The sequence below is a fragment of the Triticum aestivum genome, chromosome 6B (genome assembly GCF_018294505.1).
Source record: "Triticum aestivum cultivar Chinese Spring chromosome 6B, IWGSC CS RefSeq v2.1, whole genome shotgun sequence".
NCBI classification, from domain to species: domain Eukaryota; kingdom Viridiplantae; phylum Streptophyta; class Magnoliopsida; order Poales; family Poaceae; genus Triticum; species Triticum aestivum.
Window position 1 is genome coordinate 567,560,223 of NC_057810.1, and position 72,089 is coordinate 567,632,311.

A 72,089-nucleotide genomic window follows, 5' to 3' on the forward strand; every position below is an offset into this window, starting at 1 on the left:
CGTGAAGACCATCCATAGCACTCACACTTGTCTTGAGCATTTTAGAGTATCCACTTCAAGTTGTCTATGTACCATGTAAGCATCCAAGAAGTCCATAACCGCGGACCCGGCTATTCGAATAGATCATGTTAACCCTGCAGGGGTGTACTTCTTCACACACGCTCTCGCCACTTACCGCCATGTACACGTCATGTATCTCGGCAACCTTCAAGCGGAAGCCTGGCGAGGGTGTCGGCCACGACCTGACTAACCACACAAGACTCTAGCCCAGGTTTATCGCCTATTCGGGTTCCATCCGCAAGGAGATCCGGCTGGGGTGTCGCTCACGGCCCTAAACGATGTGTGCAGGGTTCCCGAGCCCACCATCCGGGTGCCACTCGGTACACCAGGCCACGTGTGCCTAGTCTGTCCCAAGCCCACCCTGTCGGGTGCCACTTGGTAGAAAAATAGCACTACGTACAAACACCAGAAACTAGTTGCGACTCCTGGACAGAGACCAAGTTGGTTAACAAGTCGAGAGGGGTCGAGTTACCGGAACCCAATGTGTGGTAGTATCGAGTCATTGGACAACATACATAGAACTCAGTGCTTAAGGACGGTTCCAGTGAGACAACCCACCATGTACTCCTACATGGCCTCTCACCGCTACCTTTACCAAATCATGTTCACACACTTCACTCTCAGCATCAGAACATAGAACTGCACTCCAATTCATTCCCAATGAATCAGACCTGACACAACTCTAAGCAATAGCAGGCATGGCATGGTAGGAACACAACATGGCTCAATCAACTCCTACACATGCTAGTGGGTTTCAACTATTTACTGTGGCAATGACAGGTCATGCAGAGGAATGGGTTCAACTACCGCAACACAAAGTAGCAGATGAATCGTTGTTGTCCTAATGCAATAACTGAGAGCAGGAGCGAGAGACTAGGATTTTATCGGAATGAACAAGGGGGTTTGCTTGCCTGGTAGATCAACAAGGAAGGCACTGCTCCTCAGACAGGTACTCTGGAACACTCTCCGGAGCAGGACCTATCGAGAAGGAACGGTGTCGACAATCAAAACACAAGCATATGCAACAATATGATGCATGATCATGGCATGTAGATGTGATGTTGTTTGAGCTAATGCAGCTAGCAATCATTTGGGTGAAATCCATTTGAACCAAAGATTCAAATGCATCTCCAAAATAAGCTCTTTATATAAGCCATTTTAGTGTTTCACTTATACAGTAGGTATAAGTTGGTTTGTCATGCATGAAACTAGAACAGATGGAAAGATTGCATTTTTCTGATAATTTTTCATATATAAATTATTTCAATCTGAGCTACGGTTGAATTTCGATGATTTTTTGAAGTTTGAATCATTTTCTGGAATTTCCTGATTTAATTTAAATCCAGAAAATGGATAACTGCGTCAGCATGACGTCATGCCTGCATCAGCAGGTCAACGGTGCTGACCAGGTCAAACCTGACGTGTGGAGTGACACAGTGTTAAACAAGGGGGTTTTACTAATCTAATTAAAAGATTAGGGCGCAGGGGCCCACTGTCAGCGTTAGGGTTAGATAGATGGTGATTAGCCTTAAGCTAATCACCTGACCCACGGGGCCCACCTGACGGTCGGCGAGGTCAAAGGGTCAAACCTCACCGGCGTTAAGCCGCCGGCAAGGCCCGAGACGGCGGGGCACCGCGGAAATCGCCCACAGGGCTCCGTTTAGTGCGCGAAGCACATCTACGGGATGCGGATGCTCGTCCGCATCCAACCGTGGTGGTGGCTCGGCCGGCGAGTGGCCGGAGTGGCGCCGGCGACGAGCTCGGCAGTGGCCGAAGCTCGGTCGGGGTTGCGTTCGGTGCTACGGTGCACGAGAGGGCGACTGGGTGTGTGCGTTAGGCTCCTGGGAGCTTGCTGAGCATGGTGAGGCGCTCCGTTGTGAGCGCGCGCGGCTGTGGCCACAACGGCGAGGAGCTGCGGCGACGATGGCTTCGGCCACGGTGGAAACGATGGCTACGATGCGGGAACGAGGGGGAGAAGAGAGGGGAAATGGGGAGATGCTCACGGCGGACTCGCCGGGCTTGTCGGCGAGCTCGAGGACGCGCTGAAGATGGCGGGGCGGCGAAGACGATCTTCGGCGACCGGAGATGAAGACGACGGCGATGGCGACTCTCCAGGGCCTCCCGAGGCGCGTGGCTTGACAGAGAGGTAGCCGGCGATGTGGCGGAGCTTCTGGGCGCAGCGGCAGGGCGAGGGGTGGCCGGTGGCCACGGCGGCGAGTAGCGGCGCTCTCCGGTGCGCTCGGTGAAGAGAGGGAAAGGGAGCCAGAGGAGGGAAGAGGCACGGGAAAAAAGGGGGTAAGGCCAGGGGGATCGGGGCGGCACCGGGAAGAGGCATCGCGGCGTCGCGCTGGCAGGGGAGGCAGGCAGGCGAGCTGGTGGTGTGGCGCTCTGCCCGTGCGCGCGCGTCGGCCACACGCCTGGCCGACTGGCACCAAGAGGACGACGGCGGTGGTGGGCTGGGCCGGCTTGCTGGGCCAGGCCAGGCCGCACAGTGCCAGGCTGCACAGGGAGGTAAGCACCAGGTAGGTTTTCTCCTGTTTTGTTTTTCTTTTCTATTTTTCTGACATTTGTTTTGATTTAATAATAATACTAAATCATTTTATTTCCTTATGCCAATTTTTGTAGGAACTAATGATATTATTCCAGAGCTCCTCAACAAGTGGCACAATTTTTGGACATATATTATATATATAACATATATATATCCAATGCAAATAATTATGCATTAATTCCAAATGCCCAAAATAAATACTTATGAGCTCCTAAAAATATTGGTTTGATTTTTATCTCTGTCTAATATTTTCAGAGAGCAACATGAGCATTTTCTTGGACCTTTTTGGAGAAATTTTTATCTGGGTCATTTCCAGAAATGATTCTGAGGGTTTCACAAATCCCCATTTCAAAATTAAATGGAATTTAAACATGATGCACAAATGACTAGCTAGTCTAGGTCATACCAGAACTAGGGATGTGACAACTCGCCCCCACTTGAAAGAATCTCGTCCCGAGATTCAGGGGTCGACGGAAAGAAAGCAGGGTACTCCAGTCGAAGACGATCTTCTCGCTCCCAAGTAGCTTCTCTCTCGGAATGATGAGACCACTGAACCTTGAGAAACTTGATGTTCTGACGTCGGGTAACACGCTCTGCTTGATCAAGAATGCGAACCGGGTACTCCCGGTATGTGAGGTTATCTTGGAGATCAAGCGTTTCGTGGTCCACTCCGCGGATGGGATCCGAGAAGCAACGCCTGAGTTGAGAGACGTGGAAGACATCATGCACTCTGGAAAGATGTGGGGGTAGTTCCAACTGGTAGGCAACCTCTCCTCGTTTAGCGAGAATGCGAAAAGGACCAATGTAACGAGGAGCCAACTTGCCCTCGATACCGAAACGATGGGTACCCTTCAAGGGAGTAACCCGAAGATAAGCTTTGTCGCCAATTTCATAAGTCATATCCTTATGATGGCGGTCATACTGACTCTTCTTATGAGACTGGACTGTTTTCAAATTCTCATGAATGATGCGAACTTGCTCTTCTGCCTCCTGGATCATGTCCGGTCCAAAGAATTGTCTTTCACCGGTTTCTGACCAGTTCAAAGGTGTTCGACATCTTCGTCCATAGAGAACCTCAAAAGGAGCTTTCTTGAGACTGGATTGATAGCTATTGTTATAAGCAAACTCGGCGAAAGGAAGACATTTCTCCCAATCCATACCGAATGAGATAACGCAAGCTCTAAGCATGTCTTCGAGAATTTGATTGACCCGTTCCACCTAACCACTTGATTGAGGGTGGAAAGCGGTACTGAAGGAAAGATGGGTTCCCATGGCAGTTTGAAAACTCCCCCAGAAATGAGAAGTCAAAAGACTACCACGGTCTGAATTGATCTCTAGTGGAACACCATGAAGTGACACTATTCGAGAAATGTATAAGTCAGCAAGCTGACTAGCAGTGATACTCTCTCGAACAGGTAGGAAGTGCGCCACTTTGGAGAGACGATCAATGACTACGAAGATAGCATTATTCTCTTTCTTGGTCCTGGGAAAGCCGGTGATGAAGTCCATACCAACTTTATCCCATTTCCATTCTGGAATAGCTAAAGGCTGAAGGGTGCCAGCAGGTCTCTGATGCTCTGCCTTAACGCGACGACAAACATCACAGTTAGCAGTAAACTGAGCAATTTCTCTCTTCATCCTAGTCCACCAGAACCTCTGGCGTAGGTCCTGATAAATCTTAGTACTACCGGGATGAATCGTGAGAGGAGATTCATGCGCCTCCTTAAGAATCAATTGTCGAAGATGTTGCTTCTTGGGGACCACCAGGCGGTTCCCAAAGAAAACAACACCTCGATTATATATAGAGAAACTACCAGCAACACCTTTGGCAATGTTTCTCTTGATCCGGGTAATCCCCATATCATGCTTCTGGGCTTCTATGATATGATCCACAAGAGTAGGTTTCGCCACCAAGGTAGAAAGGAATCCGTGAGGAGCAATGTGAAGATTGAGCTTACAAAATTCCTCATGGAGAAGTGGTTGACCTTGCTGCAACGTGAGATTGTTGCAATAGGATTTACGGCTTAGTGCATCAGCCATGACATTGGCTTTGCCTGGAGTGTAGGTAATCCCTAGATCATAATCTGTGATCAACTCCAACCAACGTCTTTGCCTAAGGTTCAAATCTTGTTGGGTGAAGATATACTTGAGACTCTGGTGATCGGTGTAGATCTCGCAACGTTTACCAAGAAGGTAATGTCGCCAGGTCTTGAGTGCATAGACTACGGCTGCAAGCTCTAGATCATGTATAGGATAATTCTCCTCATGTGGATGCAACTGTCGAGATGCATAGGCAATCACATGACGATCCTGCATAAGAATGCAACCTAGTCCCTGTCGTGAGGCATCGCAGTAGATAACAAAGTCTTTAGTGAAATCTGGTGGCACAAGTATGGGAGCAAAAGTCAGGCGTCTTTTCAGTTCCTGAAAACTATACTCACACTGTGGGGACCACTCAAACTTTTTATCTTTCTTGAGAAGTTCCGTCAGGGGTTTGGCTACTTTGGAGAAGTTTTCAACAAAGCGGCGACAATAGCTGGCTAGACCAAGGAAACTCCTAACTTGTTTAACGGTTTCAGGTGGAGTCCAATCGAGAACGGCCTTAACTCTCTCGGGATTGACAGCAATGCCCTTACCAGAGATTACGTGGCCTAGGTAGGTCACTTCTGGCAACCAAAATTCACACTTGGAGAACTTGGCATAAAGGCGGTGCTCTCTGAGTTTTTCTAACACAAGTCTAAGATGTTCGGCATGCTCTTCCTCGTTCTTCGAGTAAATAAGAATATCATCGAGGTAAACCACGACGAACTTATCTAAGTACTCCATGAAGATCGAGTTCATCAAGCGGGAGAAAGTGGCTGGGGCGTTGGTTAGACCGAAGGACATGATGGTGTACTCGTACTGGCCATAACGAGTGACAAAGGCTGTCTTGGGGATGTCCCCGTTTCTGATCTTGATTTGGTGGTAGCCTAACCTCAGATCCATCTTGGAGAAGATTGAGGATCCAGCGAGCTGATCATACAGGTCGTTGATCCTGGGGAGCGGATACTTGTTCTCTATCGTGACCAAATTAACGGGACGATAATCCACAACCATCCGGTCCGTACCATCCTTCTTCTTGACGAAGAGGACAGGGCAAGCCCAAGGAGAAGAACTAGGACGGATGAAACCCTTTTGCAAGGACTCATCAAGTTGTTTCTTAAGCTCGGCTAGTTCTAAGGGTGCCATCTTGTAAGGTCTCCTAGAGATTGGAGCTGTTCCTGGGATAAGATCTATGACAAACTCTACATCTCTATCAGGTGGAATGCCTGGCAGTTCCTCTGGAAAGACATCCGGAAAGTCACGGACTACCGGGATATCTTCAAGGTCTGGAAGAGGGCTGGCATTAAGAGAATAGAGCTGACGCTTTGCAACTCTGGTGGAGACAGTGACTATCTTGCCAGATGGGTGTGTAAGCTGAACAGACCTGGTGTAACAATCAATCTTGGCATGATGAGCTGTCATCCAGTCCATACCCAAGATGATGTTAATATCTGAGGACTTGAGGGTTACAAGTGATGCAAGAAATACAAGTCTATCAACAAGGATTTCATTACCATAGCTGATTCTGGTGGTTTGCCATCTAGACCCTGGGGTTTGGATTTCAAGTGGAGTTGGCATATCACAAAATGACATGTCGTGCAAACGAGCATAGCCTTCAGAAATGAAAGAATGAGATGCTCCAGTATCGAATAAAACCGATGCTGGGTGACAGTTGACGAGGAGTGTACCAAGAACGACATCCGGATCATCATGAGCGTCTTTAGCTGAGACGTGATGCACACGTCCACGTTCAGTGGGAGCTAACTTAAGTCTGATCATCTTGCGTGATGGCTTGACACAGCCAACAGACTTCTCGGGCTGGGGTGGAGCATAACTAGCCTGAGAGCAGTCACGTGCATAGTGTCATGGCTTCCCGCATGTGAAGCAAGTCCCTGAAGTTGGACATGGACCCGCATGACAAGCGGTCTACCAGTAGGCCTGGGTGGAACATACGACTGAGCTGGGTGAGGCACCACATGAGATGGCCTTGGTGTATATCCAGAAGGAAGAGCGGAGTTTGGAACCCAAATCCATCGCTTCTGAGAACTAGAACCGGAAGAAGATCCCAAATCACGGGCGTGCTTACGAGACTCCTCGTAAGTGAGCTGAGCTGTCTCTGCATTGATGGCCTTGTTCACAAGAGCTTGGAATGTATCACAATGATGTAGGTGGAGATCACGACGCAACTTGGGGTTGAGACCCTTCCGGAACCTAGCCTGCTTCTTGGCGTCCGTGGACACCTCTTCTGAAGCATAGAGGGCAAGGTTCTCAAACTCTCTACTGTAAGCATCAACAGCCATCTTACCCTGGGTGAAACTATAGAACTCTTCTCTCTTGCGATCGATGAGGGCTTTAGGAATGTGATGCTCGCGAAAAGCCTCAGTGAAATCTCTCCATGTAGGAATCTGACCAGCTGGAAGCATAGCCTCATAGTTCTGCCACCAAAGACTAGCAGGACCTTCCAGGTGGTATGTGGCATAGGTGACCTTGTCATCTTCAGCTACGTTTGCGGAACGCAGCTTATGAGTGATGCTACGGAGCCAGTCATCTGCATCGAGTGGCTCGATGGAATGATGAAAGGTAGGTGGGTGCAAGCGAATGAAGTCATGAATGGTTACAGACCCTTTGAACTGATGTGCGGTGTTCTCCTCGATACGTGCCAACAAGCGGTTAGACTCACTCTTGTTCCTCTCCATTTCTAACATGAACTCTGTCAACGAAGGCGGGTCAGGAGGATCCTCATCCCTACCATCTCCGTGGTTCTGGCTACGAGCAACAGAACTTCGCTTAGCTGATGACATCCTAAGAAACGAAACCAAGGACGGAATCAGCATCAACTATAGGCTATAGAATGTAGGACAAGGAAATTAGTAACTCTCGAACTCCTAGGGCAATTCCGGCAGCATAACGGCAGTAAAATGCTCAAAATGGGACATCCTGCTAAAATGGGGTAGTAACATACTCAACATCACCACTCAAGGTTCTGAGATCATACTAAACAGGCTACACCGGAAGTACTCGAAAACTGGGGTATGACTCTGATCAACCAATCCTATGGGACTACGGAGTAGTAGCACGTGATCCTGATAGACGGAAGAGAAAGCCTAGTTCCTTAACCCTGTAGGAAATGTAGGATGACTCAGGTCAGAAGGCCATGAGGTATAAGGAGTAAAAAGAGCCTTACGTTCCTTCCCACAATCAATTCCCTTACATAACTAAAGAATTTCTAGACTCAACTTCGACCAGTTTGGCTTGGTGATCCTACAGGCAGTCAGGCTCTGATACCAAAGCTGTCAGGACCCCGATTCCATGCCACACGGATCTAGCATGTAACACCTCATATCACTTTGCGGCCTCACGCACGGTATTCCCACGGGTGTCGCCTTACCATGCCCGGGACCGTTTGCGCCTTTTGGCACACGTATATGATAGTGTTGCTAGCATCCATATGACAAAGAACCCGGGCTGACATGGCTAGTCGTAAACCCAAAGTGGCACTAACTTACAGGGACAGGCATACATGACCCAGCATCGAACGTGTCGGTCATTAGCGAGTGAATCCGGGCTGTAGCACTGGGCTAACAGGACTCGGGTGAACCGACTGTAGCAGGCTAACAGGACTCCGGTAGACACCGCGTGACATTTCCCCGAAGGGACAGACACAGGAACGAAGAAGGACACATGCCGGCCAGCCTAAGTGTTCCGGAGCAGTAGCAAGCTACCAGGGCTCAGTGGAAGCACTAGGAGACATTTCCCGGTAAGAGAGGCTACTAAGGATAAACAACTAGATAGTCAGATCCACACATAGCAATACACATTACACGTACGCATAACATGCAAGTATGTGCTGTACAACATGGCATCACAACATAACTCAACAACTCATATAGATAAAGGCTCGGAAGAGCCATCATAGCATTTATTACAAACAGGGGTCACATGACCCAACATTCAGAGCAAACAAGCAACAAGCGGAAGCATTACATGTCTGAGTACAGACATCTACAAATGAAAAAGGCTAAAGAGCCTGACTATCTACAACATCCGATCGAGATCGTAGCTGAGGTACAAGCTACTCGTCGAAGCCCACGAGAACACTAGTAAGACCGAAGTCTCCGCTGCAAAAACATAAATAAAGCAACATGAGTACAACAGTACTCAGCAAGACTTACATCAGATCCTATCATACATGCACTTGTATCAAGAGGGTAATGTGGGGTTTAGTTGCAGCAAGCCAGCTTTGACTCTGTGGCTATCCTGTTCTACGACTACCAGAAATTCTTTGAGGTGATATGGCGCACACGAGTCCACTAATCACCACACAATACACTACTATGGATTCATCCCCTCTCCCTACGAGAAGGCCAGCCATAGCACTCACACTTGTCTTGAGCATTTTAGAGTATCCACTTCAAGTTGTCTATGTACCATGTAAGCATCCAAGAAGTCCATAACCGCGAACTCGGCTATTCGAATAGATCATGTTAACCCTGCAGGGGTGTACTTCTTCACACACGCTCTCGCCACTTACCGCCATGTACACGTCATGTATCTCAGCAACCTTCAAGCGGAAGCCTGGCGAGGGTGTCGGCCACGACCTGACTAACCACACAAGACTCTAGCCCAGGTTTATCGCCTATTCGGGTTCCATCCGCAAGGAGATCCGGCCGGGGTGTCGCTCACGGCCCCAAACGATGTGTGCAGGGTTCCCGAGACCACCATCCGGGTGCCACTCGGTACACCAGGCCACGTGTGCCTAGTCTGTCCCAAGCCCACCCTGCCGGGTGCCACTTGGTAGAAAAATAGCACTACCTACAAACACCAGAAACTAGTTGTGACTCCTGGACAGAGACCAAGTTGGTTAATAAGTCGAGAGGGGTCGAATTACCGGAACCCAATGTGTGGTAGTATCGAGTCATTGGACAACATACATAGACCTCAGTGCTTAAGGACGGTTCTAGTGAGACAACCCACCAGGAACTCCTACATGGCCTCTCACCGCTACCTTTACCAAATCGTGTTCACACACTTCACTCTCAGCATCAGAACATAGAAGTGCACTCCAATTCATTCCCAATGAATCAGACCTGACACAACTCTATGCAATAGTAGGCATGGCATGGTAGGAACACAACATGGCTCAATCAACTCCTACACATGCTAGTGGGTTTCAACTATTTACTGTGGCAATGACAGGTCATGCAGAGGAATGGGTTCAACTACCGCAACACAAAGTAGTAGATGAATCGTTGTTGTCCTAATGCAATAACTGAGAGCAGGAGCGAGAGAGTAGGATTTTATCGGAATGAACAAGGGGGTTTGCTTGCCTGGTAGATCAACAAGGAAGGCACTGCTCCTCAGAAAGGTACTCTGGAACACTCTCCGGAGCAGGACCTATCAAGAAGGAACGGTGTTGACAATCAAAACAGAAGCATATGCAACAATATGATGCATGATCATGGCATGTAGATGTGATGTTGTTTGAGCTAATGTAGCTAGCAATCATTTGGGTGAAATCCATTTGAACCAAAGATTCAAATGCATCTCCAAAATAAGCTCTTTATATAAGCCATTTTAGTGTTTCACTTATACAGTAGGTATAAGTTGGTTTGTCATGCATGAAACTAGAACATATGGAAAGATTGCATTTTTGATAATTTTTCATATATAAATTATTTCAATCTGAGCTACAGTTGAATTTCTATGATTTTTTGAAGTTTGAATCATTTTCTGGAATTTCCTGATTTAATTTAAATCCAGAAAATGGATAACTGCGTCAGCATGACGTCATGTCTGCGTCAGCAGGTCAACGGTGCTGACCAGGTCAAACCTGACGTGTGGAGTGACACAGTGTTAAACAAGGGGGTTTTACTAATCTAATTAAAAGATTAGCACGCAGGGGCCCACTGTCAGCGTTAGGGTTAGATAGATGGTGATTAGCCTTAAGCTAATCACCTGACCCACGGGGCCCACCTGACGGCCGGCGAGGTCAAAGGGTCAAACCTCACCGGCGTTAAGCCGCCGGCAAGGCCCAAGACGGCGGGGCACCGCGGAAATCACCCACAGGGCTCCGTTTAGCGTGCGAAGCACAACTATGGGATGCGGACGCTCGTACGCATCCAACCATGGTGGTGGCTCGGCCGGGGAGTGGCCGGAGTGGCGCTGGCGACGAGCTCGGCGGCGGCCGAAGCTCGGTCGGGGTTGGGTTCGGCGCTATGGTGCACGAGAGGGCGAGTGGGTGTGTGTGTTAGGCTCCTGGGAGCTTCCTGAGCACGGTGAGGCGCTCTGTTGTGAGCGCGCGCGGCTGTGGCCACGACGGCGAGGAGCTGCGGAGATGATGGCTTCGGCCACGGTGGAAACGACGGCTACGACGCGGGAACGAGGGGGAGAAGAGAGGGAAAATGGGGAGATGCTCACGGCGGACTCGAGGGGCTTGTCGGCGAGCTCAGGGACGCGCTGAAGACGGCGGGGCGGCAAAGACGATCTCCGGCGACCGGAGATGAAGACGACGGCGATGGCGACTCTCCAGGGCCTCCCGAGGCGCATGGCTTAACGGAGAGGTAGCCGGCGATGTGGCGGAGCTTCTGGGCGCAGCGGCATGGCGAGTGGTGGTCGGTGGGCCACGGCGGCGAGCAGCGGCGCTCTCCGGTGCGCTCGGTGAAGAGAGGGAGAGGGAGCCAGAGGAGGGGAGAGGCACGGGAAAAAAGGGGGTGAGGCCAGGGGGATCGGGGCGGCACCGGGAAGAGGCATCGCGGCGTTGCGCTGGCAGGGGAGGCAGGCAGGCGAGCTGGTGGCGTGGCGCTCTGCCCGTGCGCGCGTGTCGGCCACACGCCTGGCCGACTGGCGCCAGGAGGACGACGGCGGTGGTGGGCTGGGCCAGGCCAGGCCGCACAGTGCCAGGCTGCACAGGGAGGTAAGCACCAGGTAGGTTTTCTCCTGTTTTGTTTTTCTTTTCTATTTTTCTGACATTTGTTTTGATTTAATAATAATACTAAATCATTTTATTTCCTTATGCCAATTTTTGTAGGAACTAATGATATTATTCCAGAGCTCCTCAACAAGTGGCACAATTTTTGGACATATATTATATATATAACATATATATATATCCAATGCAAATAATTATGCATTAATTCCAAATGCCCAAAATAAATACTTATGAGCTCCTAAAAATATTGGTTTGATTTTTATCTTTGTCCAATATTTTCAGAGAGCAACATGAGCATTTTCTTGGACCTTTTTGGAGAAATTTTTATCTGGGTCATTTCCAGAAATGATTCTGAGGGTTTCACAAATCCCCATTTCAAAATTAAATGGAATTTAAACATGCTGCACAAATGACTAGCTAGTCTAGGTCATACCAGAACTAGGGATGTGACACTGGTGCGGTGTTGTCTTCAGGTTAGTCCTGTCCTTGCAACATTTCATCAGGTGACTCTTCAGTATGCTCTTCAGTGGCCATGAGGTTAAGTGTCTTATATTGTGCGCATTTGTGGCCAAAGAACCACTTGCCTCCACAATATCTGCAAGTGCCAGGCTCTCTGAATTTCTGTTCAGGTTTAGTTGTCTTGTCCTCTCCTTCCCTCCTCTGTGGTGTCTCATTTTGCTTATATTTATTGGGGAAATGAGCAGAGTTGTTTGTCTTCGCATACCCACTATTGGGTGTATATCTTTTCTGGTTTGCTTGGGCTTGAACTCCCATTTCCATGTCCCTGGCATTTTCTACTGCATCATACAGTGTAATTGGTTTAAAGGGCTTCAGGTAGTGTTTGATTTCAGGTCTTAACCCATTGATGTAGCACTTGACATAGTATCCTTCAGCAGCTCCAGGATTCTCTTTTTTGTATGCAGCCATTCTTTCCTTGAATTTATCAGTATAGGCAGCAACTGAATCAGCTCCCTGTTTGAAGGAGTTGAAATTTTCCACTATCTCATAAGAGCTATCTCCAGAAAATCGTTTAAGGATTGCTGCACAGAACTGGTCCCATGTCAAGTTTTCCTGAAGAATGCCAGAGTTTCTTAACCAAGTATCACCTCTACCAGTGAGATACATCTGGGCATAGTCCCATTTTGCTTCTTCTGGTACATGGACCATAGAAAAGAATTTCTCTGTCATCCGAAGCCATTCCATTGGATTTGTACCATCAAATCTAGGGAATTCTATTCTAGGAGCTTTGGCAATTGATCTGTAGAAGTGGGCATCTCTGTCTTGACCTCTGTTATTGTCATAGTGTCTGTCAAAGTGCCTGACTTGCTCTGGGTTTTGCTGGAACTGGTGTTGCTCTCTGTTTTGTGGAGGAGGGGCTTGCATGTACTGTGGCTCTGGTGGATAGTAATGGTGGTATTCATATGGGACTTGTTCAGGGGGATAATAGTGTGGAGGAGGGGGTGGTGGGGGTCTGATTGGGTAAAACTGATGTTGTGGGACATGACGCTGATTTGGGTAGTACTCCTGATGCTAATATGCAGGTGGGTAGTATATTTGTTGCTGTTGAGCTTGAGAATAATCAGGATTGACATTATACTGCCCTTGCATGGCGTAATTGACTTGGGGGTATTGTGTGTATGGTTGCTGATCCATGTATTGTTGCTGCTGCTCTTCTGCCCAACCAAAGTTGAGCGCTTGTTCCTGCCCTCGGCGTCTCCGAACTGGTGTCCCCCTGTTCAATAGAGGCGATGTATTTGCCTGGGTCCTGTTAACTTGGCCAGGCTGCTGAGGAGGCGGTTGTTGCTGCTGTTGTGGTTGGACTTGGCACTGCTGTTGCTGCCCTGGTCTCGCCTCTTCTGCTGTTGTTACTCTGGGACGCGGGGAAGTGTCCAGCTTCTCCTCCATCCGCAACATCAATTCTTCCAGCCATGTGAGCTGCTTCTTGACATCAGTAACCTCTGTGCTCACGCTCTCCACCTCGGTATGGAGGCCGTCGACCTTGCCGTCTAGCTGCTCCATGTCCAGCTTCATCTCTGCAACTTCGGCGGCATCCTCCTTGTCCTCGCCCTTCGATTTCGCCATGGAACGAGATCCGGCTCCGGAATTTTACCACAAGGACGAGCCTTGGAACCCTCGCGAGATCTCGGCTCCCTGCCGCCACCAGCGCTCCTCGCCGCCGAAGGCACACGAGCCGACCTTGGTCACGGGATTTTACTACCAGGAGAGGATCTCGCCGGCAACCGCACCTAGCTGTCGACTTGTGCCCGAACTGGTCTACCGCCGCCGTTCGCCTCCTTTCCTCACGCCGCCGCCGCGCCGCCGAGGACCGATGACATCTGATACCAATTTGTTAGATCCCAACTATGATATGAGTTACAGAACAGGGGAATAATGCAATTGGAACTGAATTTAACTCCCAATCTCGGAGACCCAGCTATGAATTTGGGATTTCTACAGCAGTAGCTAGATAAACTAGGGTTTGATAGTTTGGGGATACAATGATTGAATGGTTCTCAGTGATGCGCACGCAGGCGCCTTATAGTCCAACACCGAGCTGGAAAGCGAGGTGAAAAGAAAGGCAGTGCTTGGTGCTGCATCGACCGTCCATCTCGCTCTGCCATCTCAGCCGTCGGATCTTCATAACTGTGGCTGAACCGACACACTGCATATAACTGAACTTACAATGGTGTTGACTCAGAGGATGCAGGTTGCTGACAGTTGGGTTGTCACCACTATATTCGCACCCGTGCAAATAATGACCGACTTCCCATCGTCGAAGCAGAGCGACAACTCGAGGCATTGCAAAGAGGAGGAAGCCAGGCGAAGGTAGACCTAAAAAAGTGCGCACCGCAAGTCCCGGGAAGCAATGGCAACACCGTACCCTATTTTTGAATTGTGCAAAAAAAAACTTAGTTTTTTATATTGGTGACGAAATTCACCTAAGGAGTAAGAGTTTAGCTGGATTGATATCACAGTTCTAGCACCACCACTAGCAGGAAGTGACGATCACGACCACGACAGTACCCTAAGCTCCAGTACAATCATTGTGGACACACAAAGTACAACCGGTAATTTGGACACATAGCTGGATCAAAGTGAAGAGTTGGAGGAGTCGTGGAGGTAAGCTTGTAAAATCAACAATGGCGGCGGAATTTGATGGGGAGGAGAGCTAGAAGTGGTGGTGGCTGTGCCGCTGTGGGTACCTCAAGACAAGTGTGAATCTACATTGTGCCGTATGGGAGCCTAGGCCCCAACTCAATATCTAATGTTGCAGCTTTGAGGTCCAATGGTTTATTTATTGGCCCCAATGGCCCAACATCTGTGTCCCCATTGACTTTGGGTCTCCATTTGCCTTTTCGGCTGGGTCCGCTCCTGCTTTCAAAGTTCAAGGCCGTCCGGGGCGACTCGGAGGTGGCTATGGCGTTAAGATGTTCAAAACACAGATTTTGAGACTTCATTGCGTCCAAAATTTAAATAGCGGCATCGAACAGGCGTGTTGAACAAGTTCTGGCTAGTGTTGTTTAGTGATTTGACCAAAGCATTTTTGCTGCCATATATGCCTATCAAATGCTCTGAGAAGAATTCAAGAAATAAAATTAATAGCAAGTTGTGGAGGCATGTCAAAACACATCCATGAACAAGTTCTGAGAAGAATTCATGCTTTTCTTTTTTTTTCAAAACGGAGTCAAAAGATTTGGCTCATCTCATTAATAAAGGAGGGGTAAACAAGGCTCATAGTTTAGAGAGGTCCAAGACGCATCTCATCAACATGACAAAAGAGGTAAACAAGGTTCAAACTCCCTTCATTTTTATTTAGTCCGCGTATTAGCTTTGGTAAAAATCAAGCTTTATAAACTTTGACCAAGTTTATAAAAAATAATATTAACATAAACAATAACAAATCGATAAAATTAGATTTAGTATTGAATGTGCTTATAGATTTGTTATGACAAATGTTTATATTATTTTTTATAAACTTGGTCAAACTTTATGAAATTTGACTTCAGTGAACTCTAAAATGCTGAGTAAATAAAAACGGAGAGTGTATAGTTTAGAGAAGAATTCAAGAAACAATATTAAATGCAATATGTGAAGGTATGAGCGATCCTCTTTGTCATGTTTGGTTAAAGACTAAATCCATGAATCGTCTCTCCGTGCACAACGTATAGACTTGGTCCAGGTCGATCCACTAATAACAATTGACGTAAGGCATCAGATTTTGCCAGAAAAATCCAAAAATCTCATGTCAACCAACCAATCAATACCATCGCAGATTATCGTAGAAGAGAAAAATAACCCATTACTGAGCAATACCTACGTATGTGCCGCAGCATCACGAACTGGATAATCCATCCTGCATTGCAGCGCCAGTTCGTACACTTGCCAAGTTGCATACATATGTGCAGAGTCAACTGCGATGCCCGTTCCAGGCGGCGTGCGTGTTTGTGATCCGGAGCTCCCATCTATCTATATAAGCTTGGAATTTAGAGCTACAATTAACCAGTTCAATTCAATCCAGCATTGGCTCTGAGAGAGAAGCAATGAAGCAAGGATTGATGACAGCCATGTCATCTGTTTCGCAGCTGCTGCTTCTCCTGCTGTGCAGCTACTATTCTGCCGTTGCCCGTGCTGAAGCCGTCTGCGCCGAGCAACCAGGTACGTACAGGTACAGCACACTAAAAATTGTCCAGTGCAGTTGTGATGATCGTGGTTTAACCTCGTTTGTAAATTTTATAGCGACTCCCTCGTCGTCCAGTGGACCCACGGTGCCGCTGAACCACCGGTATGGCCCGTGCTCGCCGGCGCCGTCCACGGTGGAGCCGACCGTCGCGGAGCTGCTCCGCGCCGACTAGCTCCGGGCCAAGTACGTGCAACGGAAGTTCTCTGGGACCGACGGGCTCCAGCCATTGGATCTCACCGTGCCGACCGAGCTGGGACTCGCCCTCGGCACGCTGCAGTACGTGATCACCGTCGGCATCGGCTCCCCTGTCGTGACCCAGACCATGATGGTCGACACCAGCGGCGACGTGTCGTGGGTGCACTGCCGCTCCCCGACCGGGTCGACGCTCTTCGACCCCAGCAAGTCGGCCACCTACGCCCCCTTCTCCTGCAGCGCCGCGGAGTGCACGCAGCTCGGCAACAATGGCAACGGCTGCTCCGACTCAACGTGCCAGTACGTTATCGAGTACACTAATCAGCCGAACAACACCGCGACGTACGGCTCCGACACGCTGGTGCTGAGCTCCTCCGACACGGCCGAGAACTTCCAGTTCGGTTGCAGGCAGGATGAGGCGGAGGTGGAGGACAGCATGGACGGGCTCATGGGGCTCGGCGGCGACGTGCAGTCGCTCGTGTCGCAGACGGAGGCGACGTACGGCAAGGCCTACTCGTACTGCCTCCCGCCGACCAATGCCACGTCCGGGTTTCTCACGCTCGGCGCGCCGAAGGACACGTCGGGCTTCCTGTCAACGCCGATGATCAGATGGGAACAGGTGCCGACGTTCCATGGCGTGCTCCTGCAGGACATAGTTGTGAACGGGACGCAGCTCAACATACCGCCTTCCGCCTTCGCCGCCGGGTCGTTGGTGAGCTCCGGTGCGTACATTACGCGGCTGCCGCCGGCGGCGTACACGGCGCTCAAGACGGCGTTCAAGGCCAGCATGATGCAGTACAAGACGATGCCGGCCAGGAGCATACTGGACACGTGCTTCGACTTCACAGGGCTGGAGCTGGACAGCATCACAGTGCCGGACGTCGCGCTGGTGTTCGACGGCGGCGCGGTCGTCAACCTCGACCGTAGCGGGGTCATCATAGGCAACTGTCTCGCGTTCGCTGCCATCACCAACCCCAGCGGCGTCCCCAGCGTCATCGGCAACGTGCAGCAGCGGACGCTGGAGGTGTTGCTCAACGTCGGCCAGAGCGTCGTTGGGTTCCGGCCAGGCGCATGCTGATCACTCATTTCCGGTGACTACTTCCTTGTTTGTCATTGTGAATTGTGCGGTAAGGGACAGGAAGGTCAAGTTCGTTCAGATGAATCTCTACTACTATTAAACAAGCAAACATATTCTTCTATAAACGCACCCAAAAACACGTACACAAAACAACCAAGATAAAATACCACCTCACAATTCGATCCACCTAATTAGATCTAACCGTTAATAACCCTCATCTGCGTACGTTTAGCAATTTAGTCTCTACTACTATTAAACAAGCAAACATATTCTTCTCTAAACGCACCCAAAAACACGTACACGAAACAACCAAGATAAAATACCACCTCACGATTCGATCCACCTAATTAGATCTAACCGTTAATAACCCTCATCTATATACGTTTAGCAATTTAGAGAAGCGGACGAAACTCTGCCATCTATCCATCGAGAGGACGGAACGTTCCGCTGCGAGCAAAAATTTAACTGATTCGCGTGATTAAAGGCCTGCATGCAGCGGCATGTCCCACGTTCAGCATTATGGCGTTCGCATGCATTCGTTCGGCCTGCCGAGGCGCATCTTCAGGAGAGGGGGGAGAATGAGAGGCCTGGCGGTGGCACAGGGCGTGCTCGCCGGCGAGCGTGCTCCCGCATCTGCCTGGCGCGCGGGGTTGGATTGGGCGCTAGGGTTGCCCTGCCGCCGCCCACAGCAGTCAGGGGTTGACGGGGAGAAGCAGTCGGGCGGCGACGGAGGCGGCGGTGGCTCGATTACATCTATGCGACGATGACGGCTCGGCAGCGGCGAGTGGCCGATTCATCTCCTCGCTAGCCCCTCGCCCTTCAAAGGTTAATCTCTACTACTATTAAACAAGCAAACATATTCTTCTCTAAACGCACCCAAAAACACGTACACGAAACAACCAAGATAAAATACCACCTCACGATTCGATCCACCTAATTAGATCTAACCGTTAATAACCCTCATCTATATACGTTTAGCAATTTAGAGAAGCGGACGAAACTCTGCCATCTATCCATCGAGAGGACGGAACGTTCCGCTGCGAGCAAAAATTTAACTGATTCGCGTGATTAAAGGCCTGCATGCAGCGGCATGTCCCACGTTCGGCATTATGGCGTTCGCATGCATTCGTTCGGCCTGCCGAGGCGCATCTTCAGGAGAGGGGGGAGAATGAGAGGCCTGGCGGCGGCACAGGGCGTGCTCGCCGGCGAGCGTGCTCCCGCATCTGCCTGGCGCGCGGGGTTGGATTGGGCGCTAGGGTTGCCCTGCCGCCGCCCACAGCAGTCAGGGGTTGACGGGGAGAAGCAGTCGGGCGGCGACGGAGGCGGCGGTGGCTCGATTACATCTATGCGACGATGACGGCTCGGCAGCGGCGAGTGGCCGATTCATCTCCTCGCTAGCCCCTCGCCCTTCAAAGGTTAAAGATCTGGCACCTTCTTCAACCCGACGCCCAGAACGAGCGGCGGATCCAGAAAACCAGTTCGTCAAGATACGCGCATACACAAGAAGTAGACATGCAGGCAGCTGGATGGATTTTTCTTACAGGAGGACACACACATATGGAAAAGGCAAGCCGCCGGTGAAGACAGCTTCAGCCTCACCATCAAGGACGGAATCACTGAAAGGTCAGCTTCATCCGAACCAACCGCGAGGACCATGCTAAGGTACATACATACATATACCAAGATCGATATTGACCGATGCTTGTGGTTGCAATTTCATATCCGTCACTGATGTATTGGTGCTCATGGTGAGATGGGATAATAAGTGGAAACTTTTCACCTCTCAGTTCTTACCGAATGAATCTTTGTAAGTAATCTTTTTTCCCTACCCCCTCTTATATTTACAGGAAATTCAAGTGTGGTACACATATGAGTATGCTCTGCTTCCCTCTGTTGTACACATGTGGTTATTTGTTATCTCTGATTAAGAGAATCAAGGGCCACTACATTCTTGAATATTGAGACTGTGTTAGTTGGTTTAGGTTAAACTTGATAAATTCTATTTACTTCTTTTTTTCATTTGACAATTCAGTTGTACTATTGATTTTGACAGTTTTCAGGAATTTTAAGCCATCTTTGGATTTTAGCTTCCTCAATCATTCTGAATTATTTAATGTTAGTATGAGGTACATGAGTTCCCAAGATTAAACTTGAGAAATGTGTAGTTGACCACTTGGGTATGTTTGATTTCTTTAGTAGATGCAGCGACAAGCACCATTGTCCATGATATATACTAAAGATAGATTATTAGCAGTGCAACATCTCTGTTGGTTCAGTCAAATAGTTCGGCCTGGTCGGTTCTTACTAATATTTAAGCCACCTTCAATTTTTAGCCTGCTCGGTCATTTTGGAGTAGTTTCAGTTTTGGGTGCATGTCTTTAATAGAACAACAAACTTATTTTAGGTGCTAAAATAAACACTAAACGCCAATTCCTGATGGCGACTATTTTTAGAAAGACCATCCGGCTGGAGGAGATCCTGACTATCGATGTCACGCCGCGGTGGAAGAAGGGCACGAAGATCACCTTCCTAGATGGAAGGATCCGATTTTTCCGGTGCAGTTCTGTGTTTTAAAAAGTTATTGCGATGTAATTTTTTATTAACACTACAGTCTATGAAGTTATATTTACGGATATTTCATTTTTCGTATAAGATGAAGCACCATTTTATTTTTAAATATTTTCTGAAGTAAAATTTGTGAATAAACGGAATGATGTTTCAGAAGATATGAATGGTTGTGACTTGTGGGGTCGCCTGGGGAGGCGACTGTGGCAGGGAGCAGCGGCACATCGGCGGACAACAACACATGTGTAGCGTGCAGCGGCAGCGGCTGCACGGCCACGACGGAAGAGCAACAACGCGAATGAGGTGCAGGTGGGGGTAAGAGTAAGTATCACTTGTCATGTTTAACTCATGGCAACAAAGAGTAAGGATCACTTCACACTCACTACAGAAAGAATACTGCTGTGACGATTATATACATATATGTTCCACTTGGTCGCTTAGTTAGTATTAATTTCCAATCTATTCCTTTTTCTTGCAGACACGTTTTGAAACTAAGACTTTGATGAGAAGTTCATCCGTATATGGGAATTATACCTTTTGTATGCCTCTGGTTTCACATCATGAGCAGTTAGAAATTACCATGTATGGACGTATGTATGTGTGCTCTTTGTGTAGGTTTACCTGCATTATTCCTAGACAAATGGAAGTCATATACTCCCTCTGTCCTTCGAAAAACATCTTGCTGGAAATTGTTTGATGGTTTCAAATGCAGACTAAAATTTGAGTTGATGTTGCCTTTTGCAATTATGTTAATCTCAGCCATAAGATTGAGAGAGATCAGCAGACATTAGATCTTTGAGTAAAAAGTAGTAACTTAGAAACTTTGGTGAACTGTAGAAAGTGAGCTTTCGTTGTTTGAGATTGTAAATAACATGGGATGGAGACTTGACCGCCACATAATTATTTTACACTGACCTATTGAACCGTGAAACAACATTGCTGAGCTTCAACATTTCGGTAAAACATCACATGGAAAATCGGCTACAACCAACCAGATTGTTAAATTGTGCATCCTGCTTGTTGTTGAATTGTGCAGAAAGGCTACATTGTATTAATTTCTTTTTCGCATAGTCAATATTTTTTCAGCACATTTTGTATCAACTGATAACTTTGAATCTTTGCGTCTTTCATCAGATCATGCTTTGAATTTGCACATGAATAACTAAAAGTGCCATGACATTACGCATTTCCTTCATTTTAGCCATTAAACTTACTTATGTATCCGGTGTTAATTTATCATTTCTTGTATATTCATCTTAGTTAGGAAGGGTGGCTTTGGTCATCCTAAATTTTGTGTTGCTTCTTTTTTCAGTCCTGGCTAGCTTTGCGAAACAATAATTATTATACTCCTTGATCTGCACATGCCCAATTTCCTTATACCGTATAGTGTCTCATTCTAGAATAGTAGCCTTTCTGCTCCGCTAAGATGTTGAAGCACGACGACATTTTTAACTCATGTTTAATATTGACAGAACTAAGCATTAGGTAGAGAAAGGGTTGCTTGCATGCCATTCATGTCATAGAGAAAATGTTAAATTCCCTCTCTCCAATTCCTTACCATGAACCTAACGCTTTATTGACCTGTTTTTAGCTTCTAGATGTTCTGCAACTATATACACAATAGATACTGTTTGTCTGAACTGTAGTTCCACTCCATGAAAAGCTGAGATAAACTGAGAATGGGGTAAAAAAATCCGACTCTTCCTGCTCGCAGGTGGTGCCCGCTATGGCATGGGTGGCTTTACCGCAGCCGCCGAGCCTTCAAATTCTGAAGATAACAAGCAGCTCGAATCCAAGAAGAAAACTAATTTAGTTTAGCCAACACTCCTATTTTTTGTGCATCTTTGTTCCAACTTTGCATTGACGCCATGTCCACTTGGACAATGTTCATATGTTACTTTGATTTTCGCCCAACAAAATAAACATTCTGAAATCTTTGTAGGAATAGACTAAATAGGCTATGCCCTTACATTCTTTGTGGAGAAGTTGTTCAGCCAGTCTATTGCCATTGATTTGTGTCATCCTAAAGTTTGAATTCAAAATTTTATACCCGTAAAATTTGATACGGTTTGATTGAGACGTGCGACGTGCGTTGCACGTACACACTTACTAGTAATAAGTTAATAACTGACTTTGGATTGAGCTGGCTTTTGAGTTTATAAAAAACTCAAAACCCCTCAAGTCCAAAGAAACTGAGTCGGACTGGAGTGTATCCAGAAAAGCTTTAGCTGGGCTAAATTTGTCTACTACGTTTTGATTGGGATGTTTTGTGACAGCAACATGATCGATGTTGTATGTTTTGCTGGTTAAGTTTGTTTGTAATCTCATCTATGACCTTGTTAGTACCATGTGTTGCTTGTAATAAGATGGTATTTGTTACGGTAATGATAATCGTTGGGAGGGATGACAACTACAAACATTTTAATGTCATGTTTAGTTGTCACAAGGATGGCAATTTTAATTCACAAACATGACAACTTTTTGGTGAAAAACATAACTACAACGGAGTTGACATGCCCGCTACCTAAAATTGGCATACTCGAAGCTTGGCTAACACAAATTGCCATCAAAATCGTTCACAAATGTCATTCCACCCAGCGAACGTTTGCTGGTTATGAGGGTTCTTGTTACTGGTCTGGTTTTCGCTCCATAGCCTGTTTTCGAGAAAAGGGTAAGGCCCAGGCTCCATTTCATTGAAAGGAAACCAAACATAATTCAGGCTCTTATCACACGCTCGCAGAGGAATACCCTGAAATGCCTACGCAGCAGGAAACTGCGAAACAAACAAACAAGGAAATAAAAAGGAAAGTCTCTAACAACAAAAAAGAGAAAACACAATACAACCACCTGTAGTACAAAACAAAGGACAACAATCAAAAAGCAATGTCGGCGATCTTGACCACAAGGCCATCTTCAACAAGCTTCAGGGCCGACATGTGGGCCTTTCTCCCGAGTCCAGCAAGTGTTGTCCACCATTTCATTTCTTCGTCGCAGACAGTAGATGTCTCCAAGGGGTATTTCAGTCAGAGTTCCTTCTTCCTTAGCCTGGCTCTGGACACGTAACCACAAGAGAGCTTCTGACAACCACCAATGGAAATGCAGTGACTCCACTCAATGTCTTGCGCTCCATAGCCCGATCGAGGTCAAGACTAAATAGTGCGTTTCCAAGAATCTAAGAAAAATCTAGGACCACATCAAACCCATGATTATCCAGTTCTTGGAAGACTTCCACTTGACCACCGCAGATGCTGAGCACCTCAACCGGGCACTCATCGTGTTACTTCCCAAACAAGACTGTTGGACTTGGGACTCCCAATACATTAAGACAAATTTCATTGCAAAACTGCCCTATTGAAGCAGCAACCAAACTTCTCACAAATAGACTGAAACTCATGATGCCTCTTCTGGTCCATGGTGACTAAACCAAGTTTATCTTTAGTAGAAATGTTGCAGAAAACTTTGTTTACGCGACCGATCTCATTGCCTCTTGCCGCTCTAAAAAAGCTCTAACCATGGCCATAAAGCTAGACTTCCATAATGCTTTGGCCTCGGTCTCGTGGGCCTTAGTTGCCACCATCCTTGAACTTAGAGGCTTCCCAACAAGTTTTGCTGCTAGATTCATAACATTCTGCATCGACAAAACTTGCATTTTACTCAATGGGGTTCAAGGTAGCACGATCAATTGTTAGATAAAGTCATGGTGAATTGCTGCCCCTACCTCTTCATTATCATTGCAAACCTACTTCAATAGAAAACCTCAAGAACAACGACTTGTTGCACCTCCACCATCACATATTTACACACCTACCCCGACCACGCTATAGTATGTCGACGATACCCTAATCATTGCATCAAGATCCGTCGCTGTCGCCTCATGTTTAAAGGTCATCTTCCATGATTTCGCTAATGCTACAAGTCTTTCCATCAACTTTGAAAAAACAACATTTGCCCCATCGTTGTCCCACCCGACCAAGCACGTGTTATTGCTGATGTTCTTGGCCGCCTAATCTCTTCATTTCCATAAATATACCTAGAGACTACCTCTTTCCCCTACATGCCTACCCGTGGGCGGTTTTCTCCCAATAATTGAATGATATAGAAAATTCCTCTCTGACTGGTGAGCCAAAATATTCACTAAAGGGGGCAGACTAATTCTTTTGTTCTCCATCAAAGAGTCCCCAACCACCTACTCCCTTTGTTCCTTATTAAGTGTCGCTGATTTGGCATAGAGTTGTACTAAATCAGTAACACTTAATATGGAACATCAGGTGTTGCTGATTTAATACAAAGTTGTACTAAATCAGCGACACTTAATATAGAATACGGAGATTATTTTTATTTGGTTTTGCAATTTAAAAAATAGTTATAAACACCCTGAATGATTTTCTCCATGCATTCTTTTGGGCTCCAAAAGAATCTTGCTTGGGGTCTCACTGACTTATAGTGAGGAATAACATTTGTAAACCAAACAAAATTGGCATTCTTAGCATTAAGAACCTACGGCAACAAAACAAGCATTCTTATGAAATACTTTTTCAAATCACTCCCCCATTCTAGATTGGGTAAAGCTTCAATGCCCAAATGCTTCATTTTGCTCCCAAATCCAACACAACTTTCCGGCCCTACAAAAATTACCCTTTGTCCTAACAAACAATGGCTCCTACACCTACTTATATCTTGAAGCTTGGCTACTTCCAAGCTCTCTTGCTACCACTTACCCAAACCTCTTCACCCACTTCACTTGCCAAATTGTCGGAGTGGCCAACATGTAACATTTCGATTCACGGTCTAACCTGTAGAATCACCTAACAACTGTTGCTTCACAAGATCGAGTTGGTTTTGTTTCTTTATGTTCTACAGGATTTCCTGCCTTCGAAGGGCTAGGATGCATGCTTCCTCATTGGCGGAAGGAATTCTCCACCAAGACATCCTATGAAATCTCCATGCATGAACCGAAAGTTGACTCCTTAGCATGAACCATTTGGACGAAAGGGTGCCAAACAAGTCAAGAGCTTAGCTTGGCGTCTGTTTCGCAACCAGTTTAACTCAAGGGCAAACCTTGATCACAAGCATGTTGTCAGCAACCCTGTGCGCCCAAGATGCGCTCACGCAATCAAAGTCAATGCACACATCTTCATTGACTACTCCTTCTCATACATAATTTAGCAACGCTTAAGCATCCTCCCCACCACCACAGTTGACGATCTGTGGCACTATGAGTTGCCTATTGATCATGACCATTCCTGTTGGTTCTTCATCATTCTCTCCGTCCTTTGGAAGATCTGGGATGCAAGAAGTGCCAAGATATTCAGGTGCCAAGACGTCCACGATGCTATGACTATCAAACTCATCATGAAAGATTTAGATCTCTCGTCACACCGCTTATTCTAAAAGCGGGGTTCATGAAAGATTTAGTTCTTGATTGTGTTTATAAATTGCATAACCTTTTACAACAGTGGAAGCCGCTGGTTAAAGATGGCGACAAGAGGTGACGGAGCTCCTGATTTCTCACGTGAAGCCCACGACGACTAACTTACCAATCGAGACCAGGACTCTATGTTGGCCTGAAGCTTTCCGGAGGTGTTTTCTTTCTGTTTCTTAGTATGTAGGTGGTTGGCCTACATGCGAGTATGTCCCTTAAGAATGTACTCTCTCCAGTCCTTTTTACTTCACTTATTAGATTTCTGTTAAGTCAAACTTTGTAAAGTTTGACCAAATTTATATTTAAAATATCAACGTCTATAATACCAAATATATATACTATGAAACTATATTTCATAATGAATAGAGATATTGATTTGACATTGTGAATCTTGATATATTTTTTCTATAAGTTTGATAAAAATAGAGATATTTTAACTTCGGACAAAACTTATATACAAACTAAAAAGCACCGGAGTGGAGCATTTTCTGCTACTGGAGCAACTTTTGAACTTGCTGTGTTTGCTACTATCATTTGTTTTTTTCGAGGGTACGCCAAAGGCGTACCATAGCTTTATAGAAGAGAGAAAAATATTTACAAGAGATTACACGGTCGGTAGAAGGCCCTCACAAGATCCCTCCACCAAACCCTCCACTCATCCAACATCTACCCTACTACTCACACCACATGGTTACTCCGATGGCTCCCGCTCTAGACCACATTACCAATTCTTGCCAAATCAAATCCATAGTTTCACCTACATTCCTAAGGTAATTACGCCCAAAGACCCTTCTGTTGCATTGTTTCCATAGATTCCAACAGATCGATATGACCACCGAGTCGAAACCCTTCCTCAGCCTATTCGGGACATGCTTCCTCGCAGCATCCCACCAAGCATCTATGGTGGAATGGTGTGTTGGGTAGAGATCTGTATTGATGTTCATTCTGAGAAAGCAGCTACACCACACCAGCCTCGCAAACACACACTGCATCGTAATATGATCAACTGTGTCCTCCTCCTGCTCGCAAAGGTAGCATGGCGATCTTTGGTCATGTAACCCATGTCGAAAACATCTGTCAGTCGTCCAGAGTCTGTACTGCACCGCCAGCCACATGAAGAGCTTGCACACAAGCGCTGCCCAACACTTCCATATAGCAGCATAGGCCTGAAACCGGATTCCTCCCATGCAAAGCATCGTGTAAGTTGAGGATGTTGTGTACACACCTTCGCGGTTCCAAGACCAGATTGGTTTGTCATCTGTACCCGGCTCCAGATGTATATCAACCAGAATTTCCCACAATCGAATGAATTGGGTCAGTTCATCAGTGCCTAGCTGCCCGACGATGTCATTAGTCCATGCATGCATCCACAGCGCATCCTTCACACTCCTTCGATTCACCACTTGTGTTATGACCCATTTATAGATAAGCGGGGCTAGCTCACCGATCGTAGCCCCACCAACCCACCGATCCTTCCAGAACAAAACTTTGGAGCCCTCGCCAACCTGCCATTTCACAAGACTAGCAAATGTTGCGCTTGCTTGCTTGTCAGGAGTCCAATTTAGGCCTTGCCACGGCCGTGTGGCATCAGTCCTAGATAGACATTCCCACCTCATCCGAAGCGCGATCCCTTGCTTGTGTAGGTCGATGACACCCAACCCACCAAGCTCTTTGGGTCTACACACACGTTTCCAAGACACCAAACACCGGCCACCATGAATTTCCTCAGAACCAGCCCAAAAGAAGGCACGGCATCCCTTGTCCACCCGCTCCAATGCCCATTTTGGTGCCTCGGCAACATTCAAATGGTGAGTCGGCCTAGCCCTCATTACCTGGTTAACCAGAATCAATCTACATGGCTGAGTCACAAATCCTCTTTGCCATCTCGGGACAATGTGCAGAGCAGCATCCACCACCAGTTGCCAGTCCGATCGCTTTAACTGCTTGATGCTAAGCTGTAATCCCAGATATTTGCAAGGGAATGTTTGCATCTTCCATGGTAAAGCTTCCTTCACAAGCTGTTCGTCACTGTCCTCCGCCCTGATCATAATAGCGGCAGACTTGCTATAGTTGATTCTCAGTCCCGAAGCTTCCCCAAAGATCGCTAGCGCCTCTTTGACAAAACACAGATCAGACACCATGGGCTTGATGAAGAAACAACATCGTCAGCGTAGAGGGATAACTGCTGCATAGGAGTGCAGCCATTCATGCTACTCAACACCTCGGAATCGTGTGTTTTTATCACGATTGCAGTTAACTCATCCATGGCAATGACGAACAAGAGTGGCGATATAGAGTCTCCTTGCCTCAGGCCCTTTGCATGCATGAACTTCGGCCCGGCAGATCCATTAACCACAACCCTAGAGCTTGCCTAAGTAAGTAGGGTACCAATCCATGCAATCCAGCGCTCAGAGAACCTTTAGCTCTTAGGATCTCAAAAAGAAAAGGCCATGAAAGCGAGTCAAATGCCCTTGAGATATCAAGCTTCAAAAGCACACCTTTGGCCTTCCTTTTGTGCAATCTTCGGGCCATTTGCCGGACCAACAGAAAATTGTCATGAATGTTTCTTCCTTTAGTGAACGCCGACTGATTGATATGCACAAGCTCCCCCATTCTCGGCCTTAATCTAGTTGCCAGCAGCTTAGATGCGAGCTTGGGCATGCTATGGACAAGGCTAATTGGCCTGAAATCATTTATGCCACAAGCTTCAGGAGATTTAGGGATGAGAGCTATGATCGCCTGGTTTAGCCACCCAAAACCATTGACATTGCCCAGAAAGAACTTCTGCAGTGCTGCAATCAGATCTCCTTTAATGATCTCCCAAGCCGATTGGAAAAACAAGCCAATAAAGCCATCTGGCCCCGAGGCCCAATCCGATGGCATCTCCTTCACCACCTACCAAATTTCCTCCTCTGAAAAAATTAGCTCCTGATCCGTAAGATCCACCGCCTGGATGCCTAAAGCCTCTAGGTCGAGCGAGTGCTCGCGGGCCTCGTCTCTTCCTAGTAGCTCTCTATAAGCGTTGAAGAAAGCCCTCTCTTTGCCCTGCTGATCGGCAATGACCTGACCGTCCACGTGGAGAGCTGGTATGAAATTCTTCATCCTCCGTCCATTAGCAACCAGGTGGAATAGCTGTGAGTTTGCATCCCCTTCCCAAAGCCAAGAGATCCTCGATCTTTGCCGTGCAATCGTTCTCTCTAGCGATGCCAAGCCCAAAACAATATGCTTCAGTTTGCTCCTTAGCCGGCGCTCCTCCTTTGATAACAGCCTGATCTCTTGCACAAAGTCAAACCGCATGATAACAAGGTTTGCGACTGCAATCTGAAGCTTGATGTTGCCCACTCTTTTCTGTCCCCATGCGTCCAGTGCTCTCGCCGTGTTTCGAAGCAGCACATCCAGCCTGTGAAACAGGTCCATGATGCCATTATCGTAGACCCACGCCTCCTTTACCACATCCAGAATGTTGGGGAACGTAGTAATTTCAAAAAATTTCCTACGCACACACAAGATCATGGTGATGCATAGCAATGAGAGGGGAGAGTGTGTCCACATACCCTCGTAGACCAAAAGCCGGTTGATGTAGTCGTACGTCTTCACGGCCCGACCGATCAAGCACCGAAAGCACGACACCTCCGAGTTCTTGCACACGTTCAGCTCGATGACGTCCCTCGAACTCCGATCCAGCCGAGTGTCGAGGGAGAGTTCCATCAGCACAACGGTGTGGTGACGATGATGATGTTCTACCAACACAGGGCTTCGCCTAAGCACCGCTACGATATTATCGAGGAGGACTATGGTGGAGCGGGGCACCGCACACGGCTAAGAGATCAATGATCAATTGTTGTTTCTATGGGGTGCCCCCTCACCCGTATATAAAGGAGTGGGGGAGGGGGTTGGCCAAGGGGAGGAGGCGCACCCAAGGGGGGGAGTCCTACTCCCACCGGGAGTAGGACTCCTCCCTTTCCTATTTGGAGAGGGAGAGGGAAGGAAGAGGAAGGAGGGAGGAAGGAAAGGGGGGCCGACCCCCGTCCCAATTCGGATTGGGCTTGGGGGGGGGGCCCTCCCTTGCTCCTTTCCCCTCCTTTCCACTAAAGCCCATTAAGGCCCATATACCTCCCGGGGGGTTCTGATAACCTCCCGGAGCTCCGGTATTGTCCCAATCCCACCCGGAACCTTTCCGGTGTCCAAATATAGTCGTCCAATATATCGATCTTCATGTCTCGACCATTTCGAGACTCCTCGTCATGTCCGTGACCACATCCGAGACTCCGAACAATCTTCGGTACATCAAAATACATAAACTCGTAATATAACTGTCATCTAACTTTAAGCGTGCGGACCCTACGGGTTCGAGAACTATGTAGACATGACCGAGACACGTCTCCGGTCAATAACCAATAGCGAAACCTGGATGCTCATATTGGCCCCTACATATTCTACGAAGATCTTTATTGGTCAAACTGCATAACAACATATGTTGTTCCCTTTGTCATCGGTATGTTGCTTGCCCGAGATTCGATCGTCGATATCTCAATACCTAGTTCAATCTCGTTACCGGCAAGTCTATTTAATCGTTACGTAATGCATCATCCTGTAACTAACTCATTAGCTACATTGCTTGCAAGGCTTATAGTGATGTGCATTACCGAGTGGGCCCAGAGATACCTCTCCGACAATCGGAGTGACAAATCCTAATCTCGAAATACGTTAACTCAACAAGTACCTTTGGAGACACCTGTAGAGCACCTTTATAATCACCCAGTTACGTTGTGACGTTTGGTAGCACACAAAGTGTTCCTCCGGTAAGCGGGAGTTACATAATCTCATAGTCATAGGAACATGTATAAATCATGAAGAAAGCAATAGCAACATACTAAACGATCAAGTGCTAAGCTAACGGAATGGGTCAAGTCAATCACATCATTCTACTAATGATGTGATCCCGTTAATCAAATGACAACTCATGTCTATGGTTAGGAAACTTAACCATCTTTGATTCACGAGCTAGTCAAGTAGAGGCATACTAGTGACACTATGTTTGTCTATGTATTCACACATGTATTATGTTTCTGGGTAATACAATTCTAGCATGAATAATAAACATTTATCATGATATGAGGAAATAAATAATAACTTTATTGTTGCCTCTAGGGCATATTTCCTTCAGTCTCCCACTTGCACTAGAGTCAATAATCTAGATTACACAGTAATGAATCTAACACCCATGGAGCCTTGGTGCTGATCATGTTTTGCTCGTGGAAGAGGCTTAGTCAATGGGTCTGCAACATTCAGATCCGTATGTATTTTGCAAATCTCTATGTCTCCCACCTAGACTTGGTACTGGATGGAATTGAAGCATCTCTTGATGTGCTTGGTTCTCATGTGAAATCTAGATTCCTTTGCCAAGGCAATTGCACCAGTATTGTCACAAAAGATTTTCATTGGACCCGATGCACTAGGTATGACACCTAGATCGGATATGAACTCCTTCATCCAGACTCCTTCATTTGCTGCTTCTGAAGCAGCTATGTACTCTGCTTCACATGTAGATCCCGCCACGACGCTTTGTTTAGAACTGCACCAACTGACATCTCCATCGTTCAATATAAACACGTATCCGGTTTGCGATTTGGAATCGTCCAGATCAGTGTCAAAGCTTGCATCGACGTAACCATTTACGACTAGCTCTTTGTCACCTCCATAAAAAAGAAACATATCCTTAGTCCTTTTCAGGTATTTCAGGATGTTCTTGACCGTTGTCCAGTGATCCACTCCTGGATTACTTTGGTACCTCCCTGCTAAACTAATAGCAAGGCACACATCAGGTCTGGTACACAGCATTGCATACATGATAGAGCCTATGGCTGAAGCATAGGGAACTTCTTTCATTTTCTCTCTATCTTCTGCAGTGGTCGAGCATGAGTCTGACTCAATTTCACACCTTGTATTACAAGCAAGAACCCTTTCTTTGCTTGATCCATTTTGAACTTTTCCAAAACTTTATCAAGGTATGTACTTTGTGAAAGTCCAATTAAGCGTCTTGATCTATCTCTATAGATCTTGATGCCCAATATTTAAGCAGCTTCACCGAGGTCTTTCATCGAAAAACTTTTATTCAAGTACCTTTTATGCTATCCAGAAATTCTATATCATTTCCAATCAATAATATGCCATCCACATATAATATTAGAAATGCTACAGAGCTCCCACTCACTTTCTTGTAAATACAGGCTTCTCCAAAAGTCTGTATAAAACCATATGCTTTGATCACACTATCAAAGCATTTATTCCAACTCCGAGAGGCTTGTACCAGTCCATAAATGGATCGCTGGAGCTTGCACACTTTGTTAGCATCCTTTGGATCAACAAAACCTTATGGTTGCATCATATACAACTCTTCTTCCAGAAATCCATTCAGGAATGCAATTTTGACATCCATTTGCCAAATTTCATAATCATAAAATGCGGCAATTGCTAACATGATTCATACAGACTTAAGCATCGCTATGGGTGAGAAAGTCTCATCGTAGTCAACCCCTTGAACTTGTCGAAAACCTTTTGCAACCAGTCGAGCTTTGTAGGCAGTAACATTACCATCAGCGTCAATCTTCTTCTTGAAGATCCATTTATTCTCGATGGCTTGCCGATCATCGGGCAAGTCAACCAAAGTCCACACTTTGTTCTCATACATGGATCCCATCTCAGATTTCATGGCCTCAAGCCATTTTGTGGAATCTGGGCTCATCATCACTTCCTCATAGTTCGTAGGTTCGCCATGGTCAAGTAACATGACCTCTAGAATAGGATTACCGTACCACTCTGGTGCGGATCTTACTCTGGTTGACCTACGAGGTTCAGTAGTAACTTGATCTGAAGTTTCATGATCAACATCATTAGCTTCCTCACTTATTGGTTTAGTCGTCACAGGAACCAGTTTCTGTGATGAACTATTTTCCAATAAAGGAGCAGGTACAATTACCTCATCAAGTTCTACTTTCCTCCCACTCACCTCTTTCGAGAGAAACTCCTTCTCTAGAAAGGATCCATTCTTGGCAATAAAAGTCTTGCCTTCGGACCTGTGATAGAAGGTGTACCCAATAGTTTCCTTTGGGTATCCTATGAAGACACATTTCTCTGATTTTGGTTCGAGCTTATCGGGTTGAAGCTTTTTCACATAAACATTGTAACCCCAAACTTTAAGAAACGACAACTTTGGTTCTTGCCAAACCACAGTTCATAAGGCGTCGTCTCAACGAATTTTGATGGTGCCCTATTTAACATGAATGCGGCCGTCTCTAAAGCATAACCCCAAAACAATAGCGGTAAATCAGTAAGAGACATCATAGATCGCCCATATCTAGTAAAGTACGATTACGACGTTCGGACACACCATTACGCTGTGGTGTTCCGGGTGGCGTGAGTTGTGAAACTATTCCGCATTGCTTCAAATATAAACCAAACTCGTAACTCAAATATTCTCCTCCACGATCAGATCGTAGGAACTTTATTTTCTTGTTACGATGATTTTCAACTTCACTCTGAAATTCTTTGAACTTTTCAAATGTTTCAGACTTATGTTTCATTAAGTAGATATACCCATATATGCTCAAATCATCTGTGAAGGTGAGAAAATAATGATACCCGCCGTGAGCCTCAACATTCATTGGACCACATACATCAGTATGTATGATTTCCAATAAATCAGTTGCTCGCTCCATAGTTCCGGAGAACAGCGTTTTAGTCATCTTGCCCATGAGGCATGGTTCGCAAGTACCAAGTGATTCATAATCAAGTGATTCCAAAAGTCCATCAGTTTGGAGTTTCTTCATGCGCTTTACACCAATATGATCTAAACGGCAGTGTCACAAATAAGTTGCACTATCATTATCAACTCTGCATCTTTTGGCTTCAACATTATGAATATGTGTATCACTACTATCGAGATTCATCAAAAATAGACCATTCTTTAAGGGTGCATGACCATAAAAGATATTACTCATATAAATAGAGCAACCATTATTCTCAGATTTAAATGAATAACCGTCTCGCATCTAACAAGATCCAGATATAATGTTCATGCTCAACGCTGGCATCAAATAACAATTATTTAGGTCTAAAACTAATCCCGAAGGTAGATGTAGAGGTAGCGTGCCGACGACGATCACATCGACTTTGGAACCATTTCCCACGCGCATTGTCACCTCGTCCTTAGCCAGTGTCCGCTTAATCTGTAGTCCCTGTTTCGAGTTGCAAATATTAGCAACAGAAACAGTATCAAATACGCAGCTGCTACTGCGAGCTCTGGTAAGGTACACATCAATAACATGTATATCACATATACCTTTGTTCACCTTGCCATCCTTCTTATCCGCCAAATACTTGGGGCAGTTCCGCTTCCAGTGACCAGTCTGCTTGCAGTAGAAGTACTCAGTCTTAGGCTTAGGTCCAGACTTGGGTTTCTTCTCTTGAGCAGCAACTTGTTTGTTGTTCTTCTTGAAGTTCCCATTCTTCTTCCCTTTGCCCTTTTTCTTGAAACTGGTGGTCTTATTGACCATCAACACTTGATGCTCCTTCTTGATTTCTACCTCCACAGCCTTTAGCATTGCGAAGAGCTCGGGAATTGTCTTATCCATCCCTTGCATATTATAGTTCATCACAGCTCTTGTAGCTTGGTGGTAGTGATTGAAGAATTCTATCAATGACGCTATCATCTGGAAGATTAACTCCCAGTTGAATCAAGTGATTGTTATACCCAGACATTCTGAGTATATGCTCACTGACAGAACTATTCTCCTCCATCTTGCAGCTGTAGAACTTATTGGAGACTTCATATCTCTCAATCCCGGCATTTGCTTGAAATATTAACTTCAACTCCTGGAACATCTCATATGCTCCGTGACGTTCAAAACACCGTTGAAGTCCCGGTTCTAAGCCGTAAAGCATGGCACACTGAACTATCGAGTAGTCATCAACTTTGCTCTGCCAGACGTTCATAACATCTGGTGTTTCTCCTGCAGCAGGTTTGGCACCTAGCGGTGCTTCCAGGACGTAATTCTTCTATGCAGCAATGAGGATAATCCTCAAGTTACGGACCCAGTCCGTGTAATTGCTACCATCATCTTTCAACTTTGCTTTCTCAAGGAACGCATTAAAATTCAACGGAACAACAGCACGGGCCATCTATCTACAACAAACATAGACAAGCAAAATACTATCAGGTACTAAGTTCATGATAAATTCAAGTTCAATTAATCATATTACTTAAGAACTCCCACTTAGATAGACATCCCTCTAATCATCTAAGTGATCACGTGATCCAAATCAACTAAACCATAACCGATCATCACGTGAAATGGAGTAGTTTTCAATGGTGAACATCACTATGTTGATCATATCTACTATATGATTCACGCTCGACCTTTCAGTCTCAGTGTTCCGAGGCCATATCTGCATATGCCAGGCCCGTCAAGTTTAACCTGAGTATTTTGCGTGTGCAAAACTGGCTTGCACCCGTTGTAGATGGACGTAGAGCTTATCACACCCGATCATCATGTGGTGTCTGGGCACGACAAACTTTGGCAACGGTGCATACTCAAGGAGAACAATTTTATCTTGAAATTTAGTGAGAGATCATCTTATAATGCTACCGCCAATCAAAGCAAGATAAGATGCATAAAAGATAAACATAACATGCAATCAATATAAGTGATATGATATGGCCATCATCATCTTGTGCTTGTGATCTCCATCTCCGAAGCACCGTCATGATCACCATCGTCACCGGTGCGACACCTTGATCTTCATCGTAGCATCATTGTCGTCTCGCCAACTATTGCTTCTACGACTATCGCTATCGCTTAGTGATAAAGTAAAGCAATTACAGGGCGATTGCATTGCATACAATAAAGCGACAACCATATGGCTCCTGCCAGTTGCCGATAACTCGGTTACAAAACATGATCATCTCATACAATAAAATATAGCATCACGTCTTGACCATATCACATCACAACATGCCCTGCAAAAACAAGTTAGACGTCCTCTACTTTGTTGTTGCAAGTTTTACGTGGCTGCTATGGGCTTAGCAAGAACCGTTCTTACCTACGCATCAAAACCACAACGATAGTTCGTCAAGTTAGTGTTGTTTTAACCTTCTCAAGGACCGGGCGTAACCACACTCGGTTCAACTAAAGTTGGAGAAACTGACACCCGCCAGCCACCTGTGTGCAAAGCACGTCGGTAGAACCAGTCTCACGTAAGCGTACGCGTAATGTCGGTCCGGGCCGCTTCATCCAACAATACCGCCGAACCAAAGTATGACATGCTGGTAAGCAGTATGACTTGTATCGCCCACAACTCACTTGTGTTCTACTCATGCATATAACATCTACGCATAAAACATGGCTCGGATGCCACTGTTGGGGAATGTAGTAATTTCAAAAAAATTCCTACGCACACGCAAGATCATGGTGATGCATAGCAACGAGAGGGGAGAGTGTGTCCACGTACCCTCGTAGACCGAAAGTGGAAGCGTTAGCACAACGCGGTTGATGTAGTCGTACATCTTCATGGCCCGACCGATCAAGCACCGAAAGCACGACACCTCCGAGTTCTTGCACACGTTCAGCTCGATGACGTCCCTCGAACTCCGATCCCGCGTGGTGACGATGATGATGTTCTACCGACGCAGGGCTTCACCTAAGCACCGCTACGATATTATCGAGGACTATGGTGGAGGGGGGCACCGCACACGGCTAAGAGATCAATGGTCAATTGTTGTGTCTATGGGGTGCCCCCCTCCTGTTGGGGAACGTAGCAGAAATTCAAAATTTTCTACGCAATACCAAGATCAATCTATGGAGTAATCTAGCAACGAGGGAAAGGGGAGTGCATCTACATACCCTTGTAGATCGCTAAGCGGAAGCGTTCAAGAGAACGGGGTTGAAGGAGTCGTACTCGTCGTGATCCAAATCACCGGAGATCCTAGTGCCGAACGGACGGCACCTCCGCGTTCAACACACGTACAGCCCGGTGACGTCTCCCATGCCTTGATCCAGCAAGGAGAGAGGGAGAGGTTGAGGAAGACACTATCCAGCAGCAGCACAACGGCGTGGTGGTGATGGAGGAGCGTGGCAATCCTGCAGGGCTTCGCCAAGCACCGCGGGAGAGGAGGAGAAAGAGAGGTAGGGCTGCACCAGGGAGAGGTGGAAAACCTTATGTGTGGCAGCCCCAAAACCTCAAGTATATATAGGGGAGAGGGAGGGCGCTGCGCCCCCCTTAGGCCTCGTTTGTTTAGAATGGATTGGAGGGGTTTGCAGAGGATAAACCCCGCGCGGCCCAGAATCCCCGCAAATACCCGTTGGCCCATTTGGTAGGAGCGGTTTGGACGGCCCAATCCTCTCCATTCCCTTTCGACCCACCTGTTCCCACGCGGTTCAGAACCCTTGAGGCCCCCCTCGAGGATTTGGTCGCCCGGCTCATGCCGCCGCTGACTCCTCCCTACCCGAGACGCCGCCGACGACTCCTCCCAAGACGCTGCCGCCGACTCCTCCCCAATACGCCGCGCCTCTCGACGCCGGTGATCTCGTCCGACGTAAGTCGTCGTCGCCCCTCCCCTCCCCTCCCCCTCCTCTCCCGGGAGAAGTCTTTGCCGTGGCTGCCACCTCCCGCAGCCCTCCGTCCGCCTCGTCCTCACTGGCGAGCATGCCAAGAATGGCGTATCCTACCCTAACCCTACCTGGCTAGCTCGCCAAGGACGGCGTCCTCTTCTAGCCCCTCTTATACCCTAACCCTAGCTCGTCTGATGCATCTAGGAGGATAAAAGGAGAGGAGCGGCGTCCCTTTTTTCTTTTTTTGCATGGGAAGCATGCGGACGCCATTGTACATGATAGTTGTTCAGCCATCATCTCAAGCCAGATGTTGGAGAGAAAAGAAATAAATGAGTATCCAGGGAGGAGAGGAGTTGAGACTTGTAGTAGTAACTTGTTAAGATAGCAAGAAAGAAGCATGCACAAACTAGGTACATTTTAGATTCATCTCATCATCATTATGTAACTTGAGACTTTGGATTTCATAATTGGTTGCGGATGCTGGGTAAGCTCAATGTCAGTGCTCTTCTATCAACTCGCATGCTGCGTACTCCCCTCATAATGTGAGATATTTTCCTATGTAGTCTTTCCATATTATAGCAAGGGTGCGGGTACTCTGAATTGCTCTTTGCACAAAGGAAAAGCTATCTAGATGGCATACCACATCTGAACAGATGTCTTCCATGCTACTTTTTTAGCAGCAGAGATAAATAAGAGAGTTTAGATTATTACTATTTATAAATGCTCTTATATTTCTTTACATAGGGAATACTTTTTTAGCAACGGAGGAACAACTGTCGTGGCGCTAGCTTATAATTATTTACAACATAAGGCATCCAGATATAAACTTTCACACTTATAATCAACGTAAGTTACCTTCTTTGCCTTCATTCATTCTTTCTTTTTGGTTTCTGGCGGAAGGGTAGCACCATGAGCCTTTTTGGGCAGATTCTAAACCAAATTCGCCCCCTCTTGGTGACTGCTGTTGATCCCGCAGCACTAGTATATTCTTGAGCCTGACATATGTATCTTCTTGGCAAGGTGCTTTTGTGGCCAGTTAACTATATGAAGAAACATTGGAAAGGAAAGAAAGGAGTTGTGTCAAGCTTAAGTTGAGCCTGTGAGATTTCTGGACCTTGCAAATTGTATTAGTGATGGTGATGATGATGGTCTGATGTTGTAACTGTTATCCGTATGTGCGGTGAGCCTGTGACCATGGACATCACAAGTTACAAGTCTAATTTCTGTGCACTTTTAATGAAGCAAATAGTCCTCTAGCTAGCTAGCTAACTTGGTCTTGTATTAATGGTATCACATAGATTGGTTCTTATTTCTGTCATTCATTTATTATCTAGCTAGCTAGCATTTCCATTGAACTGAATCTATGTAATGGACCTTGCTAACGTGTTCTCCCTCCATGGACCTTGCAGCCTCTTCCACGCTCGACCACCATCAGCCTCCTTAACCCTGACCGAAGAGCTGGCCTTTTCCCCGGTAAGATGTAACTTTTGGTTAATTCTCCGTGAGTGTTGGTGGAACAATGCAGTAGGGATGTTTGTTTCTATAGTATATATGAATGATTGTGTGTCATCTTACATGCTGCTGGTATGTTCTTATTTTGACAGAGGCCCGCTGCTTGGATTCTTGTTGGGGTGGACGAGTTGCCTCCATCTTGGGATCTAGTTGTCATGCCTAAATTCGGTAATATACACCAACTTTTTGGCCTCTTGACCTTATTTCTATCATGTCTTAACCGAAGTACTATATCCTACCTGATGGCTCTTGTAGTCTTACTATGTGTGTATGTCTTATTAATAATTTGCTTCAAGTCAAGTAAACCATTAAAATGTAGTTCTTATTTGTTGCTTCTCGATTCTAGTTTTAGTGCTGAGATGAACTCCAAGATTATCGATCGAATTAGGAAGAGGAGAAGCGAGGATGATGAAGATATGATGTCCTTTATTCTGCCCGTATTGCATCGAATGCGTAGTAGAGGGCCAATCGAGAGAACTCAGCAACATAGCTCCATCTTATATGGCAAGAAGCGGGTGGTTGATATCCTTACAGGCCATGTGAAGAATTGCCTAGTAGCTTATAGGATGGAGCCACGTATCTTCCGGGCTTTGGCATCTTACCTTAGAAGAGAAAATCTGATATCGGATAAAAGAATTAAGGTGGAGGAGAAGTTAGCCTTTTTCTTGTACATGGTGTCTCACAACGCATATTATGAAGATCTTCAGCTAGAATTTCAGCATAGTGGACAAACATTTCATGAGTACATCAATGAGTTCTTCAACATCGTCCCCATTTTAGCTAGTCGATTTTTGAAGCCCCCGAACATTGATGAGCCACATCCAGTAATCTCCACCGACACAAGATTTTATCCTTACTTCCAGGTTTCCATTTTTAACGCTTCCACAATTTCTTTTCTTATCTAACTTATAGTTCTTTATTGACCTGCAATCTTTGCTTCCAGAACTGTTTAGGAGCCATTGATGGGTCACATGTTCCTATAACGGCAACACCTAGAATTGCTGCTCCATTTCGGAATAGGAAGGTACCTTGAGTCATAATATTATGGTTGCCTGTGACTTCGATCTGAGATTCACTTTCATATCATGTGGTTGGGAGGGTTCAGCTACGGATGCGAGGGTTCTTCATTCTGCAATTAGCAAAGGATTTAGAGTACCCAAGGGAAAGTTTTACCTAGTTGATGGGGGTTATGCAAACACTCAGTCATTTCTCGCACCTTATCGGGGTGTCCGGTATCATTTGAAGGAATTTGGTCATGGACACCCTCGACCACAAAACCACAGGGAATTGTTCAATCATCGGCATGCTGTTCTACGGAACCATGTGGAAAGGTCTCTAGGAATTCTTAAGAAGCGCTTCCCAATTCTTCATGTTGGCACACTACATTCAATCAAGAACCAAGTGAAACTTCCCGCAGCTGCCGCAGTTCTTCACAATATCATCAAAATGGAGAATGGTGATGAGACTTGGCTTGACAACCAGCCCGATAACATAGCGCCAAATGTTTTTGTTGATCTCCCGAATGGCGACGAGAATAACTATGGGAACAACGACTTAGGGAACACTCTAAGGGATGAAATAGCAATGCAAATGTGGGAATCATACCATCCTGAATAGCCAACATGATGGTGTGTGTTTTAATCATATATATATATATATATATATATATATATATATATTAACTTCATCATCTAATAGTGTAGTGTGTGCTGAAATGCAGATATGTATCCAAAGGGGTCTCCAAAGTATAATGTGATGAAAGCAAGTGGGAGAAAAGCTTCACATGGTGCCAAGAAGCCATCACCCAAAATTAAAAAGACACCTCCAAGAGGTATTTGGTCTACTTAATCTCCATTTCTCAGATCTTGTGCTGGAGTTTTGATGTTTGTGATTGTTCTACTTAATATTTATCATTTTGAATATTAGCTAGCTCATGATAGTTCATCACTATTTGTTTTCAAATTGAATGATAGTAACTCCTCTTATCATGTTGAGCATTAAGTTTGAACAATGTAAATTTGTGTTGGTGTAGTTAAAAAGCCAAGAGCTCAATGGAACCCAGCTTTGGAGAAGGGTTTAGTGGAGATACTTCAGGAGCACAACACTCCGTATCATCGAGGACAAAATGGTTGGTCAACTGAAGCATGGAATAGGATGGCGGATTTGTTTCATGAAAGATATGGTCACACAAATTTTACAAAGTCACAGATTCAGGAAAAACAGAAAGACTTGAAAGGTCAATACAGACTTCTTAAGGATGCCCGCAAACAGAGTGGTGTCAGCTGGAACTATCATACACACATGATAGATGCGGACGCTAATCTTTGGCAAAACTTGATGACTGTAAGTTCTAGTGTAGTGCATTTTGTCTTTGCAAAACTTGATGACTTGTATTCCATTCTTTTGTAATCAATCTTATTTTTGAGCAGTCTAAGTTTGATAAATCATTTCTTTTATATATACAGTCGTGGCCAGAAATAGCTAAGGTCCAGAATAAGCCGTTTCCCCTCTACGATAAGCTTGGTGATCTGTATGATGGTGAGTTACTGAGTTGAATGGATTTTCATTTCCTCTCTTTTTGTTGTCCTTTATAATGAATTTTCATTTCATTGTTGTGTGGCCTTTAATGATAACTTGGGTGTTTGTGTAGGGCATATAGCAGAAGGTAACTTCAATTTCACATCAACTGGGGTTACAGAAGTGAGTGATGGTGATCTCGAAGTTGAAAGAGAGAAGACTGCCTTCTCTTTTGACCTGAATCAATATGGTGATGATTTACACATGTATGATGATCCAAGAGATGCCTCCCCAAGTGATGGTCCAAGTGATGCTGCCCCAAGTGATGGTCCCAGAGATGCTACCCCAAGTGATGGTCCAAGAGGTGCTGCCCCAAGTGATGGTTCAAGAGATGCTACACAAAGAGGTGGTGCTACTACTGTTGGGGAACGTAGCAGAAATTCAAAATTTTCCTACGTGTCACCAAGATCTATCTATGGAGAAACCAGCAATGAGGGGAAGGAGAGTGCATCTACATACCCTTGTAGATCGCTAAGCGGAAGCGTTCAAGAGAACGGGGTTGAAGGAGTCGTACTCGTCGTGATCCAAATCACCGGAGATCCTAGTGCCGAACGGACGGCACCTCCGCGTTCAACACACGTACAGCCCGGTGACGTCCCCCACGCCTTGATCAAGCAAGGAGAGAGGGAGAGGTTGAGGAAGACTCCGTCCAGCAGCAGCACAACGGCGTGGTGGTGATGGAGGAGCGTGGTGATCCAGCAGGGCTTCGCCAAGCACCGCGGGAGAGGAGAAGGGAGAGAGGTAGGGCTGCGCCAGGGAGAGGTCAAAACTCATGTGTTGGCAGCCCTCAAGACCTCAACTATATATAGGGGAGAGGGAGGGGGTGCGCCCCCTCTAGGGTTTCCACCCCAAGGGGTGCGGCAGCCCCCAATCCCATCTAGGGTCGCGGCCAAGGGGGGAGAGGGGGGAAACTTGCCCCCCAAGTTAGGTGGAAGCACCCCCTCCCCAAACCCTAGGCGCCTTGGGCCCTTGTGGGGGGGGGGGCACACCAGCCCACCTGGGGCTGGTCCCCTCCCACACTTGGCCCATGCAGACCTCTGGGGCCGGTGGCCCCACTTGGTGGACCCCCGAGACCCTCCCGGTGGTCCCGGTACGTTATCGATAAAACCCGAAACTTTTCCGGTGACCAAAACGGGACTTCCCATATATAAATCTTTACCTCCGGACCATTCCGGAACTCCTCGTGACGTCCGGGATCTCATCCGGGACTCCGAACAACATTCGGTAACCACATACAAACTTCCTTTATAACCCTAGCTTCATCGAACCTTAAGTGTGTAGACCCTACGGGTTCGGGAACCATGCATACATGACCGAGACGTTCTCCGGTCAATAACCAACAGCGGGATCTGGATACCCATGTTGGCTCCCACATGTTCCACGATGATCTCATCGGATGAACCACGATGTCAAGGACTCAATCGATCCCGTATACAATTCCCTTTGTCTAGCGGTATTATACTTGCCCGAGATTCGATCGTCGGTATACCGATACCTTGTTCAATCTCGTTACCGGCAAGTCTCTTTACTCATTCCGTAACACATCATCCCGTGATCAACCCCTTGGTCACATTGTGCACATTATGATGATGTCCTACCGAGTGGGCCCAGAGATACCTCTCCGTCACACGGAGTGACAAATCCCAATCTCGATTCGTGCCAACCCAACAGACACTTTCGGAGATACCTGTAGTGCACCTTTATAGCCACCCAGTTACGTTGTGACGTTTGGTACACCCAAAGCATTCCTACGGTATCCAGGAGTTGCACAATCTCATGGTGTAAGGAAAAGATACTTGACATTAGAAAAGCTTTAGCATACGAACTACACGATCTCTATGCTAGGCTTAGGATTGGGTCTTGTCCATCACATCATTCCCCTAATGATGTGATCCCGTTATCAGTGACATCCAATGTCCATGGTCAGGAAACCGTAACCATCTATTGATCAACGAGCTAGTCAACTAGAGGCTTACTAGGGACATGGTGTTGTCTATGTATCCACACATGTATCTGAGTTTCCTATCAATACAATTATAGCATGGATAATAAACGATTATCATGAACAAGGAAATATAATAATAACTAATTTATTATTGCCTCTAGGGCATATTTCCAACAGTCTCCCACTTGCACTAGAGTCAATAATCTAGTTCACATCGCCATGTGATTAACACTCACAGGTCACATCACCATGTGACCAACATCCAAAGAGTTTACTAGTGTCATTAAACTAGTTCACATCATCATGTGATTAGGACTCAATGAGTTCTGGGGTTTGATCATGTTTTGCTTGAGAGAGAAGTTCTAGTCAACGGGTCTGCAACATTCAGATCCGTATGTACTTCGCAAATCTCTATGTCATATTGTAAATGCTGCTTCCATGCTCCACTTGGAGCTATTCCAAATGGTTGCTCCACTATACGTATCCGGTTTGCTACTCAGAGTCATTTCGATAGGTGTTAAAGCTTGCATCGTCGTAACCCTTTACGCCGAACTCTTTATCACCTCCATAATCGAGAAACATGTCCTTATTTACTCCAAGGACAATTTTGACCGCTGTCCAATGATCCATTCCTGGATCATTCTTGTTTTCCTTGACTGACTCATGGGAAGGCACACTTCCGGTGCGGTACATAGCATAGCATACTATAGAGCCTATGTCTGAAGTATAGGGGGCGACCTTCGTCCTTTCTCTCTCTTCTACCGTGGTCGAGCTTTAAGTCTTAACTCCATACCTTACAACTCAGGCAAGAACTCCTTTTTTGACCGATCCATCTTGAACACCTTCAAGATCACGTCAAGGTATGTGCTCATTTGAAAGTACCATTAAGCAGTTTTTGATCTATCCTCATAGATCTTGATGCTCAATGTTCAAGTAGCTTAATCCAGGTTTTCTATTGAAAAACACCTTTCAAATAACCCTATATGCTTTCTAGAAATTCTACATCATTTCTGATCATCAATATGTCAACAACATATACTCATCAGAAATTCTATAGTGCTCCCACTCACTTCTTTGGAAATACAAGTTTCTCACAAACTTTGTATAAATCCAAAATCTTTGATCATCTCATCAAAGCGTACATTCCAACTCCGAGATGCTTACTCCAGTCCTTAGAAGGATCCTTGGAGCTAGCATAGCTTTAGCATCCTTAGGATTGACAAAACCTTTCTGATTGTATCACATACAACCTTTCCTTACGAAAACTGGTAAGGAAACTCGTTTTGACATCCATCTGCCAGATTTCATAAATGCAGCTAATGCTAACATGATTCCGACGGACTTAAGCATCGCTACGGATGAGAAAATCTCATCGTAGTCAACTCCTTGAACTTGTGAAAAACTCTTTGCCACAAGTCGAGCTTCATAGATGGTGACATTACCATCCACGTTCGTCTTCTTCTTAAAGATCCATTTATCTCAATGGCTTGCCGATCATTGGGAAAGTCCACCAAAGTCCATGCTTTGTTCTGATACATGGATCCTATCTCGGATTTCATGGCTTCTAACCATTTGGCAGAATTTGGGCCCACCATCGCTTCTCCATAGCTCGTAGGTTCATTGTTGTCTAGCAACATGACCTTCAATACAGGATCACCGTACCACTCCGAAGCAGTACGCGTCCTTGTCGTCCTACGAGGTTCGGTAGTGACTTGATCCGAAGCTTCATGATCACTATCATAAGCTTCCACTTCAATTGGTGTAGGTGCCACAGGAACAACTTCATGTGCCCTGCTACACACTGGTTGAAGTGATGGTTCAATAACCTCATCAAGTCTCCACCATCCTCCCACTCAATTCTTTCGAGATAAACTTTTCCTTGAGAAAGGACCCGTTTCTAGAAACAATCACTTTTGCTTCCGGATCTGAATTAGGAGGTATACCCAACTGTTTTGGGTGTCCTATGAAGATGCATTTTATCCGCTTTGGGTTCGAGCTTATCAACCTGAAACTTTTTCACATAAGCGTCGCAGCCCCAAACCTTTAAGAAACAACAACTTAGGTTTCTCCAAACGGTGTCGTCTCAACGGAATTACGTGGTACCCTATTAAAGTGAGTGCGGTTGTCTCTAATGCCTAACCCATGAACGATAGTGGTAATTCGATAAGAGACATCATGGTATGCCCCATATACAATAGGGTGCATCTATGATGTTTGGACACACCATCACACTATGGTGTTCCAGGCGGTGTTAGTTGTGAAATAATTTCCACAATGTCTCAACTGTGTACCAAACTCGTAACTCAGATATTCATCTCTATGATCATACAATAGACATTTTATCCTCTTGTCACAATGATCTTCAACTTCACTCTGAAATTACTTGAACCATTCAATAATTCAGACTTGTGTTTCATCAAGTAAATATACTCAGTATCTACTCAAATCATCCGTGAAGTAAGAACATAACGATATCCACTGCGTGCCTCAACACTCATTGGACTGCACACATCAAAATGTATTACTTCCAACAGGTTGCTTTCTTGTTCCATCTCACTGAAAACGAGGCTTTTCAGTCATCTTGCTCATGTGGTATGATTTGCATATCTCAAGTGATTCAAAATCAAGTGAGTCCAAACGACCCATCTGCATGGAGTTTCTTCATGCGTATACACCAACAGACATGGTTCGCATGTCTCAAACTTTTCAAAAACGAGTGAGTCCAAAGATCCATCAACATGGAGCTTCTTCATCTGGTTTATACCAATATGACTTACATGGCAGTGCCACAAGTAAGTGGTACTATCATTACTATCTTATATCTTTTGGCATGAAAATGTGTATCACTACTATCGAGATTCAATAAACCATTTAGGTGCAAGACCATTGAAGGTATTATTCAAATAAATAGAGTAACCATTATTCTCCTTAAATGAATAACTGTATTGCGATAGACATAATCCAATCATGTCTATGCTCAACGCAAACACCAAATGACAATTATTCAGGTTTAATACTAATCTTGATGGTAGAGGGAGCGTGCGATGTTTGATCACATCAAACTTGGAAACACTTCCAACACATATCGTCAGCTCACCTTTAGCTAGTCTCCGTTTATTCCGTAGCCTTTTATTTCGAGTTACTAACACTTAGAGACCGAACCGGTATCTTAATACCCTGGTGCTACTAGGAGTACTAGTAAAGTACACATTAACATAATGTATATCCAATATACTTCTATCGACCTTGCCAGCCTTCTCATCTACCAAGTATCTAGGGTAATTCCGCTCTAGTGACTGTTCCCCTTATCATAGAAGCACTTAGTTTCGGGTTTGGGTTCAACCTTGGGTTTCTTCACTAGAGCAACAGCTGATTTGCCATTTCATGAAGTATCCCTAATGCCCTTGCCCTTCTTGAAACTAGTGGTTTCACCAACCATCAACAATTGATGCTCCTTCTTGATTTCTACTTTTGCGATGTCAAACAACGCGAATAACTCAAGGATCATCATCTCTATCCTTGATATGTTATAGTTCATCACGAAGCTCTAGCAGCTTGGTGGCAATGACTTTGGAGAAACATCACTATCTCATCTGGAAGATCAACTCCCACTCAATTCAAGTGATTGTTGCACTCAGACAATCTGAGCACAAGCTCAACGATTGAGCTTTTCTCCCTTAGTTTGCAGGCTAAGAAAATCGTCGGAGGTCTCATACCTCTTGACGTGGGCACGAGCCTGAAATCCCAATTTCAGCCCTCGAAACATCTCATATGTTCCGCGATGTTTCGAAAAACGTCTTTGGTGCCTCAACTCTAAACCGTTTAACTGAACTATCACGTAGTTATCAAAACGTGTATGTCTGATGTTCGCAACATCCACAGCCGACGTTTGGGGTTCTGCACACTGAGCAGTGCATTAAGGACATAAGCTTTCTACTGTCCGCATAATCGCTACTGTCAACTTTCAACTATATTTTCTCTAGGAACATATCTAAACAATGGAACTAAAGCGCGAGCTTACGACATAATTTGCAAATATCTTTTGACTATGTTCAGGATAATTAAGTTCATCTTATGAACTCCCACTCAGATAGACATCCCTCTGGTCATCTAAGTGATTACATGATCCGAGTCAACTAGGCCATGTCCGATCATCACGTGAGATGGATTAGTCATCCTCGGTGAACATCTTCATATTGATCGTATCTACTATACGACTCATGCTCGACCTTTCGGTCTCTTGTGTTCCGAGGCCATGTCTGTACATGCTAGGCTCGTCAAGTTAACCTAAGTGTTTCGCGTGTGTAAATCTGGCTTACACCCGTTGTATGTGAACATAAGAATCCATCACACCTGATCATCACATGGTGCTTAGAAACGACGAACTTTCGCAATGGTGCACAGTTAGGGGGAACACTTTCTTGAAATTTTAATGAGGGATCATCTTACTTACTACCGTCGTTCTAAGCAAATAAGATGAATAAACATGATAAACATCACATGCAATCAAATAGTGACATGATATGGCCAATATCATTTTGCTCCTTTTGATCTCCATCTTCGGGGCTCCATGATCATCATCGTCACCGGCATGACACCATGATCTCCATCATCGTGTCTTCATGAAGTTGTCCCGCCAACTATTACTTCTACTACTATGGCTACCGGTTAGCAATAAAGTAAAGTAATTACATGGCGTTGTTCAATGACACGCAGGTCATACAATAAATAAAGACAACTCCTATGGCTCCTGCCGATTGTCATACTCATCCACATGCAAGTCGTGATTCCTATTACAAGAACATGATCAATCTCATACATCACATATCATTCATCACATTCTTCTTGGCCATATCACATCACATAGCATACCCTGCAAAAACAAGTTAGACGTCCTCTAATTGTTGTTTGCATGTTTTACGTGGCTGCTATGGGTTTCTAGCAAGAATGTTTCTTACCTACGCAAAACCACAACGTGATATGCCAATTGCTATTTACCCTTCATAAGGACCCTTTTCATCGAATCCGTTCCGACTAAAGTGGGAGAGACTGGCACCCGCTAGCCACCTTATGCACCAAGTGCATGTCAGTCGGTGGAACCTATCTCACGTAAGTGTACGTGTAAGGTCGGTCCGGGCCGCTTCATCCCACAATACCGTCGAAACAAGATTGGACTAGTAACGGTAAGAATATTGATCAAAATCAACGCCCACAACTACTTTGTGTTCTACTCGTGCAAAGAATCTACGCAATAAACCTGGCTCTGATACCACTATTGGGGAACGTAGCAGAAATTCAAAATTTTCCTACGTGTCACCAAGATCTATCTATGGAGAAACCAGCAACAGGGGAAGGAGAGTGCATCTACATACCCTTGTAGATCGCTAAGCGGAAGCATTCAAGAGAATGGGGTTGAAGGAGTCGTACTCGTCGTGATCCAAATCACCGGAGATCCTAGTGCCGAACGGACGGCACCTCCGCGTTCAACACACGTACAGCCCGGTGACGTCTCCCACGCCTTGATCTAGCAAGGAAAGAGGGAGAGGTTGAGGAAGACTCCGTCCAGCATCAGCACAATGGCGTGGTGGTGATGGAGGAGCGTGGTGATCCAGCAGGGCTTCGCCAAGCACCGCGGGAGAGGAGAAGGGAGAGAGGTAGGGCTGCGCCAGGGAGAGGTCAAAACTCATGTGTTGGCAGCCCTCAAGACCTCAACTATATATAGGGGAGAGGGAGGGGGTGCGCCCCCTCTAGGGTTTCCACCCCAAGGGGTGCGGCAGCCCCCAATCCCATCTAGGGTGGCGGCCAAGGGGGGAGAGGGGCGAAACTTGCCCCCCAAGTTAGGTGGAAGCACCCCCTCCCCAAACCCTAGGCGCCTTGGGCCCTTGTGGGGGGGGGCGCACCAGCCCACCTGGGGCTGGTCCCCTCCCACACTTGTCCTATGCAGACCTCCGGGGCCGGTGGCCCCACTTGGTGGACCCCCGGGACCCTCCCGGTGGTCCCGGTACGTTACCGATAAAACCCGAAACTTTTCCGGTGACCAAAATAGAACTTCCCATATATAAATCTTTACCTCCGGACCATTCCAGAACTCCTCGTGACATCCGGGATCTCATCCGGGACTCCGAACAACATTCGGTAACCACACACAAACTTCCTTTATAACCCTAGCGCCATCGAACCTTAAGTATGTAGACCCTACGGGTTCGGGAACCATGCAGACATGACCGAGACGTTCTCCGGTCAATAACCAACAGCGGGATCTGGATGCCCATGTTGGCTCCCACATGTTCCACGATGATCTCATTGGATGAACCACGATGTCAAGGACTCAATCGATCCCGTATATAATTCCCTTTGTCTAGCGGTATTATACTTGCCCGAGATTCGATCGTCGGTATACCGATACCTTGTTCAATCTCGTTACCGGCAAGACTCTTTACACATTCCATAACACATCATCCCGTGATCAACCCCTTGGTCATATTGTGCACATTATGATGATGTCCTACTGAGTGGGCCCAGAGATACCTCTCCGTCACACGGAGTGACAAATCACAGTCTCGATTCGTGCCAACCCAACAGACACTTTCGGAGATGCCTGTAGTGCACCTTTATAGCCACCCAGTTACGTTGTGATGTTTGGTACACCCAAAGCATTCCTACGGTATCCAGGAGTTGCACAATCTCATGGTCTAAGGAAAAGATACTTGACATTAGAAAAGCTTTAGCATACGAACTACACGATCTCTATGCTAGGCTTAGGATTGGGTCTTGTCCATCACATCATTCTCCTAATGATGTGATCCCGTTATCAGTGACATCCAATGTCCATGGTCAGGAAACCGTAACCATCTATTGATCAACGAGCTAGTCAACTAGAGGCTTACTAGGGACATGGTGTTGTCTATGTATCCACACATGTATCTGAGTTTCCTATCAATACAATTATAGCATGGATAATAAACGATTATCATGAACAAGGAAATATAATAATAACTAATTTATTATTGCCTCTAGGGCATATTTCCAACAGCTACTTCAAGCAACAAGCATGTGAAGGAATCAAAGGGTAAGAAGCGTGATGATCCTATGGTGGAAGTGATGGCACAATATGTGGAGATCAAATGAAAGCAAGTGGAGGAGGAGTCTGCTCTATTGGTCGGGGCAAAAAATGCCCAAGAATTCTCCATCAGCAAGTGCATTGTTGTTCTGCACAAGATGGAAAGCATCCGCCGCAATGAATGAGCCACTGCCTACAAAGTGTTCAAAAGTGTTGAGAACCGTGAGATCTTTCTTAATTCTGCCGCCGAAGATGAAGAGAGTGCTGCAGTGTTTCTTCGGAGCGAAATGGCAGAGTTGACTCAACGTACTTAAGGTAAGCTACCTTACTCCATTTCTCTTGTGACATTTTGCCCCACTTCATGAAAACTAAGATTGTTGTTCTTGCTCCTGTGAACATCTATCTAGTTGATAATATAATATCTCATGAACCTAGTGTCACTATCATTTAACACTCCCTCATTTTGTTGTAGTACGGCTAACAAATCTAATCAAATCTGCCAAGGTTTTTGGTGGTGCCGAGTTATTACGTATGACAGAATATGTCTAGTCTACATGTTTGAATCTGTCTAGAAAACTCTGGCAATTCTGTCTAAACTTATTTGTGCTCTGAAGCTCCTGGCAAAGAACTCGCACTATAGTTCATCTCATGGTTGTGTGCCTTGAGGCGAACCTGCACATACACACAACCCCATTTGCAGTATTTATAACAACTCAACTTTGTCTCTCCTGAACTCCTATATTTATTTTAAATCTGGGACTACTTCGTTCCACTCCTATATATAATACATAGGCATCAGGCGGTTTGCTATTGGCGAAGTGTGGCGATGTTTTCATGTATTTGTATGGGTGTTGTGGCTTACATAGTTGCAGTGGTTTTTTCATATTGTAGCTCACTCTGCCGCATCTGCTCAAGATTATCTGCTGGCTGTTGCTTTATTTTGTTTTCTAAACATATGTATGACCTGTTGTATAACTTGCGTGATCTGATTCTATGTTTCACACGTACGTATAGTCTGCAAGAAAGCTAGCTGACTCCTTTCTCCGTTTTCTTTTTGTGGGGAAGTAACTCCTTTTTTTCCTGAAACTGAACGGTAGCTAAACTGGGAAGTTGGAATGTTTGGGTTTTATGTTTAACTGAACAACAACTAACTTCGGAAGTTTGAATGCTTGACTTGAGTATGCCTTTTTTAAGAGAGTGCTTGGGTATGTGAACTACAATGATGAGATTAGTGGCATGACGATGCTTGTCCATCCTTGCTGCATCTGGGTGGCGGTGCTCGGAGCATGGATGTCGTTAGGTGTGGTGGCTTATTATTTTGTCATATAATGGACTTGTTCTTGAGCGTTGAAACCTCAACTCTTCATAAGTTATGGATGATGACCATTCAGTAGCTTAGAATACATAATTTTGCCAACAAACTTTTGCTTTTGTGTTATCACTCTCATAAGAACTAGAGTACTAGAACATAGGTTGGCCTATTTTAAGTTTTGTCACTCATTTTGCTTTTGTTTAATAATCAGGTTCCCAGGCAACCAGAGAAGCAAGATTAAACAATCTGGACAAACTTTTGGTCATTCAAAAACTGGATGATGATGACATCATTAAGAGCAATTCGTTTGCATGACAACATTATTCTCAACGTTGCTTGGTCTGTAATAATATAACTGATTGTGAGCTATTGCACAAGTCATGTGTTTCATTATGTTTGTTGCAAAATTATGGTGTTGCTGTGAAAGATCATGGATGAGATATTTTTTATTCCAAGTCATGCTGTTTTGAGAAATCATGTTGTTACTGTGATATACTTGATATTGTTGTGATGATATATTGGCCCGAAGTCATGCCAAATTATGTTGTTGCTCTGAAGAAATGTGGAAGATTATTCCCCTGTAGCAAGTTTCACGAGGTCACATTTTTTGTTAGGTGACCTTTCTATTCTATAGCAAGATCTTAATACAATGTTTTCTTGTAAAGATTGCATTTTTAGATGTTTGCACTATCTTATCTAAATTTGGCAATCCCTGCCTACCAAATAAGTTTTTCATATGAAGGGAATTGTAGTTAGAGGGGTTTGGGGGTTTCAAGGGGATTTGAGAGGATTGGGTGGAAGGAGGGGATTCACCAAATCCTCTCAAATCCCCACCACCCCAAACCTCTCAAATCCACTTCTAGCAAATGAGTCCTTAGGGTTCCCACCCCAAGGGGTGCGGCTGCCCCAAAACCCATCTAGGGTGGCGGCAAAGGGGGGGAGAGGGGAAACTTGCCCCCCAAGCAAGGTGGAGGAGCCCCCTCCCCAAAACCTAGGCGCCTTGGGACCTTGTGGGGGGGCGCACCAGCCCACCTGGGGCTGGTCCCCTCCCACACTTGGCCCACGCAGCCCTCTGGGGCCGGTGGCCCCACTTGGTGGACCCCCGGGACCCTCCCGGTGGTCCCGGTACATTACCGATAAAACCCAAAACTTTTCCGGTGACCAAAACAGGACTTCCCATATATAAATCTTTACCTCCGGACCATTCCGGAACTCCTCGTGACGTCCAGGATCTCATCCGGGACTCCGAACAACATTCGGTAACCACGTATATCTATTCCATATAACCCTAGCGTCATCGAACCTTAAGTGTGTAGACCCTATGGGTTCGGGAACCATGCAGACATGACCGAGACGTTCTCCGGCCAATAACTAACAGCGGGATCTGGATACCCATGTTGGCTCCCACATGTTCCGCGATGATCTCATCGGATGAACCACGATGTCAAGGACTCAATCAATCCCATATACAATTCCCTTTGTCTAACGGTATTGTACTTGCCCGAGATTCGATCGTCGGTATGCCGATACCTTGTTCAATCTCGTTACCGGCAAGTCTCTTTACTCGTTCCGTAACACATCATCCCGTGATCAACCCCTTGGTCACATTGTGCACATTATGATGATGTCCTACCGAGTGGGCCCAGAGATACCTCTCCATTACACGGAGTGACAAATCCCAGTCTCGATCCGTGCCAACCCAACAGACACTTTCGGAGATACCGGTAGTGCACCTTTATAGCCACCCAGTTACGTTGTGACGTTTGGTACACCCAAAGCATTCCTACGGTATCCGAGAGTTGCACAATCTCATGGTCTAAGGAAATGATACTTGACAGTTATAAAAGCTTTAGCATACGAACTACATGATCTTTGTGCTAGGCTTAGGATTGGGTCTTGTCCATCACATCATTCTCCTAATGATGTGATCCCGTTATCAACGACATCCAATGTCCATGGTCAGGAAACCGTAACCATCTATTGATCAACGAGCTAGTCAACTAGAGGCTTACTAGGGACACGGTGTTGTCTATGTACCCACACATGTATCTGAATTTCCTATCAATACAATTATAGCATGGATAATAACCGATTATCATGAACAAGGAAATATAATAATAACTAATTTATTTTTGCCTCTAGGGCATATTTCCAACAGTCTCCCACTTGCACTAGAGTCAATAATCTAGTTCACATCGCCATGTGATTAACACTCACAGGTCACATCGCCATGTGACCAACATCCAAAAAGTTTACTAGTGTCACTAAACTAGTTCACATCATCATGTGATTAAGACTCAATGAGTTCTGGGGTTTGATCATGTTTTGCTTGTAAGAGAGGTTTTAGTCAACGGGTCTGCAACATTCAGATCCATATGTACTTTGCAAATCTCTAGGTCATATTGTAAAATGCTGCTTCCACGCTCCACTTGGAGCTATTCCAAATGGTTGTTCCATGATACGTATCCGGTTTGCTACTCAGAGTCATTCGGTAGGTGTTAAAGCTTGCATCGACGTAACCCTTTACGTCGAACTCTTTATCACCTCCATAATTGAGAAACATATCCTTATTCCTCTAAGGATAATTTTGACCACTGTCTGGTGATCCACTCCTTGATCACCTTTGTACCCTCTTGCCAGATATGTAGCAAGGCACACATCAGGTGCGGTACACAGCATAGCATACTGTAGAGCCTATGTCTAAAGCATAGGGCACGACCTTCGTCCTTTCTCTCTTTTCTGCCGTGGTCGAGCTTTAAGTATTAACTTCATACCTTACATCTCAGGCAAGAACTCCTCCTTTGACTGATCCATCTTGAACACCTTCAAGATCATGTCAAGGTATATGCTCATTTGAAAGTACCCTTAAGCTTTTTTGATCTATCCCTATAGATCTTGATGCTCAATGTTCAAGTAGCTTAATCCAGGTTTTCACTTGAAAACCACTTTTCAAATAACCCTATATGCTTTCTAGAAACTCTACATCATTTCTGATCAACAATATGTCAACAACATATACTCATCAAAAATTCTATAGTGCTCCCACTCACTTCTTTGGAAATACAAGTTTCTCGTAAACTTTGTATAAACCCAAAATCTTTGATCATCTTATCAAAGTGTATATTCCAACTCCGAGATGCTTACTCCAGTCCATGGAAGGATCGCTAGAGCTAGCATACCTTTTAGCATCCTTAGGATCGATAAAACCTTTCTGATTGTATCACATACAACCTTTCCTTACGAAAACTGGTAAGGAAACTCATTTTGACATCCATTTGGCAGATTTCATAAATGCAGCTAATGCTAACATGATTCCGACGGACTTAAGCATCGCTACGGATGAGAAAATCTCATCGTAGTCAACTTCCTTGAACTTGTGAAAAACTCTTCGCCACAAGTCGAGCTTCATAGACGGTGACATTACCGTCCACGTCCATCTTCTTCTTAAAGATCCATTTATCTCAATGGCTTGCCGATCATTGGGCAAGTCCACCAAAGTCTATGCTTTGTTCTGATACATGGATCCTATCTCGGATTACATGGCTTCTAACTATTTGTCAGAATATGGGCCCACCATCGCTTCTCCATAGCTCGCAGGTTCATTGTTGTCTAGCAACATGACCTTCAAGACAGGATTACTGTACCACTCTGAAGTAGTACGCATCCTTGTCACCCTACGAGGTACGGTAGTGACTTGATCCGAAACTTCATGATCACTATCATAAGCTTCTACTTCAATTGGTGTGGGCGCCACAGGAACAACTTCCTGTGCCCTGCTACACACTAGTTGAAGTGACGGTTCAATAACTCATCAAGTCTCCACCATGCTCCCACTCAACTTTCCGAGACAAACTTTTCCTCGAGAAAGGACCCGATTCAAGAAACAATCCCTATTGCTTTCGGATCTGAATTAGGAGGTATACCCAACTGTTTTGGGTGTCCTGTGAAGATGCATTTTATCCGCTTTGGGTTCAAGCTTATCAACCTGAAACCTTTTCACATAAGCGTCGCAGCCCCAAACTTTTAAGAAATGACAACTTAGGTTTCTCCAAACCATAGTTCAAACGGTGTCGTCTCAACAGAATTACGTGGTGCCCTATTAAAGTGAGTGTGGTTGTCTCTAATGCCTAACCCATGAACAATAGTGGTAATTCGATAAGAGACATCATGGTACGCACCATATCCAATAGGGTGCAACTATGATGTTCGGACACACCATCACACTATGGTGTTCCAGGCGGTATTATTTGTGAAACAATTTCCACAATGTCTTAATTGCGTGCCAAAGCTCGTAACTCAGATACTCATCTCTATGATCATATCATAGACATTTTATCCTCTTGTCACGATGATCTTCAACTTCACTCTGAAATTACTTGAACCATTCAATAATTCAGACTCGTGTTTCATCAAGTAAATATACTCAGTATCTACTCAAATCATCCGTGAAGTAAGAACATAATGATATCTACTGCGTGCCTCAGCACTCATTGGACTGCACACATCAAAATGTATTATTTCCAACAAGTTGCTTTCTTGTTCCATTTTACTGAAAAATGAGGCTTTCAGTCATCTTGCCCATGTGGTATGATTTGCATGTCTCAAGTGATTCAAAATCAAGTGAGTCCAAACGGTCCATTTGGATGGAGTTTCTTCATGCATATACACCAATAGACATGGTTCGCATGTCTCAAACTTTTCCAAAAACGAGTGAGTCCAAAGATCCATCAACATGAAGCTTCTTCATGCGTTTTATACCAATATGACTTACATGGTAGTGCCACAAGTAGGTGGTACTATCATTACTATCTTATATCTTTTGGCATGAACATGTGTATCACTACGATCGAGATTCAATAAACCATTCATTTTGGGTGCAAGACCATTGAAGGTATTATTCGAATAAACAGAGTAACCATTATTCTCCTTAAATGAATAACCGTATTGCGATAGACATAATCCAATCATGTCTATGCTCAACGCAAACACCAAACTCTATGGTAGAGGGAGCGTGCGATGCTTGATCACATCAAGATTGGAAAACACTTCCAGCACATATCGTCAACGCACCTTTAGCTAGTCTCCGTTTATTCCGTAGCCTTTTATTTCGAGGTACTAACACTTAGCAACCGAACTAGTATCTAATACCCTGGTGCTACTAGGAGTACTAGTAAAGTACACATTAACATAATGTATATCCAATATACTTCTATCGACCTTGTCAGCCTTCTCATCTACCAAGTATCTAGGGTGATTCTGCTCCAGTGGCTATTCCCCTTATTACAGAAGCACTTAGTCTCGGGTTTGGGTTCAACCTTGGGTTTCTTCACTAGAGCAGCAGCTGATTTGCCGTTTCATGAAGTATCCCTTCTTGCCCTTGCCCTTTTTGAAACTAGTGGTTTTACTAACCATCAACAATTGATGCTCCTACTTGACTTCTACTTTCGCGGTGTCAAACATCACGAACATATCAAGGATCATCATATCTATCCCTGATATGTTATAGTTCATCACGAAGCTCTAGCAGCTTGGTGGCAATGACTTTGGAGAGACATCACTATCTCATCTGGAAGAGCAACTCCCACTCGATTCAAGTGATTGTTGTACTCAGACAATTTGAGCACAAGCTCAACGATTGAGCTTTTCTCCCTTAGTTTGCAGGCTAAGAAAATCGTCGGAGGTCTTATACCTCTTGACGTGGGCACGAGCCTGAAATCCCAATTTCAGCCCTCGAAACATCTCATATGTTCCTTGCCGTTTCGAAATCGTCTTTGGTACCTCAACTCTAAACCGTTTAACTGAACTATCACGTAGTTATCAAAACGTGTATGTTAGATGTTCGCAACATCCACAGACGACATTCGAGGTTCAGCACACTGAGCGATGCATTAAGGACATAAGCCTTCTACGAAGCAACAAGGACAATCCTCAGTTTACGGACCTAGTCCGCACAATCGCTACTATCAACTTTCAACTAAATTTTCTCTAGGAACATATCTAAACAGTAGAACTAAAGCGCGAGCTTACGACATAATTTGCAAAGACCTTTTGACTATGTTCAGGATAATTAAGTTCATCTTATGAACTCCCACTCAGATAGACATCCCTCTAGTCATCTAAGGGATTACATGATCCGAGTCAACTAGGCCGTGTCCGATCATCACGTGAGACGGACTAGTCAACGTCGGTGAACATCTTCATGTTGATCGTATCTACTATACGACTCATGCTCAACCTTTCGGTCTCTTGTGTTCCGAGGCCATGTCTGTACATGCTAGGCTCGTCAAGTCAACCTAAGTGTTTCGCGTGTGTAAATCTGGCTTACACCCATTGTATGTGAACGTTAGAATCTATCACACCCGATCATCACGTGGTGCTTCGAAACGACGAACTTTCGCAACGGTGCACAGTTAGGGGGAACAATTTCTTGAAATTTTAATGAGGGATCATCTTATTTACTACCGTCGTTCTAAGCAAATAAGATGTATAAACATGATAAACATCACATGCAATCAAATAGTGACATGATATGGCCAATATCATATTACTCCTTTTGATCTCCATCTTCGGGGCTCCATGATCATCATCGTCACCGGCATGACACCATGATCTCCATCATCGTGTCTCCATGAAGTTATCACGCCAATGACTACTTCTACTTCTATGGCTAACGCGTTTTGCAATAAAGTAAAGTAATTTACATGGTGTTCTTCAATGACACGCAGGTCTTACAAAAAATAAAGACAACTCCTATGGCTCCTGCCGGTTGTCATACTCATCGACATGCAAGTCGTGATTCTTATTACAAGAACACGATCATCTCATACATCACATATATCATTCATCACATCCTTTGGCCATATCACATCACAAAACACTTGCTGCAAAAACAAGTTAGACGTCCTCTAATTGTTGTTGCAAGTTCTATTACGTGGCTGCTATGGGTTTCTAGCAAGAACGTTTCTTACCTACGCAAAAACCACGACGTGATATGTCAATTGCTATTTACCCTTCATAAGGACCCTTTTCATCGAATCCGACCCGACTAAAGTGGGAGAGACTGGCACCCGCTAGCCACCTTATGCAACAAGTGCATGTCAGTCGGTGGAACCTGTCTCACATAAGCATACGTGTAAGGTCGGTCCGGGCCGCTTCATCCCACGATGCCGCTGAATCAAGATAAGACTAGTAACGGCAAGTAAATTGACAATATCGACGCCCACAACTGCTTTCTGTTCTACTCGTGCATAGAAACTACGCATAGACCTAGCTCATGATGCCACTGTTGGGGAACGTAGCAGAAATTCAAAATTTTCTACGCAACACCAAGATCAATCTATGGAGTAATCTAGCAATGAGGGAAAGGGGAGTGCATCTACATACCCTTGTAGATCACTAAGCGGAAGCGTTCAAGAGAACGGGGTTGAAGGAGTCGTACTCGTCGTTGTCCAAATCACCGGAGATCCTAGTGCCGAACGGACGGCACCTCCGAGTTCAACACACGTACAGCCCGGTGACGTCTCCCACGCCTTGATCCAGCAAGGAGAGAGGGAGAGGTTGAGGAAGACTCCATCCAACAGCAGCACAACGGCGTGGTGGTGATGGAGGAGCGTGGTAGTCCTGCAGGGCTTCGCCAAGCACCGCGAGATATGAGGAGAAGGGAGAGAGGTAGGGCTGCACCAAGAGGAGAAGTTCTCATGTGTTGGCAGCCCCAAAACCTCAAGTATATATAGGGGGAAGGGGGGCTGTGCCCCCTTTAGGGTTTCCCACCCCAAGGGGTGCGGCCAAGGGGGGGAGGAGTGCCTCCCAAGTCAAGTGGAGGCCCTCCCCCTTAGGGTTTCCCCCTTCCCATGCGCATGGGCCTTGGGGGGGCTGGTGCCCCTGGCCCATTAAGGCTAGGGCGCCCCCTACAGCCCATGCTACTGTATTAGACCTGGTGGAACAATTTCCGGACTTCCGGACCCCTCCGGAATCCTCCGGAACCTTATGGAAGCTTCCCGGTACAATACCGAAAAAACCCGAACTTTTTCCGGAACCCGAACAACAACTTTCCATATATAAATCTTTATCTTCGGACCATTCCGGAACTCCTCGTGACGTCCGGGATCTCATCTGGGACTCCGAACAACATTCGGTAACCACATACAAACTTCCTTTATAACCCTAGCGTCACCGAACCTTAAGTGTGTAGACCCTACGGGTTCGGGAGACATGTAGACATGACCGAGACGTTCTCCGGTCAATAACCAACAGCGGGATCTGGATACCCATGTTGGCTCCCACATGTTCCACGATGATCTCATCGGATGAACCACGATGTCAAGGACTCAATCGATCCCGTATACAATTCCCTTTGTCTAGCGGTATTTTACTTGCCCGAGATTCGATCGTCGGTATACCGATACCTTGTTCAATCTCGTTACCGGCAAGTCTCTTTACTCGTTCCGTAACACATCATCCCGTGATCAACCCCTTGGTCACATTGTGCACATTCTGATGATGTCCTACCGAGTGGGCCCAGAGATACCTCTCCGTTTCCACGGAGTGACAAATCCCAGTCTCGATTCGTGCCAACCCAACAGACACTTTCGGAGATACCTGTAATGCACCTTTATAGCCACCCAGTTACGTTGTGACGTTTGATACACCCAAAGCATTCCTACGGTATCCGGGAGTTGCACAATCTCATGGTCTAAGGAAAAGATACTTGACATTAGAAAAGCTTTAGCATACGAACTACACGATCTTTGTGCTAGGCTTAGGATTGGGTCTTGTCCATCACATCATTCTCCTAATGATGAGATCCCGTTATCAATGACATCCAATGTCCATAGCCAGGAAACCATGACTATCTGTTGATCACAACGAGCTAGTCAACTAGAGGCTCACTAGGGACATATTGTGGTCTATGTATTCACACGTGTATTACGATTTCCGGATAATACAGTTATAGCATGAATAAAAGACTATTATCATGAACAAAGAAATATAATAATAACTAATTTATTATTGCCTCTAGGGCATATTTCCAACAACTTGACATTTAGAAAAGCTTTAGCATACGAACTACATGATCTTTGTGCTAGGCTTAGGATTGGGTCTTGTCCATCACATCATTCTCCTAATGATGTGATCCCGTTATCAACGACATCCAATGTCCATGGTCAGGAAACCGTAACCATCTATTGATCAACGAGCTAGTCAACTAGAGGCTTACTAGGGACATGGTGTTGTCTATGTACCCACACATGTATCTGAGTTTCCTATCAATACAATTATAGCATGGATAATAAACGATTATCATGAACAAGGAAATATAATAATAACTAATTTATTATTGCCGCTAGGGCATATTTCCAACACCTCCCCCGTATATAAAGGAGTGGAGGAGGGAGCCGGCCAAGGGGAGGAGGCGCGCCCAAGGGGGGAGTCCTACTCCCACCGGGAGTAGAACTCCTCCCTTTCCTATTTGAAGAGGGAGAGGGAAGGAAGAGGAAGGAGGGAGGAAGGAAAGGGGGGCGACCCCCCTCCCAATTCAGATTGGGCTTGGGGGGGCGCCTCCTCCCTTGCTCCTTTCCCCTCCTTTCCACTAAAGCCCATTAAGGCCCATATACCTCCCGGGGGGTTCCGATAACCTCCCGGAGCTCCGGTATCGTCCCAATCTCACCCGGAACCTTTTCGGTGTCCAAATATAGTCGTCCAATATATCGATCTTCATGTCTCGACCATTTCAAGACTCCTCGTCATGTCCGTGTTCACATCCGGGACTCTGAACAACCTTCGGTACATCAAAACACATAAACTCATAATATAATTGTCATCTAACTTTAAGCGTGCGGACCCTACGGGTTCGAGAACTATGTAGACATGACCGAGACACGTCTCCAGTCAATAACCAATAGCGGAACCTGGATGCTCATATTGGCTCCTACATATTCTACGAAGATCTTTATCGGTCAAACCGCATAACAACATACGTTGTTCCCTTTGTCATCGGTATGTTACTTGCCCGAGATTCGATCGTCGGTATCTCAATACCTAGTTCAATCTCGTTACCGGCAAGTCTCTTTACTCATTACGTAATGCATCATCCTGTAACTAACTCATTATCTACATTTCTTGCAAGGCTTATAGTGATGTGCATTAGCGAGTGGGCCCAGAGATACCTCTCCGACAATCGGAGTGACAAATCCTAATCTCGAAATACCTCAACTCAGCAAGTACCTTTGGAGACACCTGTAGAGCACCTTTATAATCACCTAGTTACGTTGTGACATTTGGTAGCACACAAAGTGTTTCTCCGGTAAGCGGGAGTTACATAATCTCATAGTCATAGGAACATGTATAAGTCATGAAGAAAGCAATAGCGACATACTAAACGATCAAGTGCTAAGCTAATGGAATGGGTCAAGTCAATCACATCATTATACTAATGATGTGATCCCGTTAATCAAATGACAACTCATGTCTATGGTTAGGAAACTTAACCATCTTTGATTCACGAGCTAGTCAAGTATAGGCATACTAGTGACACTATGTTTGTCTATGTATTCAAACATGTATTATGTTTCCAGGTAATACAATTCTAGCATGAATAATAAACATTTATCATGATATGACGAAATAAATAATAACTTTATTATTGCCTCTAGGGCATATTTCCTTCACAGAAAACCATCGAGCTTCGTCCAGAATTTCTCAAACCTGAACCTCCTCTGTAATGCAGTTGTTCCTCCATCGCCAGATATAGCGAACAGTGATCAGAAGTCGAGGTGGATAGGGCTTGCATTAAGCACTGCGGGTGATCCAATTCCCAATCAATTGATACAAATGATCTGCCAATTTTGGTAAGGGTAGGCACCTCAGGCTCACTACTCCAAGTGAATCTGCGGCCATGTAGAAAAATCTCCTTGAGCGCATTGTCATTCACGAAGCGTTTGAACCTGATCATCATCCTGCGGTCTAGGCGAGCGTTGCTCTTGTCTTGTGCATAGAGAATCATATTGAAGTCTCCAATGACTATCCAGGGCCCCGGACAGAGCTGTCTTCTAGCAGTGAGCTCCTCCAAGAAGATAATTTTCTTTGCGTCCTCCTGTGGCCCATACACCACCGTCAGCCACCAAGCCGGCCCTTCTACCGGGGTGACATAACCCGTGATGAAGTTTGTGTCGTTGACAAAATTTGTCAACTACACCTTAGTAGAGTCCCACGCCACGAAAATACCTCCACGGGTGTCAGAGGCCGGAAGATAAAAAAACCATCATACGCCAGACCAAGGCATTGCATTATTACAAACTGATCAACCACCTCCAACTTAGTCTCTAAGATACACATGATGGCGGTATGAATCGAATCTACAAACTCCCTAAGTGCTTTCGGTTTCGCAGGGCTATTTAGTCCCCTAACGTTCCAGCACACCATCTCCATTGCATTGTACGACATAGGAAAGGAGAGCCTCCCATGTCAGTAACTGCCAACTCCTCTACGCTATTGCCATCGCGTCGCTCTCCACTTCACCTCCCATATTGAAAGGGATAGCCTTGCCAAAGATGGTCGCAATTGCCCTAAGTTGCTACTCCTGCAGAGGCGAGTCAAACACCTGTCTCAATTGCCCGAGAGTATCCTCAGAGACCGCTAAATCCTCACAATCAAAGCCCAGGGTCTTCAACAGAACTGTCTCCGCAGCCGATGCTTTAGACTTCCGCGGGCCTCCCACCCCCAGCGATCTAGTGGTACGCCGAGGTGTGAATGGATCCTAGCCAGGTTTCACTCCCCTGAGTCCCTCAAACTCCTTGAGTACTGGTGGGGCTAATTTCTTGAGCAGACCAGCACAAAAAGTCTTGATGTTGTTCACCGCAAGTTCCTCCTTATAGGATAAACGTGCCTCCGTAGCATCCAACTCCAGTCCATTGTTCCGGGCACCAGGATCCGAGCTAATCAGCGCCAAATCATCACATGCAGTGTACGTAGTCACGTCGCCAACAGTGCCCTCCCTCCCCACGTCTGGCTGCATGGCCCCAGGAATCAAGGTGGAGGCAACCTCGGCCTCACTCATTGGCTGTCCTCCAGCAGAACCATGCAGAAGATCCGCAACCGGGGCCCAGCCATTGGACTGGTCGTGACCCACCACAACTATTTGATGGGCGGGGATAATCTGCGGCGCCATCTCCTGTGCGACCGCCAGCGATGGGGGAGCCCACGGGGAATCCGACCGCACCGGATCCAGGCTGGCTGGTAGCTCATCGCCCGGTCCCGCCTCATGTTCCGTCCGCGTGGGATCCACCAAATCATCCTCGACTGTAGCCGTGTCCACATGCTGCACCTCCCTCTCAGGCGCCTTCTGATTGGTGGCCCTCTCCTGCCTTGCCACCCCAGAACCTAGCACCAACGTACCCTGCTTCTGAACCACTACCCGAACCTGATCCACTGCAAAAGCCGATTTGTCTGGCGCATCGTTCTCCTCGCCACCCTTTGCCAACGGATCCGATGCAGCCAACTCGCCAGCTGTCTCCCTCCTGGTGGCTATCGCTCCCTGTTGGGTCCTCGCCATATTTGAATGCCTCGGGATCTCCTCGGTCGTGGTCGCAAAGCTACCACCCTGGCCCACCAAACCTGAGCGCTATCATGCGCCCATGTGCGGAAGCCTCCAATCGAAGGGCCCCACCCTGCCTTCTAGAATGGCCCGGTAGGATCTTCCCGTCCCTCCACCGGCGCCGCCGTTCGCCGGACCAGGCTGCTCGCGACCAGAGCCTCTAGCGTCCCTCACACCACGCGACCAAGACTGAACCACCCAATCACCGCCGAACTGCGAGCCCGAGAACTGTCTGGCAATCCACTCTGACCGCTCCCATTGTCAGAATCCGACCTACCTCTCCATAGCTCCGGCGGCGAAAAGTCACGCACCCGCCCAATATGCACCAGGGCGGGGTACTCAAGGAGCTGGCGGAAAGCAGGCGCCCGCGCCACCGGATCATGCATCGTCCCCACCGGCTCCGGCACCCAGAGTCTACGAAAAACGGCACCTCGTCAGGGTCTACGCACCAAGCTCTCAGCTTGAAGAGCGACAGATCCTCCCTGCTTGCCGTCTCCGGTGCCAGACTCTCAATCAAACAAGCGCTGCCCAGGATCTCTGCCGCCGTGCTCTACGACCACACATGTGATGGCACCTGAACTCTCATCAACCGAGAAGTGGCCTGCGCCTGCGTAAGCCAGGGCTTGATGAACAGCTTGATTCCCTGGTGCTCAATCGACGGAACAACTAACGCCAAGTTCCTGGACTGGTGCGCCGCGAAGACAACCAGGAAATCCTCCGGGTGGAATTTGTGGACAGAAAACCGGAATCTTGGAATGCCCAACTGAGCAGCAATCGCCACCGCCGCATCCTCACATGACACCGGCGGCCTCGCCCCGCCCACATACATCACCACCGCGAGCTGCAGCCTGCGCTCGAGATCGTCCATGCACTCCGACCTCTGCAGCACACAAATCTCCGAGGAAGACGGTGAGGGCGCCACCCCCCAGGCCATAGAGGCGAGATTGGGCGCAACTGGCGAGAGCGACACCGCGGGTGCGCTCTGCCTAGGCTCCAACAATCTCTGCCGAACAGCTGGAAGCTGACGCGGTGCCGGCTCCCTCCGCGCGACCCTGGCAATGACAATGCGCCGGAGCTCATCCGCAGAGATGGGGCTACGCGGCTCCAGACACTGAGAGGAGACGTGGCCGGCGCCACCACAACGGATGCAAAGCGGGGGGTTGCTGCAGTCTTGACGCCGGTGGCCCTCCTCGAAGCACCTGAAGCATAGCCCGTGGAGGTCCGGCGGGATGAACCACAACTCCGAGGACAGGGGCGACCCTGATCTGCGCAGAGCACCAGCCTCCTGTTGGCGCCGGAGCGCGCGACGACGACGCCACATGGCCATGCGCGAAGGACCAGGGCGGCACCATCCCATGGCCGGCTCCGGTTCTGCCAGCGCAGCCCGCCCAGCCGGGCCTCGAGCCGCCGCCGACGAACCCGCCAGACCCATCGATGCCGAAATACCCAGACCGGACACCGCCGGCCTGCCCAGGGGATACGCCGAAGAAACCTAAGGAGGGCTGCGCGAACCCGACGCCATGCGCCCGCGGGGAGAGGTGGACACCGGAGCCGGAGCGGCTACCGGCGGGAGAAGGTGGGCGGCGGCGCCGGAACGGGGCCGCCGAGCGGGAGCGGGAGCGGAGCGGCTAGGAGAACACCAAGCGGCGGATGTTTGTCTTACATGTTTTCGTAGGCTTTATTTATAAATCGGGCTATGATTTTTTCTGAAAAAAAGTAGTAAAAGGTTGTAAAGAGAAACATGTCGCGACAGAAATGTAACTAGGCCACCGCGAGCTGCGTCGGTATCCCGAGGAGACGTCGTGGAGCCGGTCACCTGGATCTGCGGGACTGATATGCCGGCGGCGTCCTAAGGAAGGGCTAGAGCCTAGAGGGCGGTGGAGCGGAGGGGGGCGGTGGAGCGGAGCAAGATGGCGTCGGAGCTACGCGCGGATCACGGCCTGGATGCTCGCGGCCAGGTAGTCTTCCTCAGTTACGCTACGCGGCTTCGTACGAAATACGTGTTGGCGCGTCGGGGGCACGGCCGGAATCGGAGGCTATATCTATGCGAGGAAGAGGAGAGAGACCAATCGAGCGCCCAGATCCGCAAGCAAACGCCCCTCCACCAAAATTCACGTCTCGCTCTTTCAATTTCCCGTCGGAGGAGCCGGCGATGGCAGCGCTTTCTAGCTGCAGGACGGCGATGGCGACCCTGCTTCGGTGGCTCTGGTTCCGCCTCAGTGGACCAAGCAAGAAGGCAGGGATGGCGCTCCGGATCCCGCGGCTGCTTCGACACGCTGCGCCCATCAAGGAATCGCCATGGCCGGACCTCCCGCCGGAGCTGCTGGGCCTGGTGCTCGTGCGCACGCTGTCCCACTCCGACCGCGTCCACATTCGGGCAGTCTGCCACTCGTGGCGCTCCAGCGCGCAGCTGCAGCCACCGCCCCCGCTGCTCCCGTGGTTCGCCTTCCGCGACGGCACCTTCCTCAGCCTCGCTGACGGCACGGTCCACCGCCTGCCCGTCCCCGGTTACAACGACGTCTCCTACCGCGTGTCCACCGGCAGCATGTTCTTCCTGGTGCACGAGCACGGCCATCAAGAAGGCAGGTGGTGCTCCCTGATGGACCCTTTCTCCGGGGAGATCACCCCTCTCCCGATCAACCCCGGCCACCTGGACCTCAGGAATTTACGAGACATCCGCAAGGTGGTGCCCGGTCGCGTCGTCGCCGTCTTGACCAGAACCAAGAGGAACTCCAAGAACGTCACCGTCTTCGCCGGTGGGCCACAGGGGACCATGACCATGGAGTGGGCGCCGCCTGTGAACAGCCATGCCGCTGACATTGCCACCTTCCAGGGGAAACTCTACGTCCTCACCGCAGAACGTGATCATCAGCCGGAGCTCCATGTCCTGGACGTCGGTGACGAGGGCATCAGGTCTGTCCAACGCATCGGCGGCACGCCAAGGGATGACGGTGAGGTGTATCAGTTCTACTACTACCTCGTCCCGTCGGGCAGTCGGCTGCTGCTGGTGAGACGGATCGCCGACGCGGAACCCGTCGGTGTGACGCGCTTCGACGTCTTCCAGGCGGTGGACCTGAGCGGCGGCCGTGGACGGTGGAGCAGGGTCGACACATTGATGGGGCATGCTCTCTTCGTCAGCCAAAGCTGCTCTCGCTCGGCGCTTGCCGACGGCCAGTCGTGCGGGGGAGCTCGAGAAGACTGCATCTACTTCATGAGCGAGCTGGTCGGAATCGGTAATATTCCCCAGGATTTTCTCCACTCCGGTGTGTACAACCTGAAAGAGCAGACAGTGGCGCGGCTGCCCTATGAGACATCGGCATTGTCGGTTGCTGGATTATGGGGCCCGTGGTCTCCAAATCTGGCTTTTCCCGCCCGAAGTTTGAGTTAAGCTACGTGTCGGTAGTTGCCGCACAACCTAGCTAGGTTAAACATACACTAGTTCAAATCCACCTTTGTATTGGGACGATGACCTCCTCCTCCCAGCTTTGTTTTAACAGAAAGAGCAGATCATTGATGAAATAAAGTGAGTCAAATGCATTCCCTTCAAAGAGAAGAAAAAAAGTTTTTTCGCGAATAGGCAAAGCTTGCGTATCTTTCCATTGATAGAAGGGGTAGAATGAGTACAAAGGGGGTACAACACATGACACGGACGCAGGCAGGCATGAACATGATGCCCGAAGCAGAGAGAAGGGGATGCTCGGCCCGAATGGAGGATACATCACAACTAGACCTACCAAACCCGAACCAAGCGGCAATGCCGAACCTACACAAGAATTCCAACATCTACCAAGCCAGAATCGGGGACACCGTGAGCTCGCAAGATAACGCCTTCAAGAAGGAAGACGACACCGGGACGCCATCGCTATCCGGTCCGGGGGAGTCGGACCTAGGGTTTCCCCTGAGCTCGAAGAGGGGCGCAGCTGAAGGCCTTGACAGCGCCTCCAAGAAGGAAGCGACACCCGCGAGCGCCGCCGCTGCCAGCACTGGCAAGCCGAGCAGGGATCTCTCCCTGGCCTGAAGCTGAGCAATCCCACAGCCGCCTAGTCCGGAATTGAAGTTGTGGAAGCAAAAGTTGGTCGGAACTACCATGTCTGGAGGGGGTTGGCAGGGCTGCACTTGCCGCCGGTGGGTGGCATCGCCCACGAACCCACGAGCACTGGATCTGGCAAAAGGTGGAGCCTTGAAGCATACAGGGTAGGGCTGGAGACGAAGCAAAACCTAGCGAGCAGATCTGGGGCGGCGGCGTCCAACAGCGCCGGCGAGCTAGGATTGGAGGGGCGCAGATCCGAGCTGCCGTGGCCTTAGCCGTCGTGACGTCGGCAAGCCGAGTGAGTTGGAGGGGACGCAGCCACACGGTCGCCGAGGTCGGAGCTGCCCGGCAGAGGACGCCGGCAGCAGGGGACACCGGAGAGACGCGGGCCCCAGGCAACCGGGACCGGAGCAGCACCAGCAATGATCCGCCGCGAGGAGCCCCGTGCCAGCCACACCACAGAAGCATTGATGCCTCCACACGAGAGCTGTCATCGTGAATCGGGGAAAGGGAGGGCCACCGGAGACGAAGGGGGGCGCCTACAGGGAAGGCAGGCCGCGGACGCCTCCGCCTCCAGCCGCAGGCCTCACGCCCGGCAACACCAGCAGGGCTGGGTCACGCCATCGTGGAGAGGGAGGCTGCAAAGGGGGGCGCCCACGGCAAGGCCAGGAGCGCCGGATCTGCCGCCGGCCGGCAAGTTTGGGCAGCGGTTGGTGGAGGGCACCCGAGAGGTGCCAGACGGGATCTCGGGGACGCGGGGCATGGGCGGAGAGGAGGATGCGCGTGAGGGGGGCGTCCGCGGCGGCAAAGGGCGGGCGGAGGGGGAAGGGCGAGGCTGGCCGGAGCCGCGCGGGCCAGGCCGGCGAGGGACCGAAGCCGGCGTCGCCGGGCCAGCTGGCAGCCGCCAGAAGGGGGATATGTGGGTGGTGGGTTGCAGGTTGGGGATTGGGGGCGTGAGGATCAGATCCACCCCGCTGCCACCTTCCTGGGGTACGGCGCGGCTTCACCGGCCGGCCCTCCGGCGGCGGCGGCGCGAAGTGAGGGCAGGGGAGGGGCCTCGCTCGCTGCGGCTAGGGTTCCCCCGTGTCACCCGAGCTGGGTGACGCGGGGGAGGGGGCAAAGAAGAAGCACAATCTCGCATTAAATCCGAACATGGCCTCCACGGGACACGTTTCGGGCTCGGCCAGAAGAAAAAAAGTTGTATCTTCAATCAATAATAAGTGTCGACAGATAACTAGCATGCTGCGTGAGGAGGAACTCAAATGGTACCAACATACTAACTCTCAATCTATCTTGAAAGGTGATTCGAGTACTAGATTTTTCCATGGAGTCGCCAATGGCAGACACCGGAAGAAAATTATTCATTCCCTACAACAGGATGAGTGCACGATTGAGGGGCATGAGCAACTTAAATCTTATATCACTAATTATTATAAAAATTTGTTCGGGGCACCAGAGGAAGAAAACTTTTCAATGGATGAGTCCCGAACGGATGACATCCGCCAGGTCTCTGATGAGAAAAACGGCCTTCTAACAGCCCCATACTCCGAGGAGGAAGTTAGAAAGGCGGTTTTTAATGGAGCACAACAAACCCCGGGGTCCTGATGGTTTTCCCGCTGAGTTCTATCAGAACTTCTAGGAAGTCATCAAGTAAGATCTCCTACTTTTGTTTAGCGACCTACATGCTGGCCATCTGGAATTGTTTCGCTTAAACTTCGGTGAGATTATTTTATTACATAAGGTTAATGAGGCTGAAAGGATACAACAATATAGACCTATTTGCCTCCTTAATGTTAGTTTAAAAATATTCACGAAGGTTGCGACTATTAGGCTAAATTCGGCTGCTGAACATGTTATTCGTCCTTCACAGACTGTTTTTGTGCAAGGAAGAAACATCCTAGATGGAGTTGTTATCCTTCATGAAATGGTCCATGAATTACATCAGAAAAAGTTGAATGGGGTGGTACTCAAAATTGATTTTGAAAAAGCATATGACAAAGTCAAATAGCCATTTCTTCAACAGACTCTCAGAATGAAAGGATTTTCTCCGGAGTGGTGCGCTATGGTCCATAGCTTCATTTCTGGAGGTAGTGTTGCCATTAAGGTCAATGATGACATTGGACACTATTTCCAAACAAAGAAGGGATTGCGACAAGGTGACTCGGTATCGCCCATGCTATTCAATATAGTGGCGGATATGCTAGCGGTCATGATTGAGCGTGCCAAGGTTGATGGCCAAATTGATGGGGTAGTAAGTCATCTAGTTGATGGTGCTCTATCTATACTTCAATATGCCGACGATACGATTCTCTTCATGGATCATGACCTCGAGAAAGCGAGAAATCTGAAATTAATTTTATCAGCATTCGAGCAACTCTCAGGTCGGAAGATCAACTTTCATAAAAGTGAATTGTTTTGTTTTGCCGAGGCTCAAGACGAGGCCCACCTATACGCTGAACTGTTCGGATGTGGGTTGGGCCAGTTTCCGATCACATATTTGGGGATACCGATACATTATCGGAGACTCACAAATGCTGAATGGAAACATGTCAAGGAGAGGCTGCAAAAAAGACTTAGCAGTTGGAAAGGTAAACTGTTGTCTCTGGATGGAAGATTGATCCTCATAAACTTAGTACTAAGTAATATGGTACTATATATGATTTCCTTCTTCCAGTTGCCAAAAGGAGTTTTGCATAGATTGGATTATTTCCGATCAAGATTCTTTTGGCAAGGAGATAGCGAGTGAAATAAATATTGACTGGCTAAATGGAGTGTGGTTTGCCGTCCCAAAGACCAAGGCGGGTTGGGCATTCATGACCTTGAGGTTAAGAATAGGGCCCTCCTCGGCAAATGGTTGTTTAAATTACTGACCGAAAATGGTGTATGGCAAATCCTCCTGAGGAGGAAATATGTGGGCTCCAAGGCTGTATCCCAAGTATACTTGAAGGTTGGAGATTCTCACTTTGGGCGGGTCTAATGGCTACAAAGAAATATTTCTTCTCGTATGCATCCTTCTCGATTAAGGACGACATTCCGGGAGGATAGGTGGCTTGGAAATGCCACACTCCGGGAACAATATCCGGCTCTATACAACATTGTGCGTCACAAGGGTGATACTATCGCCAGTGTAATGGAATCATTTCTGCCAAATGTGACGTTCAGAAGAGATTTAATTGGACCCAGAGTCCAATCGTGGTACATCCTGCTTCAACGGTTGTCCACGGTGCAATTATCACATGGGTCTGATGTATTTCGATGGAACCTACATGGGAATGGAAAATTCTCAGTGGATTCTATGTATAGTGCATTAATCCAATCTGCTGTGCCAGTTGATAATAATAAGAAGATCTGAAATATGAAGATATCTCTTAAGAATAAAATATTTGCATGGTATCTTCATCGCGGAGTCATTCTTACTAAAGATAACCTTATCAAGAGGAATTGGCATGGAAGTCCGCGATGTGTTTTTTGTCATCATGATGACACCATAAAACATTTATTCTTCCAATGCAAATTGGCTCGGTCTATATGGTCAGTCATCCAGATAGCTTCTGGCTTCTATCCTCTAGTGTTGTCAATGTATTTAGCAACTGGTTACATGGGCTTGATCACAGATTTAGAATTCTTCTTAGGGTGGGGGCGCTTGCCTTTATTTGGTCGCTTTGGCTATGTAGAGATGATAAGGTTTTTAACAATAAAAGTACTTCTCTAATGCAGGTTATCTACAAATATACCGGGGCTCTTCATTTATGGTCCTCTCTACAACGCATGAAGAATCGAGACCTATTAACGGAGGTGTGTACACGATTGGAAGATACGGCAGGGGATACTTTCATCCAACATGGGTGGCAACATGATTTTAGGATTGGCCCACCTCCGCTTTAGGCGTTATA

The 72,089-nt window shown here is 46.9% G+C and overlaps 1 protein-coding gene and 2 pseudogenes across 1 annotated transcript; all 3 read left to right on the forward strand.

The window, feature by feature from the left end:
* Positions 1-16,186: 16,186 nt before the first annotated feature.
* Positions 16,187-17,650, forward strand: LOC123134431 (aspartyl protease family protein At5g10770-like; annotated as a pseudogene).
* A 22,129-nt stretch (positions 17,651-39,779) lies between these two features.
* On the forward strand, positions 39,780-51,889 carry LOC123139389 (uncharacterized; annotated as a pseudogene).
* Positions 51,890-66,243: 14,354 nt separating this feature from the next.
* Positions 66,244-67,685, forward strand: LOC123134432 (uncharacterized). The gene has a single exon (XM_044553685.1). It carries the CDS (start codon positions 66,319-66,321, stop codon positions 67,552-67,554), a length of 1,236 nt encoding a protein of 411 aa, XP_044409620.1. The 5' UTR covers positions 66,244-66,318; the 3' UTR covers positions 67,555-67,685.
* Positions 67,686-72,089: the final 4,404 nt, after the last annotated feature.

Bases quoted from the DNA above. Each gene is read 5' to 3' on its own strand.
- LOC123134432 (XM_044553685.1), top strand. From the start codon at position 66,319: ATGGCAGCGCTTTCTAGCTGCAGGACGGCGATGGCGACCCTGCTTCGG.